This window comes from Phaseolus vulgaris, chromosome 2 (assembly GCF_051622355.1).
Source record: "Phaseolus vulgaris cultivar YP4 chromosome 2, ASM5162235v1, whole genome shotgun sequence".
Taxonomy (NCBI): domain Eukaryota; kingdom Viridiplantae; phylum Streptophyta; class Magnoliopsida; order Fabales; family Fabaceae; genus Phaseolus; species Phaseolus vulgaris.
The window spans coordinates 35,737,911-35,809,999 of record NC_143499.1 but is presented as its reverse complement, the minus strand read 5'-3'; the positions used below and the strand labels follow the sequence as shown (position 1 = coordinate 35,809,999).

The 72,089-nt window shown below is 32.0% G+C and overlaps 5 protein-coding genes, 1 long non-coding RNA gene and 5 pseudogenes across 6 annotated transcripts; 8 read left to right on the top strand and 3 right to left on the bottom strand.

Annotated features, from left to right (window-relative positions):
- Positions 1-717: 717 nt before the first annotated feature.
- Positions 718-1,569, bottom strand: LOC137809415 (putative CCR4-associated factor 1 homolog 11). Its single transcript, XM_068610530.1, has one exon. It carries the CDS (start codon positions 1,567-1,569, stop codon positions 718-720), a length of 852 nt encoding a protein of 283 aa, XP_068466631.1.
- Positions 1,570-8,237: 6,668 nt separating this feature from the next.
- LOC137809417 (putative CCR4-associated factor 1 homolog 11 pseudogene) lies at positions 8,238-9,099 on the bottom strand (annotated as a pseudogene).
- An 11,646-nt stretch (positions 9,100-20,745) lies between these two features.
- LOC150029145 (putative CCR4-associated factor 1 homolog 11 pseudogene) lies at positions 20,746-21,606 on the top strand (annotated as a pseudogene).
- Positions 21,607-27,327: 5,721 nt separating this feature from the next.
- On the top strand, positions 27,328-28,155 carry LOC137809418 (putative CCR4-associated factor 1 homolog 11 pseudogene; annotated as a pseudogene).
- Positions 28,156-31,568: 3,413 nt separating this feature from the next.
- On the top strand, positions 31,569-32,417 carry LOC137809419 (putative CCR4-associated factor 1 homolog 11 pseudogene; annotated as a pseudogene).
- Positions 32,418-33,309: 892 nt separating this feature from the next.
- LOC137811717 (uncharacterized) lies at positions 33,310-35,783 on the top strand. The gene is made up of 6 exons (XR_011081125.2): positions 33,310-33,426; positions 33,542-33,717; positions 33,860-33,968; positions 35,256-35,336; positions 35,436-35,555; positions 35,645-35,783. It is a non-coding gene; the product is annotated as an uncharacterized LOC137811717 (long non-coding RNA).
- A 2,276-nt stretch (positions 35,784-38,059) lies between these two features.
- On the bottom strand, positions 38,060-43,831 carry LOC150029144 (uncharacterized; annotated as a pseudogene).
- A 6,683-nt stretch (positions 43,832-50,514) lies between these two features.
- On the top strand, positions 50,515-51,387 carry LOC137809420 (putative CCR4-associated factor 1 homolog 11). The gene has a single exon (XM_068610532.2). It carries the CDS (start codon positions 50,527-50,529, stop codon positions 51,385-51,387), a length of 861 nt encoding a protein of 286 aa, XP_068466633.1. The 5' UTR covers positions 50,515-50,526.
- Positions 51,388-56,758: 5,371 nt separating this feature from the next.
- LOC137809421 (putative CCR4-associated factor 1 homolog 11) lies at positions 56,759-57,619 on the top strand. Its single transcript, XM_068610533.2, has one exon. It carries the CDS (start codon positions 56,759-56,761, stop codon positions 57,617-57,619), a length of 861 nt encoding a protein of 286 aa, XP_068466634.2.
- Positions 57,620-61,992: 4,373 nt separating this feature from the next.
- On the top strand, positions 61,993-62,388 carry LOC137809422 (putative CCR4-associated factor 1 homolog 9). The gene has a single exon (XM_068610534.1). It carries the CDS (start codon positions 61,993-61,995, stop codon positions 62,386-62,388), a length of 396 nt encoding a protein of 131 aa, XP_068466635.1.
- A 5,035-nt stretch (positions 62,389-67,423) lies between these two features.
- On the top strand, positions 67,424-68,092 carry LOC137809423 (uncharacterized). Its single transcript, XM_068610535.1, has one exon. It carries the CDS (start codon positions 67,424-67,426, stop codon positions 68,090-68,092), a length of 669 nt encoding a protein of 222 aa, XP_068466636.1.
- The last annotated feature ends 3,997 nt before the right edge of the window (positions 68,093-72,089 follow it).

Here is a 72,089-nt window from a genome sequence, read left to right as displayed (position 1 = left end):
AATAAAATAATTTAACATATAAATACTTTAATTTATTTTATTAAATATATTAATTATCAATTAGAAATTTAAAATTATTCATAATTCAATATGATTTAATATATATATATATATATAATATATATATAATTAAAAATATATAAAAAAATTGACAGACTAAAATCAAACTATTAAATAATACCAGGTGAGTTGTTTGTTTTATTTTTAATTATAACTGTAAATCACACTAAAACGAGTCCTATTGTCCCGTCTCCTTATTATTAGATCCCATTTATTTAAGAATGCAAAATAAATAAGTTTTCATTATATTAATTTATTCCATCACAACATAAATATTACTGTATTCATAAGAAAAAGTTAAGCATTACAGTATTGTTTTTGTTATATTATTTGTTTGATTGAAATTAATTTTTTAACATAAATCCTAATATATTTATGGAATCATACATCTATTTATTCAATCTTAAATGGTTTGATTTTGTTAATTATTATATAAAATGAAAATAAAATAAAAAATACTAAACAAAAGAATAGTACAATGATGAAGTCTTCTAATTTGCAACTATTAGTATTATGAAAGAAGAAACATGAGGGTGGAAAAAAAGAAGAGAGAAAGGTAGGATAAACTGAAGTGATATATATTATTGTAGAATTTAGAAATTACATTGTACTGAAAAGAGAAGATAAGAGAAGTAGAAAGATGGTAAAAAGGGAAAATTAAGGCATCTCTAAACCATAGAGAACGCCTGCATGTTTTGACAAGTCAAACTTTGTATGAAAATAGAGAGTTTTAATTTTATTAAAAGCATGGAGAGTGACTAAGCTATCAGAGCCTGCATGATGACTTCTTCTGCCACTATTATCCAAACCTAGAGAGTTAGAAACTTTGTCTAAACCGCCGTGAAGGTTTGGACAAAATCTGATGAGGTGTTTAACGTCGTATACTCTGTATCCAAAGAAGTATTTAACCAGTTGAAGAAAGTCACACAAGTTTGTAGGTAGAAATGGTTGCATATAAAAAAAGCGTTGGCTCAATATCTTCACCATGTACCCAAAATCATAGGTACTATGAAAAGCAATCCACTGAATATTATTGTTGCAGAGGAGTCCTGAGAACATCATCAACTCAGCAAATCGCACAATGCTCACTCCAAACTTTCGATTCTTGTCAAAATCCATGCCTTGACGTCGGAGGAGGGCGATGGAGTGAGGAGCATGAGGATGTTGTGTCACATCAAACTCACAGAAATTGAATTCCCAAATGAAGCGGTTGGAGGTTCCAAAGGTTGGAAGGTTGTCGTGGCCATCTGAAAGGGTGAGACCAACTTGAATGAGGTGCATACTGTCCACGTTAGCTTTCATCACTGCGTAGTTATTTTGTGGTTGTCGGAATGCTGGATGCGACTGGAAGATGACACCGGGGAACTCCGTGTCCATAGAGATGAAAGGGTATAAGGAAATGATAGAACGAATCAACTCGAACTCCGATTCAAGATTGTAAGACCACACTGATCTTGTCATCACAGAACCGGGAGGAAGAGTCATGTTGTTGTTGCTTTCTCTTTCCATCTCTTTTTCTCTTCCGATATATCTTTCTCTTCTAATCTCTCTTTCGATACATCAATCATTCTCACTACACTACTTTTATAGTCTAATCACACCTAACTTACAAAAGATAAGATATAATTAGTTTATTCAATCTAATCTTATAATCATATTATTTGTTTATCTCAAGATATTAATTAAATATATCAAGATTTGAGATTGAATATTTTAATGTTTTAGAGTTTCTTAGATTTTTTTAAAAAAATATATAAGATTACACTTTGAAATCTTATCTTTGTACTCTCACTTAACATTTATTGACAAAATTTTATCTTTAGAGTTGATAATTTTAGAATTACATATCATTTATCTTTTTTATCTCAACCCACAATTAGATCTAATTATCTTATTAATTTTTGAGCCGGATATATTTAAAATGTAAATATTTTTTTTTAGGAGATGATTATATACGTATATCATAAGTAACTTATCTATATTTTAGGAGATTGATATATTTAAATTGCATATAATTATTTTATCTATTTTAAGTTCATTTTGTTTTGCTGATTTCTAAAACTATTCAGAAAATAATCTATTAAGAAAAATAATAATCAATTATCTCAATTTTGATAATGTATATTTTATTAATTATATGATATAATAATTTTAATTTTTCGGATTGTGTTTCTAAATATAATAAATAACAATATAATTAATTAAAAAAATTGAATTTTTTTAATAAACTATTTACAGTATGATCTTATAATCAATACTTATTTTTGATATTACTCTTCTATAACCTATAACAACTAGGCGATTTTATTTTTATATATTTATAATATAAAATTTCATTAAGAATGTGATTAACTTTTTTAATAAAACCATTCATCAATTATAATTGTATTACTTAGTTTAACTTGTAATTTAAATATAAAGTTTAACGATAAAACTAAAATTTAAAGGCATAAAATTTACCTTTCAATCATGAACTATATTCCACAAACAACATGAAGTTTACATTAAACAAAAGAACACATTTTTTTAATTTAAAACTAAAAATTACAGACAATTACAACCTAAATTTCAATTTATTTAAAACTATTTATATTGTCTAATACAAATTATATTGGTTATACGATACATATTATAAAATAATACATGATTATTATGTATAATTTATACGTTTTACTTTTATCTGATAATTAAGTGGTAAAATGAGCAATTAAATATTTTTATTTGAAAATACTATTTTGTTTTATCTTTATATCTATAGATTTATTCTTTTATCACAAATAATCTTTATATCATTCTCACTTTTTCAGTTAATAACTTACTTTAATTATTTTCATATATTACTTTTTGTTTTATAATTTTGAATTATGGAAATAAGAGGAGACAAAAGGTTGTAGCAACTGATTGAATGTAATTGCACAAAATTACATAAGGAATACTAACATGTCTGTAAACTGACCATTAATGCAATATAACAGTAAAATAGTTTAAGGGAAATAAAATCAGAATTAATAATAATAAAATCTGAATTAATAACCAACATCCTCCCTTAATTCTGATTTGGAACAACCTTGATATTATTTTATTTTTCTCAATCGCCATCAATTATTCATTCATAGCCTTTTGTCATTTGGGGGTTGAATGGCATCGACAAGTCTCACAGGTTCTGATTCTTCAAGAAAAGCGAAGTGAACCAAATCTCCAATGTCATCAACTTCATCATCAAGATTTACTTCGCAATCTTGAAGATGTACAAGTTGTCGTTGCTGCCTTCTTGGTCGCTCCATCATAGTTGCAATTGGAGTTGCAACTTCAGGTTGAATTACAACTTCAGGTTGAACTGCAGGTGCTTCAATAGTGACTTCATCTTCCACATCATCGTTCAAAACGTAAATATATCGTTTTTTTTAATCCATTTCAACTGCTGCATTCCATTGCCATTCCTCATCTTCGGCAAATTTAACATCACGACTAACAATCACCTCTTTGTCATTGGATTGTACAATTTGTATCCCCCCATGCTTATATCCAATGAAAATGGTCTTCACCGCCTTATCATCCAACTTCGATCTTGCTGCCTTGGGAACATGAGCATAAGTAATTGACCCAAATACCTTCAAGTGTTGCACATTGGGTTTGAATCCACTCCATGCCTCAATCGAAGTTGTGTTAGGAACACTCTGAGTGGGTGATCTGTTTATCAAATATACCGCACATGTTACGGTCTCAGCCCAAAAATAATTTGGCATACCTTTCGCTTTAAGCATGCTCCTCGCCATGTCCATGATTGTTCTATTCTTTCTCTCAGCAACTCCGTTGTGTTGAGGTGTGTAGGGGCAAGTTATGTTATGTTGCAACCCAAGTTCTTCACAGTGCCTCTTGAATTCATTAGACTTGTACTCACCTCCTCCGTCACTACGCATCATCTTAATTTGTCTGTCACTCTCTCTTTCAACAAATGCTTTAAATATTTTAAAGCAATGGAATACCTCATCCTTGCTTTTCAATACATAAATCCAGGTTTTCCTTGAAAAATCATCAATAAAAGTTAAAAAATACTTATTACCTCCAACTGATGATATGTTCATCGGGCCACAAACATCTGTATGAATAAACTCCAAAGGAAATTTTGCACGCCAAGGCTCCTTAACAAATGATATCTTGTGATTCTTTCCAAAAAATGCAAGCCTCACATAATTGATCAGGGTGATGAATATGGGGTAAACCATTCACTAAATTTCTTTTGGAAAGATTTTCCAAACTCTGGAAATTTAAGTGCTCAAAGCGTAAATGCCATAACCACGATTCATTATTCACTATTGATAAAAAAGGTTTTAAGAATCAAATTACTTTTTTTTTATCAAAAAGTGAGAATTTATTTTAAACTATGTGCATCACGTAACCCTTTTCGGTCAGCTGTCCCATACTCAACAAATTACTTTTCATATCAGGTACATAGAAAACATCATAGATGTACCTGTGATCACCATTCTTCAATGTGATAAGAATTCGCCCTTTTCCAGTCACCGGAACGAACCTGCCATCACCAAATTTCACTTTTGTGCGAAATGAGTCATCCAAATCCGCAAACAGTTCCTTTTATTACGAAGTGGACTTTAAGCCTAACTCAACCCCATAAAACCGGCTCATGAGGTTGAGGTATGCACCCACTTATATATAATGAAAGGCTCTAATCTCTAGTCGATGCGGGATCTCCAACACACCCCCTCACGCCGAGACTGCCAACTCGTGCGTGAGACTATATATTATGGGTGGTCCGATAGCGGGTGGCACGATAGGCACAACACAAACACTCGCTAGGATAGGCTCAAAATGGCTCTGATACCATATTACGAAGTGGACTTTAAGCCTAACTCAACCCCATAAAACCGACTCATGAGGTTGAGGTCTGCACCCACTTATATACAATGAAAGGCTCTAATCTCTAGTCGATGTGGGATCTCCAACACCTTTTGACCACACATATGATTCGTGCAACCTGTATCCAAATACCAAGTTTGATTGTTTGGGGTTTCATTTGATGTGGCTGTCATTGGTACTGTATGATCCTCTTCATCTTGTACGTGATTACGGTCTTCTTGAGCACAATTGGCAGCATGATTATCACCTTTAGATTTGCACTCATTTGCATAATGACCATGTTTATGACAATTATAACACTCAACATTTGATTTATTATAAATGACACCTCGTCCTCCGCGACCACGTTCCCTGCGCCAAGCGCCTCCATGATTCTGGCCACTACGACCTTTGCTGAAATAGTTACCATGTTTATGATAGGAGCTACCACCAATTGAGGCTTGTGCTGGTAAAGCCTGTTCAATTGGTTTTTCAATCTTATTGCCATCCATCCGCTACTCATGCGCTCGTAGAGAATCAGATAATAACCTTACTGTCATTTTTGAAATGTCATTGGCCTCTTCAATTGCGGCAACAACATGTTCAAATATGGGAGTTAAAGATCTCAAAATCTTCTACACCTTTGTCTGCTCCGAATGTGTTTCACCATTATTCTTCATCTGATTTGTCAAGGCAAAAACTTTATTTATATAGACATCAATAGTCTCTGTGGTTTCCATCTGCAGCAGTTCATATTGGCGTCTTAGGGTTTGAAGACGCACCATTTTGATCTTATCATCATCTTTATAATTGGTTGACAAAATTGTCCAAGCCTCATTGGCAGTTGTTGCTCCTTCATCTGCTCAAACGTCTCGTCATTCATCCCTTGATGGATGAGATACAAAGCTTTATTGTCCTTCTTCTTCTGATCACGATGCGCTACTCGTTGCGCCTCAGTTGCATTAGCAGTTAATGCAGACACTCCACTCTCAACGACATCCCATAACTCATGATAATTAAACAAAACTCTCATTTGCACACACCACCTATTGTAATTTTTTCCATCAAGGATAGAGGCTGATAATTGGGTAGGGTTCATGATAACAAACTAGCTCTTGATACTAGTTGTAGGAACTAATTGATGGAAATAAGAGAAGGTAAAAGGTTGTAGCAATTGATTGAACGTAATTGCACAAAATTGCAAAAGTAAAAGTGATCTTATTCATTTTGATTTACTCAATCATATATATAATAAAATTACAATTACTGGAAGCTATAAAATTGGAATACAAACATGCCTGTAAACTGACCATTAATGCAATATAACGGTAAAATAGTTTAAGGGTAATAAAATCAGAATTATTAATAATAAAATCAGAATTAAAACCAACAGTAACAATTTGTCTATTATTTTCGTAACACCTCAGAAAATATATCTAAATATTACAATACAAGTTCTATCGATTTCTATACAGACTTGAAGTTTTTCAAAACATTACTAATACACGATTAAGACTTATAAAAATACAAATATTAACCAGATAAAGTTCAAAGCAACATCCTAAAGCCCTCCAGAACCTTTGTCACCTATACGATCATCTGCTCGTGTATATAGTTCAGTTATTACAGTTCACAACACAACTAGTAAAGAAATGGTAAACTAGTGAAAATAACGTTTTATAATATACACAATTAAATCAAAAGAGAAAACCAAATTACATGGATCAATTTCTCATTTATTCAATCTTCTTCAAATCCCAACATAAAACAATCACATAAATCTCACATGCATCTCCGGAATATCTAACAAACAAAATAGCAACTGACGCCTTCCGAAAGACCTATATTAAGTAAGTCCTACTAGAGACTAACACCTGATCCAAAGATTACCAGCGAATCCAAGAAAAAGGAAAAAGGTAAGTTCAATACAACCCAAACCGTACATCTCATAGGTCACGGTGTGCACGGAATCCCCCATCAGCTTCTCACCACCTTGTGTCTTAGTCTATGTGACTTAAACCATCAGTGAAGCTCGGAGATCTCTGTTACCACATAGGCACCAATACTTAATACACAAACAAACATTAGTCCATACATTATCCCAAATGTATAAATTCAATTTCATACCATTTTCATCATACAATATCATTCAAAATGCAATCCATAACATTCAAAATCCTATTTAACATTAAAAAAACAACACTTAAATACTAAACCATCAAAATCTAATATTTTTACAAGTTTAAACAATATATATAAACAAAAAACATCCTTGCAAGAGAAATTGAATATTGGGATCACGTCCCCTCCACATCGAAATCTTCTAACATAGGTACTATTAAAAATTAAAGTTAGCTTCCCTTATCTTAACTTCCTTATTCTGATGAAAATTCTACCTCAAACAGGGGAATCACTCCAAACATTAGGAACCTATAATAATTTATTTAAATATTACCAAATTTTAGTATGAGCTTAATCAAGTTGAGAGAAACATTTTTCTCAACTGACCCCACTAAAATTGAAGACTAAATCATAGACAATAAGGGATATTTAGAGTAAAAATGAACTTACTTTGTTTGAAAATCTGATCAAGTAGAAATGTATTTTGACTCCTCAACTACAACATGACATGATCAGATTTTGAAATAGATGAGATTTGGGAGAGAAAATAAAGAGAGAAGTGAGAAAAGAGAAGTTAGGAGAGAGATGGAGAAAATAAGAAAAGAAAAATTGAGAGAAAGAAAAGATGGTGAGGGTGGCTATTTTTTTTTTTTTACATCTATTACAATTTTTGCACTACAAGTTTTTTATGATAGATTAAATACTGTTTTGTTTGCATGAAAAATATTAAATTAGCTTTCAAATATTAATGTCGATTGAATTGCGACGCTATTAACTTATGTTAATACAACTCTAATGCAACACAGAAAGAAAAATAATTAAAAAAACATAAAATTATTTTTATTTTTTAATATAATAAAAATCTTGTTAATATTGGTTTAATTGATAGTATCAGAATTCGTATTGTCCCATCTATTTATTATAAGGTAACATTTATTTAAGAATGCAAAATAAATAATTTTTCATTATATTGCTTTATTCCATCATAATATAAATGTTACTGTATTCATAAGAAAATGTTAAGCAATACTATATTATTTTTGTTATATTATTTATTTCATTGAAATTAATGTTTTAATAAAATTCCTAATAATTTTATGGAATCATACATCTTAAATTGAAATTTTTTATAATTAGTATATAAAATGAAAATAAAATGAAAAATACAAAACAAAAGGATAGTACAATAACGAAGTCATCTAATTTGTGACTATTATCTCTAAGCCATACAGAACACCTGCATGTTTTTGTAAGTCCAACTCTGTATGAAAATAAAGAGTTTTAATTTTATTGAAAACATGGAGAGTGACTAGGCTATCAGAGCCTGCGTGATGACTTTTTCTGCAACTATTATCCAAACCCAGGGACTCAGAAACTTTGTCTAAACCGCCATGAAGGTTGGGAAAAAAATCTGATGAGATGCTTAACGTCGTATACTTTGTATCCAAAGAAGAATTTAACGAGTTGAAGAAAGTCACACAAGTTGGGAGGTAGAAATGGTTGCATATAAAAAAAGCGTTGACTCAGTATCTTGACCATGTACCCAAAATCATAGGCACTATGAAAAGCAATCCAGTGAATATTATTGTTGCATAGGAGTCCTGAGAACATCATCAACTCAGCAAATCGCACAATGCTCACTCCAAACTTTCGATTCTTGTCAAAATCTATGCCTTGACGACGGAGGAGGGCGATGGAGTGAGGAGCATGAGGATGGTGTGTCACATCGAACTCACAAAAGTTAAATTCCCAAATGAAACGATTGGAGGTTCCAAAGGTTGGAAGGTTGTCGTGACCGTGTGAAAGGGTGAGGCCTACTTGGATGAGGTGCATACCGTCCACGTTAGCTTTCATCACTGCATAGTTATTATTTGGTTGTCGAAATGCTGGATGCGACTGAAAGACGACACCGGCGAACTCCGGGTCCATAGAGATGAAAGGGTATAAGGAAATGATAGAACGAATCAACTCGAACTCCGATTCAAGATTGTAAGACCACACTGATCTCGTCATCATAGAACTGCAAGAAAGAGTCATGTTGTTGTTGCTTTCTCTTTCCATGTCTCTTATTCTTCCGATATCTCTTTCTCTTACTGTCTCTCTTTCTCTTTCTTCCAAGAACAACAAAACATCTACATCAATCCTCCTCATTACTCTACTTTTACAGTCCAATCAAACATAACTTACAAAAAATACTACGATATAATTGGTTTCTACAATCTAAACTTATCATCACACTTAATATTTGTTTATGGTATGATTGAAGATATTAATTAAATTTATTAAGATTGAGATTGCATTTTCCTTTTTTAGAGTTTCTTAGATTTTTAAACAAAATATAAGATTGCAGTCTGAAATCTTATCTTACTTTACATTTATTTACAAAATTTTATCTTTTTAATACATATTTTAAGAGTTCATAATTTTAGAATCAAAGATCATTTATCTTTTCTATCTCAACCCACAACTAGATCTAATTATCTTATTTATTTTTTAGCTGAATATATTTAAAATGCAAATATTTATTTTCTCTTTTTGAGAATATGATTATACACGTAAATCATAAGTAACTTATCTATTTTAGGAGATTGATATATTTAAATAGCATATCATTATTTTATCTGTTTTACGTTCCCTTTTTTTTAGTTGATTTCTAAAACTATTAAAAAAAAAAAAATTAATTATCTCAATTTTGATAATGTATATTTAATTAATTATGATATAATAATAAAATTATTTTTAACGATTGTGTTTCTAAATATAATAAATAAAAATATAATTAATTACAAAATTGTAATTATTATTTTTTTAATAAACACTATAAGAAAATCATAAAATAGAAACCAATTTTAGAAACAAAAAATAATTAGTTTACATGCCATTTTAGAAATTAATTTTTTTTATTTCTAAATTAGTTTTGTTAAATGGTTTTTAAATTGATATCTAATTAGCTATCAAATATTTTGTTACCAAATTTAAAATTTAAATAATTGGTAATTAAATACTTCATCAACCTTCTTTCTTTAACTTTGCATCCTTTTGTTTTCCTTCTTCCGCAAACAACATAAAGTTTACATTTAAAAAAAAAACACATTTTTTTAAGTTAAAACTAAAAGTTACTGACAATTACAGCCTAAATTTCAATTTTTTTAAAACTATTTATTTTGTCCAATACAAACTACATTTATAAAATGAAAATACTGTACAAAATTAATTTAATCTACATAAATTGTTTATCTGATATTTATTTTATGTTTATTATAAAAAAAATACATTGATTATAATGTATAGTTTATTAAATTTTGAACTTTGAATAATACGCGGCGTGAAGACCCTTCCCTTTCGCCTCTTTGCATTTGCATCTTTATTTCTCCTTAATTAACGAGTTATTTACGTAAGAGTCTTATTCGCCTACGTAATACTTCACAATATTACTTTCATCTCCTCACTTACATATTATTATATTATTAATTATGGAAATCTATGAGTTAATTCAGACTCACTTAATACGCAAGCTGTTATATGGTTTTCTACCTTTTTTTAATGCATATAGGGATAAAATATAAGGTTAATTAATTACTCAATGTTGAGACCCATAAATGAATATTAATGTGTTATATTAACAATTGAAGATCAGTTTATGGCTACATTATTCAATTATTGTGTTCAAGTGTATACTTATGAAGATTGCACCTTATTCTTCTGCGAAGACTCCTTCACCAATGTGGTGACTCTGAAGGCTATTCTAAGGGGTTTTGAGATAGCATCAGGGCTAAAAATCAATTTTCACAAATCAAAGCTCACAGGTATTAATGTCCTTGATAAAAACATTGAATGCTACACAAAGACTCTAAATTGCTCGATGATGAAAACACCGTTCAAGTACTTGGGCATTGAGGTGGGGGGTAATCCAAGGAAGAAAACGTTCTGGGAGCCTGTCACGAATAAGTTGAAGTCTAGACTGAGCGTATGGAAAGGGAGATTCCTATCTATGGCAGGCAGAGTATGCTTGCTGAAATCTGTCATTTCTGCGGTACCACTCTATTACCTCTCTCTGTTTAAAGCTCCGGAGTCGGTATACAAAAGCATCATCAACACTCAAAGGAGGTTCCTGTGGGGCTGGGGGAAGGATAGTAAACCGATCTCTTAGATAAGTTGGAAAAACATTTGTAAATCGCGGGAGGAAGGAGGGTTAGGTATTCGTGATATCCGGAAGTTTAATATAGCACTTTTAGCTAAGTGGAAATGGAGATGTATATCGAACGAGAAAGGGAAATGGAAAGAGTGCTTGGAGTCGAAGTACGGTACGGAACAAGATGGAAACCATACCCCGCTGAAACATCAATCTTGGTGGTGGAGAAATGTAGTAAAGGTATGCCGGCAGGGAGGGGGAGAGGGTTGGTTTAAAAAAGAGGTTAGCTGGAAAGTAAGGAAAGGAGATCAAGCAAGATTCTGGGAGGATATATGGACTGGGAATACCAGCTTTAAGGCCCTGTTTCCTAGACTATTCTCCCTGTCATTACATCAGTGCCAGACGGTGGGAGAGGTTGGACTGTGGGAGGAGTCAGAGTTGCAGTGGAATTTAAGGTGGAGACGCAACAGATTTGAGTGGGAGATCCCCCTCGAAACCGAGCTTGGTATGCTCATTTCCAGGGTCACTATGAAAAAGGATGAACAGGATAAGCAAGTATGGAGGAGGGACGAATCAGGGAACTTTACAATGAAGTCTGCGTATAAATGCCTTGAAGAGCCCGACGGAGGAACACAAATATCGTCGTTTGGCTATCTATGGAAGACAAAGGCGTTTCCTAATGCGCTGATCACTGCGTGGAGAGTGCTCTTGGGTAGACTACCAACAAGGGAGTGTTTGAGAAAGAGAGGGGTGACGGTGAACACCACAGAATATGCCCTTTGCCAGACCAAGGAGGAAACGTGCCAGCACCTCTTTATAGAATGCAAGTATGCAGTAAGGGTATGGGACTTATGCTTTAGATGAGTCGGTATATGGTCTGCCCAACACAACAATCTTAGGACCAATTTTTAAGGTTTTTCCCTCCCCCAACACTCCTATAAACAAAACCTGGTATGGAAAGGTGTGTGGGCAACCGTAGTCCGATGTCTATGGGAACAAAGAAACTCCATTGTCTTCAATCAAAGAGCTGTAGATGTAGAAGAAGTTTTCCACAATGCCCAACTTAAATCGTGGTTATGGTTGAAACACAAGGAAAATAATTTTTGTTACTCCTATGCAGAATGGGTTATGAACCCGCTGACATGCATTTGCAGTATCAAATAACAAGGGGAGGCATATAGCAGGCTAGACGGGATAAAGGTGGTGCTGCTGGAAAGAAGGAGGGTAAGGACTGGGTAATAGCCACTATGGTCAGAGAAAGGAAGTGAAATGGGTACAGTAGGCCTCTGAAGTAGCAAATCTGGAGAGGTTGATACCACAATCGGTGAGCGTCGAAGGTATGCAAGTCAACATGATCGCCGGTCGGCGAAGTGGTGCTTTACATAGGTTAACTTGGTTGCCGATCGGTGAAACGGCATGACCCATTTGTATGTAATCGGTGATCGCCAATTGTGCAAAGTTCAACATGATCGCCGGTAATTGAAACGGCGATTTCAACATGATTGCCGGTTGATGAAGCGACGCTCTCTATTTCTTGCAGACAACGATCGTAGATGGCAACGCTCAACATGATCGCCGGTTATATAAAACGCCGATGGTCAATATGATCACCGATCGAGGAAGCGGCGTTCCCCTTATGTGAGTAGTCGGTAGTCGCCGTAGCTACTTGAAGCGGCGTTCCCCTTGAGTAGTCGGTGGTCGCCGTAGGTATGCAAACATCAACATGATCGCCGGTTGGTGACGCGGCGTTCTCCATAGGCCAACAGGATCGTTGATCGATGAAGCGACGTTCACCATATGTGTAATCGGTGGTTGTCGATGTTGGTTATTTTTTGGGTAGGGTTTTCTCACTTTAAGGTTGTTCTGCTCCAACCATAAAGGAGAGTTGCGCTTGTGGATGGTATAGGAAGTCCACTTCTGGTTACTGTATATGGGTTGGGATACCCCTGAAGTATCCCCTTTAATTTTATTTATTCATTGCTGATAAAAAAAAAAACTTATGAAGATTGCAATTGATATTTCATTTGAGCTACAATTAAATTTTTAGGCAACTCAAGAGCATCACAATTTTCTTCTACCGTCTCATAATGATCCAATGCTTCGAGATGGTTGATCATCCATGCAGTCCGTAACTTATATTCATCATTATCATAAACGAGTGGTGAACTCAAAGATAAAGGCTTTGATATCAATTTGTTCTTGAAATAACACTCAATAAATTACATGAAAAAGATTTAAATATAATTAGAGAGAATCATTTATGTTTTATTCATTTGCTCGTTTAATAGAGATGGAAACTAACTACATAAACCACATATCATATATGATATCCTATATTTCTAGACATAATAATATTGATAAATTATGATCACATATTCAACAATTAAAAAAATATAAAGAATTGAATATAAAATAAACTGAATAAAAAGTATATATGTGATAGTTATTCTAGTGAGAATTTGAACAACAACTAACAAATTGATTCCTTGGATCTTCAAAAAAGAGCTTCCAATTCAACAATAATAACCTGTCTGGATCGTAATGTAAGAAAATGGCATGAAATCATTTTGTTCTTCTAGCGAAAACCTGTTGGATAGTGGGCAATTTAGTCCCAGTGGTTGGAGGTTTGGATTTAGGTGGTGGCCTTGTTGTAGGAGCAAGAACATTCTGAATGCTTCTCTTCTGTGAACTCATTCTGCCAAACACGCCTTCAACTTGGTTTTGGTTTTAATTTGTGTATGGACTATGAAACATGGGAATGTATGTATTTATAGGCATTATATTATATAGGAAGCATGCATTGAACTTTCTAAGTGATTCATTCTAATATACCAAGGAATTCCTCTCCTTTTTCATGTTAATTTACAAACTTTGAAATTGAAATATAATTAAGGGTTTGTGTGATGATATGTATATGAAACTAGCTTGCTGAAGGATATGAATGTAGTTAAGTAATTAATAATAGGTATATGAAAGTAGAAACGGTGACGAAAATTCTCATTACGAAATGTTCAAAGTGTTAGACTTTGAATACGCGCCATGCATATATACACAACAACATACATTTTTCTGCCCTTCTTGTTGTGTGTGGCCCTCTTATATCTCTCTGCATTTTCATCTTCATTTCCCATTATTTTCCCTTTAACATTAATTAACTCTTTCACGTAAGAGACTAACTCACCTACGTTAATACATCACAATATTAGTATCTTCTTTTTCTACGTTAATTACAATTTTTTCTTGATTTGAGTTTCTCTTCTCCTCCAACCTGTTTTTCCTCTTCCATTGGTGGTTTTGTGATCAGAAAATGTGATGATGTTGACGTTAAGGTTAGATTTGACTTGATGGTAGATACAAAATAATAATGACTTTATCAAATAATAGAGTTACTTGAAATGGAATGGAGAGAGTGATTGAAATAGGAATTAAAGGAAGAGTGGTGAAGTTAATTTGCAAGTAAAAATTGTCCATTAATATTAATATTACAAGTTTTATTGAAGGTGAAAAGAAGCAAGTACTTGTATTTAGGTATTGGAGAATAATACCTCAACTCAACCAGTGTATTTGCTTATTGCTTTTGTTGATTTATTTCATCACAACATAAATGTTATTCTATTCATAAAAGAATGTTAAGCATTACAATATTTTCTTTGTTATATTATTTGTTTGATTGAAATTAATTTTTAAATAAAAATCCTAATAAATTATGGAATCATACATCTATTTCACATTTGATTTTGATAATTATTATATAAAACGAAAATACAATAAAATAAATACTAAATAAAAGAAGATTACAATTTGCGTTTCAACAATTATATTTTGAGGATATGTTTCACACAATTCTCCTTACCCACGAAGAGAACTCACATAAGTTTATAAGTTTCAACCAGTTGTTGGATTGAACGTTTATCATTGAGTCAAAAATGATAATTGATAATCAGGACATAATTTCTTTTATTTAAGAGCATAATAACCAAAACGTCATGATTTGACAATGACTTAACCTACCTGACCTCTGCCATGGAATAATTGATGTCCCCTGCAACATATCATGTGTGTTATAATATCTCAGAGTAGTCATATAATATCTATGGTTCAATTGTAGTTAGTGCACACTTCAAGAAAATAGTTGTTAAACATTGGTTTAGTTGACGTTAACAAGCAAAAACTAACACTAATTAGTCAATAGCATTGGATTTGTATATGTGTGTGCGACTCTAAAATCATTGACGCTAATTCACCAGCGTCAACTTAGCCGACACGTTTTTGTCACTGATTTTAAATTATTTTTTAATTAAAAGAATTTAGCGTGAACTTGACCCATATTCATATTTTTTTTATTTAAAAAATTATTTAATTTTGTGTCGGTCTTATTTTACAATTTATTTAATTTAACGTCGAATTAGTTGATATTAAATAATATCTATTTTTAATATTAATTTAAATTGCATCGATTTGATTGACGCTAATAAGAGTAATTTAAAAAAGGTTTCTTGTCAAATGTCTCATCTTTAAATAAATAAAGTATAAACGAAAAATTGTGAATGAGGAGATTTATTATTTTTAAATTTAATCCTTTAAATTAAAAATAATTCATAGTTTCTATTCATTGTAGATTCATAATCCACACTAATTGAAATAAATATAAATATCAATCAAGCATATATTGTAGGACTCGTACATTTTGAGGGAAAATATCAATACATTAAGCAGGACTCTATTAGTGTTGATTAAACCAACACTAAACCATGCTAACAGAAACATTTATTTAATTAAAAAATTATAAATAATATTACAGTTTTTTTTAAAAATAATTTTTAGATCGTGTTAGAATCAACTTAACCAATGCTAATATGTGTGATGTATTAACGTTGGTGAGTTAGTCTCTTACGTGAAAGAGTTAATTAATGTTAAAGTGAAAATAATGGGAAATGAAGATGCAAATGCAGAGAGATATAAGAGGGCCACACACAGCAAGAGGAAAGGGCAGAAAAATGTATGTTGTTGTGTATATATGCATGGCGCGTATTCAAAGTCTAACACTTTGAACATGTCGCAATGAGAATTTTCGTCACCGTTTCTACTTTCATATACCTATTATTAATTACTTAACTACTTTCATATCCTTCTGCAGCAAGCTAGTAAATTAACACGAAAAATAAGAGGAATTCCAAAGTTTGTAAATTAAGATGAAAAATAAGAGGAATTCCTTGGTATATTAGCATGAATCAGTTGGAAAGTTAAATGCATGCTTCTCCTATATAATATAATGCCTATAAATAAATAGCACCCACATTCCCATGTTTCATATGTTTCATAGTCCATACACAAATAAGAGGAGTGCTAATAATGTTGCATAATATATAACCTATAGTGAAGGTACAGAGTTAAGGCTTTAGGGATTAATCAATGAATCATACTAATAATTTTGTTTATAAGCAAATGTACAAGGGTTAATGCACCCAAGTGTCCTCTTATATTTATCACACTTTTTTAACTAAAAAAATAATTATTTATAAAAATGTAATTGTTCATAACAGAAAGAAAATTATGGATAGTTATCTTGTTTATACACAATAATGAATACATTTGTTAATTTGATTATTGACTTTAAAGTATATAATTTTAATTTATATTTTATATATTTTAATACTAAATCAGCGATAAGGATTACAAAATTAGAAATTTTACGCGAAAGCCGAAGATGTCTGTTTAATCCTTTAGGAGTGACAGTGAAATTCATAGTATAATTAAATATACTTATAATGTTATATACTGAGTGTAAATCAGAATTAACTAACAATAATAATACTTATAATTTACTTTTGAATAGTAGAAGTCGTTATTTAGAATAGTTTGAAGTGACTTATTATAAAATTTTATATTATTAATGAAGTTTTTTATGAGTACATTATTATTTTTTTCCTATTCATTCATAAAAGATAAGATTGGTTGTCAAAATAAGATTAAAGAGAAATACTGATGAAGTGCGGGAATTAGAATATCTTCCAACAAGATTGTATGTGATTTGGCAATAAGCAACCATACCGTGAGTCTTTGCTTTGGGTAGTTTGAAGTGTCGTTCGTAATTCACAAGGATCCTATGTTAAATTTCTTACAATTCAGGATGTGTCAGCCTTCAGATTAGGTTAATGATGTTTGGGTACAATTTGGGTTGGTGTTGTGAGTGAAATCTGGAAACACAGGAATTTTGTCATTTTCAATAGGGGAGTGGTAGATGAGTCTGAAGTGTTTGCATTGGCGCAAGTAAATGTTTGGTCTTGGATTTATGCAAAGTTCTGGTATATTTCTTTTTCTTATTCTGATTGGATTTTGAATCCTTTGGCTTGTATGAGGTTGGTTTCTTAACGTCATGTGGTGTTTTTTTTTTTTATGTTAGTATCTGGGTCAGTCTGGTAGGCGTTCCTAGTTAGGAGAATGATAAGATGTTTTTCTGTATAAGGGTTGAACCACTCCTGAAGTGGTTTCAATTTATTTATTTTTTATTGCTGATAAAAAAACGCTATAAAAGTTAATTATGAATCCTATTTTTATCTCTTTCCTTTTTTGGCCTTTGTGGTAGAATAAACTATTAATGAAGTTATTATAATATTTAAATAATACATATGCAATAACATTAAATATATATATATAATATTATAAATTTTGATGCTAAAAATTAAAATAAAACATAACTTTATACATATTAATGTATTTAAAATATATAACAGGTTTTTTTTATCATGATGGGGTTATTTTTTTTTGTTTTTACCAAAATGGAGTCCGTTTAAAAAAAATTACAAATTTAGGCAAGTCGTGCCTAATTGGGACGACTTCATATGCAGAAGTCGTACCAATTAGGCACGACTTCTGCCATGTCATACTAAAGTCGTGCCAACTTGACACGACTTCTGCCCCGTCATATTGAAGTCGTGCCAACTTGGCACGACTTCTGCCCTGTCATACAGAAGTCGTGCCAACTTGACACGACTTCTGCCACGTCATAATTTTTTTTTTAATTTTATTGTTTATATATTGGGTAGTAAGTTATGTAATGTTAAAAATTAATTTGATACATAATTTTCTAAGAGTGTTATTTTAAGGAACAAAAAATTGGATAATCGTTCTTACCCTCCCAAATGAATTTAGTAACATGCTTATTTTGAAGGCGCAATAGAGACATATCACAAGGTAGATGACGTCTGGATGCCATGAAAAATGCTTCTATACTTACTGTAATTATTTTGAAATAATTAATTAATTGTAAATAATTATATATATTTTAAATAAGTCAAATAATATAAATAATTTGACTAATGTAGCAAATCACAAATAAAAAAATTATAAACAAATCATAAATTATGATATTTTTTTTTTGTCTGAACTAATAATTATTTTTATCACAAATCAAATAATACATTTTTCGTAAACCTGTTTTTTGTTCCTTAAAACTAACACTCTTAGAAAATTATGTATCAAATTAATTTTTAACATTACATAACTTACTACCCAATATATAAACAATAAAATTAAAAAAAAATTATGACATGACAGAAGTTGTGCCAAGTTGACACGACTTCTGTATGACAGGGTAGAAGTCGTGCCAAGTTGGCACGACTTTAGTATGACATGGCAGAAGTCGTGCCTAATTGGTACGACTTCTGCATATGAAGTCGTCCCAATTAGGCACGACTTGCCTAAATTTGTAATTTTTTTTAAACGGACCCATTTTAGTAAAAATAAAAAAAGATAACCCCATCATGGTCAAAAAATCTATATAACAACATTCAAATAAGATATATTATCATATTTAAATTAAAATATTAATAATATACAAAAATATTCATCAATAATAATAAATTTACATACTGAATAAAAGTAATAGATATTTTAGGTTAAGTTTACATTTATTATTTATAAAATAACTGATTTTGAAAACGTTAAAATTAGGTTTCTTCATTTTAAAATATCTTATTTTCAATTCCAACTTTTGATTTTTACCAACCCTCCCTCGTTACATCTAAAACTATCTTCAATCATCTTAAAACATTGGTTTTTTGGTAATAGAAGAAAAGGATGACATTCCGAGTGATTGAAAATTCAATAGTAACTCAATCATAAAGAAGAAGACAAAAAATTAAAGAGGCAAAAAGATATGAACTTCAAATTATTTTAATAAGAATTATGAACTTCAAATTTATCAATTTCAAGAAAGAATACTCTAACAATAAATAAATAAATAAATAAAAAATAAAGACATGCAAGTGCATGAAGGAGACATAAATAATTAAAAGTTTTGTTGTTTAACTTCTGAGTATAACAAATAAAGTTCAACTTGTTAGGAAACTCTTTTTCAATAAAATAATGTTGTTCAAAAAAATTATCTTTTCCAATGAAATAATGTTGTTAAAAAAAATTATGGTTACTATACCAGAAAAATATGAGTAAAAAATCACAACTTTTAGGCAATGTGAGAATTGAGTCGAAACTATATAAAGTGTTTTTCGTGAAAAAACACAAGATTCATGATTCTAAAGGTGGAAAAAATAAGAAGAACAATAAATAGAAGAAAAAAAAAGTTCCAAAAATAAATAATGTGGGAACTTTTTTTCTTGTTCATATTACAAAAAGATTAATCAATGTTGGTGGAGGAGAGAGATTTCAAGTGTAAAAATTACAATGATTTAGGATGTGTAAAGCGAATTTACAAGTTTAAAACAAAAGAGGTAAAAGTTTTTCTGAAAGAGCGAGCAAGAAGAAGAACAATTGACGGTATCTATTTGTTATAAGTGATAACTGATAGAAGAGTAATATCAAAAATAACTATTGATTATCAAGATAATAAATACGAAAAATAATTTATTAAAAAAATTGAAAAATAAATAAATTATAATTTTGCAATTAATTGCTATGTTATTTATTATATTTAGAAAAACAATTGGAAAAATTAAATTTATTATTATATCCTATAATTAATTAATTATACATTACCAAAATTGAGATAATTGATTATTATTTTTCTTAATGGATTACTTTTTAAATAGTTTTAGAAATCAACTAAAAAAATGGTTACTTATGATTTACGTATATAATCCTATCCCCAAAAAGAGAAAATAAATATATAGATTTTAAATATATCCCGCTAAAATATAAATAAGATAATTAGATTTAATTGTGGGTTGAGATAGAAAAGATAAATGATATGGGATTCTAAAATTATCAACTCTTAAAATATGTATTAAAAAGATAAAATTTTGTAAATAAATGTGAAGTGAGAGTACACTGGAGGAAGTAAGATAAGATTTCAGAGTCTAATCTTATAATTTTTAAAAATCTAAGAAACTCTATTAAAGGAAAATGCAATCTCAATCTTGATATATTTAATTAATATCTTGAATCATACCATAAATAAATAATAAGTGTGATTATAAGATTAGATTAAAGAAATCAATTATATCTTATTATCTTTTGTAAGTTATGTTTGATTGGGCTATAAAAGTAGTGCAGTGAGAAGGATTGATGTAGTTGTTTTGTTGTTCTTGAAGGAAAGAGATATTGAAAGAGAAAGAGAGATGAAAAGAGACAGCAACAATAACATGACTCTCCCTTGCGTTTCTGTGATGACAAGATCAGTGTGGTCTTACAACCTTGAATCGGAGTTCGAGTTGATTCGTTCAGTCATTGCCTTATATCCTTTCATCTCAATGGATACGGAGTTCCCTGGCGTCATCTTTCAGTCGCATCCAGCATTTCGACAACCACAAAATAACTACGCAGTGATGAAAGCTAACGTGGACAACATGCACCTCATTCAAGTGGGTCTCACCCTTTCAGACCGCCACGGCAACCTTCCAACCTTTGGAACCTCCAACCGCTTCATTTGGGAATTCAATTTCTGTGAGTTCGATGTGACACAACATCCTCATGCTCCTCACTCCATCGCCCTCCTCCGACGTCAAGGCATAGATTTTGAAAAGAATCGAAGGTTTGGAGTGAGCATTGTGCGATTTGCTGAGTTGATGATGTTCTCAGGACTCCTCTGCAACAATAATATTCAATGGATTGCTTTTCATAGTGCCTATGATTTTGGGTACATGGTCAGGATATTGAGTCAACGCTTTTTTTATATGCAACCATTTCTACCTCTCAACTTGTGTGACTTTCTTCAACTTGTTAAATTCTTCTTTGGATACAAAGTATACGACGTTAAGCATCTCATAAAATTTTGTCCCAACCTTCATGGCGGTTTAGACAAAGTTTCTGAGTCCCTGGGTTTGGATAATAGTTGTAGAAGAAGTCATCATGCAGGCTCCGATAGCTTAGTCACTCTCCATATTTTCAATAAAATTAAAACTCTATATTTTCATACAGAGTTTGACTTACCCAAACATGCAGGTGTTCTGTATGGCTTAGAGATAATAGTTGCAAATTAGATGGCTTCGTTATTGTTATATCATTTTGTTTTGTATTTTTTTATTTTATTTTCAATTTATATACTAGTTAACAAAATTTTCAATTTAATATTGGTGAAATAGATGTATGATTCCGAAAATTTATTAAGAATTTTATTAAAAAATTAACTTCAATAAAACAAATAATATATAAAAATAATAGAAGCAGAAGCATTAACTAAGATAACAGCTCAACAGGTCCAATCGTTTGTATGGAAAAATATAATATGTCGATTCGGAATCCCACACACCATTATAACTGACAATGGCAGACAATTCATTGACAAAAAAACTTATGGAATTTTATGCAGATTTGGGGATCAAGTCAACAAGCACGTCAGTTGAGCATCCACAAACAAATGGACAAGCTGAAGCCGCAAACAAAGTTATTCTCGGACAGTTAAAGAAGAGGTTAGGAAGTGCTAAAGGACTATGGGCTGAGAAGTTGCCAGAAATATTATGGGCATACAGATGCACACCACAAACATCAACAGGAGAAACACCATTCAATCTCACGTACGGAACAGATGCAATGTTACCAGTAGAAGTTACTGAACCAACACTACGAAGGCAAATGGAAGATTGGAATATCAACAATGAATGCTTAAGAACTGACCTTGATCTTATTGAAGAACTCAGAGAACGAGCAAAAATAAAGGAAGCAGCAGTAAAAAGAAGAGCAATGAAGAGGTTTAATGCGAAAGTAAAGTTCAGGGATTTTAAGGAAGGGGATTTGGTCTGGAGAATGCGTACTGATGCTCGGAAAGATCCACGACATGGAAAGTTGGCATCCAACTGGGAAGGACCATTCAGGATAATGGAAAACTTACACAACGGAGCTTATAGATTAGAAACTCTAGAAGAAAAAGTGATACCGAATACATGGAATACGAGTCATTTAAAGTTCTATTTTAGTTGAAACAGAAGATGTAAGCCAAAAACTTGTATACATACCGATCATCTAATCAAGAAGAATTATCCAGTAACATCATCTTATTAGACTCATGCTTTTCTTTTCGGTCTTGGATGTTGTCACTACAAGTGAAATCCCTTCCGAAACAATACTTACTACTTTTCGGTCTTGGACGCTTTTCATTTCAGGTGAAATCCCTCCCGACAAAATTTACATCATTCTTTTCGGGCTTGGATGCTTTCACTTCAGGTGAAATCCCTCCCGACAAAATTATTGACATAACTCTTTTCGGTCCTGGATGCTTTCACTCCAGGTGAAATCCCTCCCGAAAAGTGGTCTATTCGATTCTTTCTTCAATTAGTTCACAAGACATCTCCAAGCAATGGATATAAAACCAAGAGAATCATAGCGTTTAATTCAAACATCGGCAACTAAAGACAAGAGTTAGATCTACCCAAGCAGGTCCACGTTTTTGGTTACTCGCAACAAATTGCAGAGTAGGAAAATTCTCCATTTTGCACTAAAAAATAAAAGCCGAAAAGTAGTTTTTTACTTTTTACGTAATAAAAACCGAAAAATAGTTATGATTTTCAAAGCAACAAAAACCAACAGATAGTCATGTTACTTTAAAAGTAGTACAAACCGAAAGGTAGCAACTATTCCAAGGCAATAAAAAATCGAAAGATAAACTTAATGCTTGACGGTAATAAAAACCAAATAATACTCTTGTTACGTTTCTAAATTAACATTTAAAGCATTTAACTAAAATAATCGAAAGCACAATCCCAATAGCGTTCGACCGAAAGGTTTATCATACAACCGAGAAGACAAAACCGAGAGGTTCTAATAACATTTAGTACAGTGCCGAAAGTAAGAGTCAACAAATAATACCTAGTGAATAACAAACAATAACTCAAGAGGAATAATATTCTTTAATTTCTGATAAGATTCCAAGGGGAGATTACAAAAAGGACTCAAAACTTCCATATATAAGTTCAACATTTCAAAACCAAAACAGTCTCGTCATGTAAACCGAGAAACTATAAACAAAACATTAACATCTACATCTTCCTAATTTTCGATATTGATATCTTCGGCATCATTATCCGAAATCTCATTAGCAGGAATTAAGTCACCATTATAAAAATCCTTTTTAACATCAAAATTCCCTTCATCAATAGGAATCTTGTAAAAATATTTTGCTTGTTGAAGAGCCTTCTCGAAACCCAGCTTATGTTGTTCAAAGATAAAGCTTTCGGCTTCAAAAACGTTAGTCCTCAGCTGATGTATCTCCTCATCCATAGCTTTGATGGTGTTTTTGTCGGAATCATTCGCAGAAGATAATGCCGATACCTTTTCGTTCAAGCCTTGATTTTCTTTACACAGTCGAACATTCTCTTCGACAGATTTCAAGTTCTCGTTCTCCAAATCAGAAATTTTCTTCCCAAGACCTTCTATTTCAACTTCTCGTTCTTTTTTTTGCTTTTTAATCTCTTCTAACTGCACCGATAAAGAGCTCATTTTTTCTTTATACTCAGCAAAATCATTCTTCAATTTGTCAAACTCAGATAAAGCCACACAGTTTCCATTCTTCTCCTTCATCATCTTTCCAATCAAAAGATTTCTGCTTGACAATTCAATAACAGAATCTGCCAAAGAAGCAGCATCCATAGTCTTCAGCATGTTGTAAGACGATTCACCAAAAGATGTCTGAACAAACTTCGCATATTTGGTTGTAGCACTAAATATCGTTTCCGAGAGAGGTTCAGAAGAAACATTTTCACTATGGCGATGGCGCCGAGAAGACGAATGCGACCTCTTGCTATTTCTATCACGCTTTTTCGATTTCTTTGAAGGACCAGCAGCCTCAACATTACTTACCGGTTCAACCACTTCCACATTCACAATGGGTTCCACGACTTCTTCCACCACAGGATTCACCACACTTTCACGACGAGGAGTTACATCACCCACCTTGTTCAGCAATTTCGAAAAATACGAGCGAGCTTTCGGATTAGTGCTCGCCATCAAAACTGAAAATCAATAAAAAATTTAGCTAAGTTAAAAAACTCATCCTATAAAGAGCGAAAATGTGGAACAACCACGTACCAATCAGATCTTCTCGAGGATTTGGTTAAGTGTACAGTTGTAGCAAGGCGCGAGTGGGAACCTGGTACGAGAGCCGACTAAAAACTTCGATAACATGACGATCGGCCACACCCATTGAATGAAACGAAATTGAGTTAAACTTCACAGGATCTTTTGTCCAGTACAGAGGAAACCTTGGAGAATCTCCATCAAAAAAATACTCTCTTCCTACAGGCTCTATTAGAATTTTAAAAAAACTCCCCTTAAAATCTTTGTATGACGATGTAAAAGGTTTAAGGAAACAAACATTGGATTTACTAATAAGGGATAACCACTCTGGCCGCTTCCCAGGCCGAGAGCTATAATAGTACAAGAAGGAAGCAGGACTGGGAGAAAGCGATAATAATTTACACAAAATGCTAAATGCTTGCATCGCAGCCCAACCATTCGGATGAAGCTGAGTAGGCGCGACATTAAGGAAGTTAAGGACACCTATTTGAAAGTTGTTCAAAGGCAACCGAATATGAAGATCTCTAAAAAAGCAAGCATAAAAATAAAAAAATTCATAACTATCACCCTCTCGACCATGACAAACATTATCGGCATCTCCAACACGCCGAAAAGAAATAATATCATTTTCAATGTCAGAATAATAAATCTGAGAATGGGAAAGGAAACTACGAAGTTCGATAGCAGAACGGTATTTGGACAAATACTCTCGGACTTTAGGATTAACCCATTGGTAACTTGGACGAAGATTTCTCTGAGGCAATACAATGCCGAATTCTTGAGGAGCATCAACAGTCGGTGCTCCATTTGGATCATTCATACAAGAAGGGGTAGCAGATGAAGACTTCGAGTCTTGACGATCCTCTTCTCGCACCACTCGCCCAGTTGATTCACCACCCGCGCTTGAAAAATCATCAGAAGCAGAAAAACTTGAAAGAGACATTACCTTTGCACGAACTGGTTACAGATTGAAAGTAAGCTTCTTTTCTCAATACACAACGAAACACATTTGTAAAAGTTTAAAAGAAGACCCTATTTATAACCCAAAGATACACCCTAGAATTTGAAACGTTGCAAGCAATCTGAAACCGTTCAAAAATGTATAATCTAACGGTTGCAACAACAAATTCATGTCAAATCAACTTAACTCAACAAGTTAAAGCACAAAAACCGAGGCATTCAATATCAAATCAAATCAAATGTCAAATTTACTATAATTTATTAAGACATGAATATTTTTTTTAAAAAAAAAACAAGAGCTTAAAATATTTCTGTCTTGGGGGGCTAGTGTACTGGTAGGCTAAAACCGAGAGGTTCATGCCGAGAACTACATAGTATAACAACTAAGATGTTAGGTTAAAACCGAGAGGTTTTGACCGAAAGCGATGAAGACAAAAGAATAAAACAAAAATATAAATGTTGTAAAAGCCCAATTAGATAAAAACTTGCAAGAGGGGTGCACAAATAATAAAAAAGGTGCAAAAAGAAAGCCCAAGAGTAAAGGGGAAAGCCCATTAAAGAAACTCTATAAATAGGAGTTCAGAGATAGAAAGAGGTAAGAGTGATTTTATCTGATAAATATTAAACCTTTTCTGACTTTGGCATCGGAGCGACTTGCAGGTACCCCCCACCTGTTGTGAGGAGAAGTCGAGAGCACCAGCCTAGAGGAGAAGCCGAGAGCACCAGCCGAGAGCACTAGCCGAGAGCACCAGCCGAAAGCACCAGCCGAGTGGAGAAGCCAAGAGTTCCCATCAAGGAAAGAAATTAAGTACCCAGCTCAAGATAGTATTCAGCCCAAGATTGAAGGATTAGTCTTGTTAACCTTTTTCGAGTGTTCTTGGTCCCTGTTGTAAGAACATTAATGAACTTCTATATTATAAATATATTAAAATGAAATCGCATATCTAGTTATTACAAGGGATAGAAGAGTAATATCAAAAGTAAGTATTGATTATAAGATCATACTGTAAATAGTTTATTAAAAAAATTGAAAAAAATAATTACAATTTGGTAATTAATTATATTGTTATTTATTATATTTAGAAACACAATCGGAAAAATTAAATTTATTATTATATCACATAATTAATTAAATATACATTATCAAAATTGAGATAATTGATTATTATTTTTCTTAAAAGATTATTTTTTAAAAAAGTTTTAGAAATCAGCTAAAAAAAAAATGAACGTAAAATAGATAAAAGAATGATATTCAATTTTAAGATATAATCTCCTAAAATATAGATAAGTTACTTATGATATACGTATATAATCATCTCCTGAGAAAATAAATATTTACATTTTAAACATATTCGGCTAGAAAAGAAATAAGATAATTAGATCTAACGGTGGATTTAGATAGAAAAAAATTAATGATATGTGATTCTAAAATTATCAACTATTAAAATATGTATTAAAAAGATAAAATTTTGTAAATAAATGTCAAGTGAGAGTATTCATCCATAAGTAAGATAAGATTTTAGAATAAGATAAAATTTCAAGAGTGTAATCTTATATTTTTTTAATTGAAGAAATCTATTATATCTTATTATCTTTTATCTTTTGTAAGTTATGTCTGATTGGACTATAAAAGTAGTGTAGTGAGAATGATTGTTGTAGTTTTGTTGTTCTTGAAGAAAAGAGAAAGAGAGATTGGAAGAGAAAGAGAGATGGAAAGAGAAAACAACAATAACATGACTCTTCCTTGCACTTCTGTGATGACAAGATCAGTGTGGTCTTACAACCTTGAATCGGAGTTTGAGTTGATTCGTTCTGTCATTGTCTTACACCTTTTCATCTCAATGGATACGGAGTTTCCTGGCGTCGTCTTTCAGTCGCATCCAGCATTCCGACAACCACAAAATAACTATGTGTGATGAAAGCTAACGTGGATAGTATGCACCTCATTCAAGTGGGTCTCACCCTTTCAGATTGCCATGGCAACCTTCCAACCTTGGGAACCTCCAACCGCTTCATTTGGGAATTCAATTTCCGCGAGTTTGATGTGACACAACATCCTCATGCTCCTCACTCAATTGCCCTCCTCCGACGTCAAGGCATGGATTTTGATAAGAATCGAAAGTTTGGAGTGAACATTATGCGATTTGCTGAGCTAATGATGCTTTCAGGATTGCTCTGCAACAATAATATTTAGTGGATTGCTTTCCATAGTACCTATGATTTTGGGTACATGGTGAAGATATTGAGCCAACGCTTTTTTTTATATGCAACCATTTCTACCTACAAACTTGTGTGACTTTCTTCAACTGGTTAAATTCTTCTTTGGATACAGAGTATACGACGTTAAACATCTCATCAAATTTTGTCCAAACCTTCACGGCGGTTTAGACAAAGTTTCTGAGTCTCTAGGTTTGGATAATAGTGGCAGAAGAAGTCATCATGCAGACTCCGATAGCTTAGTCACTCTTCATGTTTTTAATAAAATTAAAACTCTCTATTTTCATACAAAGTTTGACTTGCTAAAACATACAGGTGTTCTCTATGGTTTAGAGATGCTTTGATTTTCCTTTTTTACCATCTTTCTACTTCTCTTATCTTTTCTTTTCAGTACAATGTAATTTCCAAATTCTACAATAATATATATCACTTCATTTTATCCTACCTTTCTCTCTTCTTTTTTACACCCTTATGTTTCTTTTTTCATAATACTAATAGTTACAAATTAGATGACTTTGTACCATAGAGTGACCATAGAGAGTGTCAGTGAAATTCATAGTATAATGAAATATACTTATAATTTTATATGCTGAGTGTAAATCAGAATTAACTAACAATAATAATACTTATAATTTACTTCGAATAGTAGAAGTCGTTATTTAGAATAGTTTGAAGTGACTTATTATAAAATTTTATATTATTAACGAACCTTTTTACGAGTACATTATTATTTTTTCCTATTCATTCATAAAAGCATTATGAAAATATCTATAAAAGTATCACGGGATTCCCTTTTTTATTTACGATATAGTTTTTATAAAAGTGTTTTTATATTTTGAAAACTTAAAAGAAAAGTAAAAATTATAAATTATACATAAATCATCCATATATTTTTATGGTGAAAGATAAGATTGGTTGTCAAAAATAAGATTAAAGAGAAATATCGATGAACTGCGGGAATTAGAATATCTTCCAACAAGATTGTATGTGATTTGGCAATAAGCAATCGTACAGTGAGTCTTTAGTTTGGATAGTTTGGAGTGTTGTTTGTAATTCACAAGGATCCTTTGTTAAATTTCTTACCATTCAGGATGTGTCAGACTTCAGATTAGGTTAATGATGTTTGGGATATAATTTGGGTTGGCGTTGTGAGTGAAATCTGGAAACATTGGAATTTTGTCATTTTCAATAGGGGAGTGGTAGATGCGTCTGAAGTGTTCGCATTGACGCAAGTAAAAGTTTGGTCTTGGATTTATGCAAAGTTCCGGTATATTTCTTTTTCTTATTCTGATTGGGTTTTGAATCCTTTGACTTGTATGAGGTTGGTTTCTTAACGTTCTGTGGTGTTTTATTTTTTATGTTAGAATCTGGGTCATTCCGCGTTCCTAGGTAGGAGAATGTTAAGGTGTTTTTCTGTATAACAGTTGAACTACTCCTGAAGTGGTTTCAATTTATTTATTTTTTATTGCTGATAGAAAAACGCTATAAAAGTTAGTTATGAACCCTATTTTTATCTCTTTCCTTTTTTGACTTTTTGGTAGAATAAACTATTAATGAAGTTATTATAATATTTAAATAATACATATGCAATAACATAAAAATATATATAATATTATAAATTTTGATGCTAAAAATTAAAATAAAACATAACTTTATAAATATTAATGTATTTAAAATATATAACAACGTTCAAATAAGATATATTATCATATTTAAATTAAAATATTAATAATATACAAAAATATTTATAAAATAACTGATTTTGAAAACGTTAAAATTAGGTTCTTGATTTTAAAATTTCTTATTTTCAATTCCAACTTTTGATTTTTACCAACCCTCTCTCGTTTTTTTTATCAGCAATAAACAATGAATAAATGTGAGTCACCTTAGGGTGACCCAACCCTTATACAAAACACACGACCTTTAACCTTTTCCACAACACACACCCCGCCAACTCCTAAATACTTAAATAAATCCGAAGAGAACCGCCTACAACCCTCACTCTTATACCCAAACAAAACATCAAAACATCATCTCCATACAGACCAAAGGATCAACACACCAATCAGAGATGGAAAAGATTGCATCCTGCGACTTGGAAGTAACCCAAGCCCATGCCTTTAGTTGCATCAAAGCGAAAACTTCCAATACATCTATTACACCCTCTCTAAATATTATTCTGTTTCTATGTTTCCAAATTTCGTAGACGATCGCGATCCAAATCACTCCCCAAACCCTCGTTACATCTAAAACTCTCTTCAATCATCTTAAAACATTGGATTTTTGGTAATAGAAGAAAAGGATGACATTCCGAGTGATTGAAAATTCAATAGTAACTCAATCATAAAGAAGAAGACAAAAAAATCAAAGAGGCAAAAAGATTTTTTTTTTTTTTTATGTTAAAAATGATTTTTATAAGAATTATGAACTTCAAATTTATCAATTTCAAGAAGGAATACGCCGACAATAAAGAATAAAGACATGCAAGTGCATGAAGGAGACATAAATAATTAAAAGTTTTGTTGTTTAACTTCTGAGTATCACAAATAAAGTTCAACTTGTTAGGAAACTCTTTTCCAATAAAATAATGTTGTTCAAAAAAATTATCTTTTCCAATGAAATAATGTTGTTAAAAAAATTATGGTTACTATACCAAAAAAATATGAGTAAAAAATCACAACTTTTAAGCAATGTGAGAATTGGGAAATGTCTTACATGCTAAAGAGCAAAGAAGAATGCTAAAGAGCAAAGAAGAATGCTAAAGAGCAAAGAAGAATGATGAGTCGAAACTATATAAAGTGTTTTTCCGTGTAAGAACACAAGATTCATGATTCTAAATGTGAAAAAAATAAGAACAACAATAAATTACAGTGATTTAGGATGTGTAAAGCGAATTTATATGTCTAAAACAAAAGAGGAAAAAGTGATTATGAAAGAGCGAGCAAGAAGAAGACAGTTCAGAGTATCTCTTTGTTATAAGTGATAACTGATAAAAGAGTAATATCAAAAATAACTATTGATTATCAAGATAATAAATACGGAAAATAATTTATTAAAAAAATTGAAAAATAAATAAATTATAATTTTGTAATTAATTACTATGTTATTTATTATATTTAGAAAAACAATTGGAAAAATTAAATTTATTATTATATCCTATAATTAATTAATTATATATTATCAAAATTGAGACAATTGATTATTATTTTTCTTAATGGATTACTTTTTAAATAGTTTTAGAAATCAACTTAAAAAATGGTTACTTATAATTTACGTATATAATCCTATCCTCAAAAAGAGAAAATAAATATATAGATTTTAAATATATCCCGCTAAAATATAAATAAGATAATTAGATTTAATTGTGGGTTGAGATAGAAAAGATAAATGACATGTGATTCTAAAATTAAAATATGTATTAAAAAGATAAAATTTTGTAAATAAATGTCAAGTGAGAGTACACTGGATGAACTAAGATAAGATTTCAGAGTGTAATCTTATAATTTTTTTAAATCTAAAAAACTCTAATAAAGGAAAATTCAATCCAATCTTGATATATTTAATTAATATCTTGAATCATACCATAAATAAATAATAAGTGTGATTATAAGATTAGATTAAAGAAATCAATTATATCTTATTATCTTTTGTAAGTTATGTTTGATTGGGCTATAAAAGTAGTGCAGTGAGAAGGATTGATGTAGTTGTTTTGTTGTGCTTGAAGGAAAGAGAAAAAGATATCGAAAGAGAAAGAGAGATGAAAAGAGACAACAACAACAACATGACTCTCCCTTGAGTTTCTGTGATGACAAGATCAGTGTGGTCTTACAACCTTGAATCAGAGTTCGAGTTGATTCGTTCAGTCATTGCCTTATATCCTTTCATCTCAATGGATACGGAGTTTCCTGGCGTCTTCTTTTAGTCACATCCAGCATTCCGACAACCACAAAATAACTACGCAGTGATGAAAGCTAACGTGGACAGTATGCACCTCATTCAAGTGGGCCTCACCCTTTCAGACCGCCACGACAACCTTCCAACCTTTGGAACCTCCAACTGCTTCATTTGGGAATTCAATTTTTGTGAGTTTGATGTGACACAACATCCTCATGCTCCTCACTCCATCGTCCTCCGACGTCAAGGCATGGATTTTGACAAGAATCGAAAGTTTGGAGTGAGCATTGTGCAATTTGCTGAGTTGATGATGTTCTCAGGACTCCTCTGCAACAATAATATTCAGTGGATTGCTTTTCATAGTACCTATGATTTTGGGTACATGGTGAAGATATTGAGCCAACGCTTTTTATATATGCAACCATTTCTACCTACAAACTTGTGTGACTTTCTTGAACTGGTTAAATTCTTCTTTGGATATAGAGTATACGACGTTAAACATCTCATCAGATTTTGTCCAAACCTTCACGGCGGTTTAGACAAAGTTTCTGACTCTCTAGGTTTGGATAATAGTGGCAGAAGAAGTCATCATGCAGGCTCTGATAGCTTAGTCACTCTCCATGTTTTTAATAAAATTAAAACTCTCTATTTTCATACAAAGTTTGACTTATCAAAACATGCAGGCGTTATCTATGGTTTAGAGATGCCTTAATTTTCCCTTTTTACCATCTTTCTACTTCTTTTATCTTCTCCTTTCATTACAATGTAATTTCCAAATTCTACAATAATATATATCACTTCAGTTTATCCTACCTTTCTCTCTTCTTTTTTCCAACCTAATGTTTCTTCTTTCTTGCAAATTAAATTACTTTGTCATTGTACTATTATTTTCTTTAGTATTTTATTTTATTTTATTTTCATTTTATATAATAATTAACCAAATCAAACAATTTAAGATTGGTGAAATTACTGTATGATTCCATAAATTTATTAGGATTTATATTAAAAATTTAATTTCAATCAAACAAATAATATAACAAAAACACTATTGTAATGGAATAAATCAATATAATGAAAAATTATTTATTTTGGATTCTTAAATAAATATTATCTAATAATAAGTGGATGGAACAATAGGACTCGTGTTAGTTTGATTTACAGTTATAATTAAAAATAAAACAAAGAATTCACCTGGTATAATTTAATAGTTTGATTTTGGTTTGTCAATTTTTTTTTAATTATATATATATATATTAAATCATATTTAATTATGAATAATTTTAAATTTCTAATTGATAATTAATATATTTAATCAAATAAATTAAAGTATTTATATGTTAAATTATTTTATTATAATTAATAATATAAATAATTTGTAAGGGTCAATGATTTAATTAATAATTATTTTTTTTATTTTTTAATATTAAATAAAAAATATTTATTTAATTATTTCTATTTTTCTTTAAAAATAATGATATTTTATGGAAAAAAAGTTTTGAAAGAAGAGAAAGGAAGAGAAGTGAGAGAAAAGAAAAAGTAACTAAAATTGCAAAATTGTAAAGGGGAAGCAATATATAAAAAAAGAGTTGAAAAATTAGTTACGCGCGCGGTAGGAATGTTCGCCCAACGACTTCCAATGCCCATGACAGTCTTGGTTCCATCATCTGGTTAGAGTTGGTTTCTCTTTCATCACTTCCTTCAATGCCATCTCCTACATTAAGGTTTTCTTCTTCTTTTTTTCTTCATTGCAGGGAAGCTGTTTGATGGAATTAAATTATAGAAAACTCTTTGAAGATTTTATTGAATCAGTTATTTTTTTCACCATGCGTGTTTCAGGTTCTAAATCTAGTTTAGTCACGCCATTTTGGTTGTTGTGGAAGCGTAACAAAGATGAATAGGACTGGGAAACTCAAATCGTCGAGTTCTGAATTGGACCTTGATCGGCCCAACATTGAGGATTACTTACCCTCTGGATCCAGTGTTCAACATGAACGGCAAGGGAAGCTCCGCCTGTATGTGTCTCCGCTGTTTTTTTTTTTCATTTTCATGTCTTGCTTTTACTGTTGTTTAGATGCTCCAAGATAAGGGGCAATGGAAATGGAGTAGTTTTCTGTTTGCATGATGATTATGTTCTGAATTAAATTGTCATTTCAGGTGTGATTTGATCGATATTTCACCTAGTCTGTCTGAGGCAGCAGGTGCCATTGTAGATTTGAGGTTTTGACCTTGTCTTCATATGCTGTTCTTCTGCCTTTTGGTTTTGGTATGTCAATTATTATCTTTTGGAAAATTGCTGATGATGGAATAGTTATGGAGAGAATTTAACGGCAAACATGATGTGTTCAACATTTTCTAAAACTAAATCTTGGCCTGCTTCAATGCAATAGACCGTCTCCCAATGTTGTCAAAATTGAGGATCATAACATGTATAATAAGTTCCTAGCTACAACATAAAATATACTGTGAATAGATACATATGCATAGAAAATAACTTAGATAACAAAAATGACATCTAAATCACGATATTTAACTATAGTTCAGAACTCTTAACATATAGCCAGCCCATAATATATCATAACATTTATTCCTGGGCCTTACTTTTCGATCGTATTTTCTATATATCCTGGTAATCTAGCTTTTACAAACTATCTAAACATCAATTTAGTTACATGAGATGCCCTCCTAACTCTTTCTCTCAGTTCTCTTTTCATAGACCTTATATATCGGGGTGCCATACCCTATCATTTGTACCCCCAGCGCTAAGTGACACATTGTCCCCAAGATGGAATTGAGAGTAAAGGTGGGTTAATCTTCAAGTGTCTTGTTAGCATACCTTTCATTTGGCGAGGTGAGGTTAATCTCCAAGGTGTCTTGCTGCTGATTGACTTCCTTAACTTTAGAAGGAATTGTAGTTTGCTTTCAACAATAAAGGACGATGGTCTTGCCCATACAAGGATCGGAAATGAGACATCTTAGTAACTAGTATTGAACCAAAATTCTGTCCGAGATAGGTAACCCCCATAGTTAGTTAGTAGAAATAAATAGAGTTTGTTGTGGGGGGCTGAGATAATTGGAGAAACAAGACATGTTGCTTGTAAATAGGAAAAGGGATTGGGAAGGAGATTTTTATTATTGCAGAGCACTATTTTAGATAGTGTAGGGTGTATCTGGTTCAATAGTACAGAGGCGAAGGATGAGAAATTGTGGCAAGGAAGTAAGTATAATTGAAAATGTTGGGAGAGTATATCTAAAATCTTATTCTTGAGCGATTTTTCATATTTCAGATTGAGGGAACTTGTCCAGGGAGCTAACAATAACCCTCTTCTTATATTTCCTGAAGGAACTTGTGTAAATAATCATTATATTGTCATGTTTATGTTTAAGAAGGTATAGGATTTGCAATTGCAAAATGCCGAGTTTTACACTTTTACTTATACAACAGGCTTTCCTTTTCCTCTTTAATTTTGTCTCCATTCACTTTTATTCTCATTCTTGTAGTCTGAAAGTTATAAATATAATTGAAGCCTCTTCTAATTTTAATGATGTTTAGGGTGCATTTGAACTTGGCAGTTTGCCCAGTGGCAATCAAGTACAATCAAATTTTCGTAGATGCTTTTTGGAATAGTCGACAGTAAGAAGTTGCTTTTTACATGATAATTATTTCTGTTTCTATTCATTCATGTTTTCTTGTATTGCTGGATAAGAGTTTCTGTATCTGTTTCACTTTCAGACAATCCTTCACCACTCATCTCTTGCAATTAATGACATCATGGGCTGTAGTTTGTGATGTTTGGTACTTGGAGCCACAAAACTTGAAGCCAGGAGAGACATCCATTTAATTTGCAGAGAGGTAAAAGACCTTTGTTCCATATTGTATGAACCACTATATATGTTTAGCTGCAAGGAATTAAAACAGTATATATCATTCCAATGGTATAGGGTGAGAGACATAATCTCACATCGTGCTGGGCTTAAAAAGGCTCCTTGGGATGGATATCTGAAGTATTCTCGCCCTTGTCCAAAACACAGAGAAAGCAAGTAAGTTAAATTTCTCATTTCTCAAGTCTTTGTCGCTAAGGTTTTATGATTAGATTTCTCATTTCTCAAGTCTTTGTCGCTAAGGTTTTATGATTAGAACTATGTATGTCTGTTAATTTTGTTTGAAGTCCAGCAGTCAATAGTAGAGCTTTATAATTAGCTAGCAATGATGCATGTGAGAATCAAAGAGGGAGAGAGAAGATTTTCTCAAGAAGTTTGATTACGTTAAAATAGACTAAAGTGTAACACATTATTCTCTATGGAAAAAGGCTGGTTACCTTTAAAGATTAAAAGGAGGGTACTGGGAATGGGAGCATAATTTATCTAATATTTGAGAAGTGAAAACTAAGTGACATTTGTGTAATAATGAAACGTGAAGTCTTTCCATAAATGACTCGCACCCTTGTCTACCCATGAATGTTGATATAGGAATGAATGTGGAAGAAGTAAATGAGTGTGAGGAGATTTATATAGAAAGTGAGAGAAGAAAATTGTGGAGCTTTAAATTAAAAATAATCTATGCTTCCTATTCGTTGTCACGAAGGCAGACAAATTCATAGTATAAGTTAGCATCGACTTAACCGACACTGAATTAAATTAATATAGTAAATGAAGGAGATGAGGTAAATGAAGTAATTGAATGTTGATATAAGAATGAATTTGAATGAAGTAAATGAGTGTGAGAAGATTTATATAGAAAGTGAGAGAAGAAAATTGTGGACCTTTAAATTAAAAATAATCAATGTTTCCTATTCGTTATCACGAAGGCACACAGATTCATAGTATAAGTTAGCGTCGACTTAGCCGACCCTGAATTAAATAAATATAAATATGATATGGAAAAATACTGTGTAACTTGTGTTTTTTTGGGAAATGATCAACATGATTTGGTGTGAAATTTTATTTGCTTAATCTTCTTGTCATTAATGAGTTTTGGAGTAGAATGTAGTTTTATTTTTACCATATTTAGTGATTTTGTTTTTTTATGAATTGGAGTACCTCTAGTACTCTAATTTATTATATTCTTTATTGTCAATAAAAAAATATGAATACTAAAAATAAATCAAATTATTCCTTTTTGTTGATTGACACGAATCTTATTTATTTTTAATAATTAATAACTGCAAGGATTACATTAAATGACTTTTTGAAGAATGATGGTAATTAGTGTATGATCCAAAATGTCACTACTAATAGGAATGGGGTGTAAGAGGTGTAGGGTACTCATTAATGGAGTCTAAATGGGGAGGCGTTATGTCATTTTCACTATCCTAATGTTGCATAATGTATAACCTCTACTGAGGTTAAGCTTTTGGGATGAATCAATGTATCCTACTAATAAGTAAAAAGTGTCTCTTGCTAGAAGGATTAAGACACTCCAAATATCTTAGTTATATTTGTAACATTCTTTTTTGTTGACTAAAAAAATAATCATTTGAAAAAAAAAGTCAAAGTCAAGACAACTAAAAATACAAGAAAGCGGAAAGACAATCTGAGTGTTTAATCTTTTAGGCTTGGCCGCGTAATTCATGTATGAGTTCGTCTTAGTTTAGTTAATTATTACAATTTTCTATATATAACTAATGTTTGGTTTTTATACAATTAAAATGTATAATAAATAAGTATTCTATAGTATTTTCATAAGTAAATTAAATTTTACTGTAATTGTTTTCAAATCAATAAAATATTAAAATTTAATTGAGAAAAATAAATAAAAGATTATAAATTGAAATGATTAAACATAAGAAAAAATAACTAAAATTATTATAGTGTGGAATGATAAAGAGAATATCTGTTTAACCAATTGTTTTTGTTATATTATTTGTTTTATTGAAATTAATTTTTTAATAAAAATCGTAATAAATTTATGGAATCATAGGTCTATTTCCTAATGTTAAATTGTTTGATTTTGTTAATTATTATATAAAATGTAAACAAAATAAAAAAAAATATGAAACAAAAAAGAAGAAACATAAGGGTGGAAAAAAATATAAGAGAGATAGGTAGGATGAAATGCGGTGATATATATTAATGTAGAATCTAGAAATTGTATTGTATTTATCAAGTTTAGAAGGAATAATATTTTCTTCTATTAAATTATGAGGTCATTAGACCTATATATACATGAGCCTGCTTCTTATTTTAAGAAATATGGACAACTAATTCTAGAGAAACAAATCCCTATGATTGTGGGATTGTTTCTAAATACATAATCCTAATATTAATAGTAAGATACAATTGTCATACAAAATAAAAATATAATAAGGATAAAATATAAAACTTCCTAAAAAATACAACACAGTTTTGACACTCCCTTCAAGCTGGTGAATAGATGTTCTCCATTCCCAGCTTGGATATAATTCTTTCAAAGTTACTGCAGTTCAGCCCTTTGGTGAGTATGTCTGCAAGTTGACTCTGAGTGGACACATATGAGGTGCAGATCAAGCCACTGTCTAACTTTTCCTTGATAAAATGTCTGTCCACCTCGATATGTTTAGTTCTATCATGCTGTACTGGGTTGTGGGCTATGCTAATTGCAGATTTATTGTCACAATATAACCTCATAGGTTCATCCCACCTTATCTTCAAGTCTTCCAATATAATCTTCAGCCATAGAAGTTCACATATTCCTTGGGCCATTGCTCGAAATTCTGCTTCAGCACTTGATCTAGCTACTACACTTTGTTTTTTACTCTTCCAAGTCACTAGATTTCCACCAAGGAAGGTGCAGTATCCAGTAGTTGATCTCCTATCCACAACTGACTCTGCATAATCTGTATCCGTGTATGCTTCAAGACGAACACTTTTGTTTCGTTTGAACAAAATCCCTCTTCCTAGAGTCCCTTTTAAATACTGCACAATTCTAAGGGCAGCTTGCAAATGTGCCTCCTTTGGTTGGTGCATAAATTGGCTGACTAGACTCACAGCAAAAGCAATGTCTGGCCTAGTGTGAGATAAGTAAATAAGCCTACCCACGAGTCTTTGGTACATTTCCTTGTCCACGGCATTATCCTCCTCCGCACTTCCCAACTTTATATTTGGATCAATTGGAGTACTTGTTGGTTTGCAGGCTGTCTTTCCTGTTTCTTTAAACAAGTCAGTAATATATTTTTGTTGAGATATGAAGATTCCTTTCTTGGAATGGGCCACTTCAATTCCCAAAAAATATTTAAGTCTCCCTAATGTCTTAATCTCAAATTCCGTGGCAAGACGTTGACTTAACGTTTGCTGCTCCTCTTTGTCATCTCAGTTATTATAATATCATCTACATACACCAATAATATTGTTACTCCTCCTGAAACTGAATGTTTGATAAATAAAGTGTGATCTCCTTGGCTCTGTTTGTAGCCCAAACTTGTCAAAACTTTGGTGAATCTTCCAAACCATGCTCTTGGGGATTGTTTCAGCCCATATAGAGCCTTTTTTAGCTTACAAACGGTTCCAGTTGCAACCTGTCCATCATAGCCAGAGGGCAACTCCATGTATATTTCTTCTTCAAGGTCTCCATGTAGGAATGCATTCTTCACATCGAACTGCTGCATATCCCAATCATGATTTGCTGCTAATGACAATATTACTCTGACCGTGTTCATCTTAGCAACCGGGGCAAATGTCTCCAAGTAATCCACTCCATAGGTTTGAGTGAATCCTTTGGCTACTAACCTTGCCTTGTAACGCTCAATAGTCCCATCAGCCCGATACTTTACAGCATATACCCACTTACACCCTACTGGTTTTTTTCCAGTTGGTAAGGTGACAAGCTCCCAGGTCCTGTTCTTGTTTAGTGCCTCCATTTCCACATCCATGGCTTGTTTCCATTTCCTGTCAGATAATGCTTCAGATACAGAGGAAGGTGTGGGTGTAGAGTTTAAGTTTGTGAGAAAGGTTTTATGGGTAGGAGAGAATTTTTCAAAGGATAGGAAATTTGATAGAGGGTAAAGTGGCTGTTGGGTGCAGGTTCTGGTTCCTTTTCTAAGGGCAATAGGAAGGTCCAGGTTTTGATCCACATGTGCTTCTGAATTTTCCAAAATAAACTCATTAGAATTATTGGAATTTCTAGGATTAGAAATTGTTACCTCATGTAAAGATGGTAGGTTGGATTCTTGGACATGGATAGATTCTGGAATGACCTTTGCTCTTCTTGAATATACCAGATTTTTTCCAAATTTCCCACCACCATTAAGTGCAGATTCAGCTGCTGATTCAGGTGTTGCTGCTGGTTCAGCTGGTTCAGGTGCTTGTTTTGTTCTTGTCTCAGTTCCAGGGACAACAATGCTATTTGTCCCAATTTCAAGTCCAAATGCCATATTTGGAAGCATGAGAGGCTTATCTTCCTCTCTTACATTCTCCCCCTGAAGATGAGGCTGGAAGTAGCTCTCTTGTTCATTGAATGTGACATCCCTTGACACAAAGAATCTCTTTGACGGGGGTGAAAACACTTGTATCCCTTTTGTGTGGTTGAGTACCCTAAGAATACACATTTGAAAGCCCTAGGGTCCAATTTTCCCCTTTCATTACTATGAACATGCACAAAGGATACACACCCAAATATTCTAGGTTGGAGTTTATTTGTAGGGTTTAGGTGTGGGTAGAAGGAGGATAGGACTTCCATGGGGCTTTTTGATGCTAAGATTTTAGAGGGTAACCTATTGATTAGGTAGGTGGCAGTAAGAAGGGCTTCCCCCCAAAATTTCTTAGGGACATGATTTTGAAAAAGTAGAGCTCTAGTTTGGTCTAATAAGTGCCCATTTTTTCTTTCTGCAATCCCATTCTGTTGGGGTGTGTTAACACATGAAGACTCATGAATTATCCCTTCCTTTTGGCAAAAAGAGTTTAGCACCAGGTTAAAGTAGTCCTTGGCATTACCATACCTAATTCTCTTGATATTAACTCCAAATTGATTTTTAATCATAGACACAAACTAAACAAAAATGGAGCTAACCTCAAATTTATGTTTCAATAGGAAAACCCAAGTCACCCGTGTACAATCATCTATGAAGGTTAAAAACCACTTAGCACCTGAGATATTAGGAATATTAGCAGGACCCCAGACATCAGTATGGATAAGAAAAAAAGGGAAAAGACTCATTTTATTACTAATGGGGAAAGGTACACGCTTGTGTTTCGCAAGCTCACACACCTCACAATGGAGACTCTCCACATTTAAATTCTTAAACAAGGAAGGGAAGATCACTTTTACAACTGGGTGTCCTAGCCGACAATGATATAGTTGAGCTTTCTCTTTACTGGTCATGGTGGATTCAGATATGAGAGAGTGACTATTGATACCAAGATTAGGATCCTCCATGTAGTATAGGCCATTCCATTCTCTAGCATGTCCAATCGTCCTCCCTGAGTTCTTGTCCTGAAATACACAATAGTTGTTATGAAAAACAATGTTACAAGAGAGATCTTTTGTGAGTTTCTGTACAGAAATCAGATTGGTGGACAATTTAGGGACATGAAGGACATTTTTTAATGTTATAGATGGGCTTATTTGGACTTCTCCTTGACCTGCGGCAGTTATACATGTTCCATCTGCTGTGGAAATTTTCTTGTTGCTAGGACATGGGAAATATGTGGAGAAGTATTTAGGTAGAGGGGTCATATGGTCAGTAGCACCAAAATCTAGTATCCAGAAATGGGTAAAGGGTGTATCTGAAGCAGTAAGTCCAAAAGAAAATGGAAACTTACCTGAATATGTTAAGGAGCACATACCTGAGGGCTTCTCCAATTTACTAAGGAAGGACCTTACCCTTTCTATCTCTTCATGATTCAGCTGGACAGATTCTTCTCCTTGTCCATTAACAATGTGTGCTTGCCTTTGTCCTTCACTTTTTGGAGGGCCTCCTTTCAGGCCCCATTCTCTGCTTGGGGGTTTTCCATGTAATTTCCAGCACTTTTCCCTTGTGTGGCGCGACTTGTTGCAGTAGGCACACCAGACTTCCTCCTGTTTTTTCTCTATATTGGAAAACCCGCTTTTCTTCTGGTTAGTTATCATGGTTGTTCCTCCTTCAGCTTTCATTGCTGAGCTTTCAGTAGTTGGGGTCTCCAACATCAATCCTCTCCTGCTTTCTTCACTCCGAATAATGGCTACCACTTCATTAAGCCCTGGGACTTTCTCTTTTCCAAGATTTGGATTCGAACCTGATCATATTCAGGATTCAAGCCTACCAAGAAATCATAGACTCTACCTTGTTCAATATATTCCTTAAGGATTGTTGAGTCTTCTGAACATTTTGCTTTTATAACTCGATAGTGATCAAATTCCATCCACAGGGACTTGAGTTGATTGGCATATTCTGTAACAGATTTGTTTCCCTGCTTGGCAGCCACGGTTTTCACTTTTACATCATATATTTGAGCAGCATCCTTGGCCTTAGAATAGGTTTGTTCTACTGCCTCCCAAATTTCCTTTGCTGATTTAAGGAACATGCAGGTATCACTGATTTCTGGGACCATTGAATTCCACAGCCATGCCATGATCATGGAGTCTTCTTCATCCCATGATTTGAACTTGGCATCCTGTTCATCAGGGGCAATATCAGTCAGGTGACTGACCTTTCCTTTTCCTTTCAAGATGGTTCTAATGAGTTGAGACCATTTGAGATAATTTTTTCCATTTAATCTATAAGCAGAATGAACATTCTGCAATTCTCCAGCAGTTTGGGATCTGTCCCCAATAGGATTCACAATCTCAGTGATCTCAGCCATCACAGTGATGAACAGTAGCGGCGGTGAACAGTAACTGTGATGAACAGTGGCGTGGTGAACAGTAGCCGCGGTGAACAGTAGCCGCGGTGAAGGCTACACAGTGATGAAGGCTGTGATTATGCCAAGGTTGTGCAGCAATGAAGGCTGCAACAAGGCTCAATGTTGTGCAACAATCACGGCTGCAACTTAGGATTTTCAGGCACGGTCAAAGACTCCTAAAGATCGAGCTCTGATACCATATCAAGTTTAGAAGGAATAATATTTTCTTCTATTAAATTATGAGGTCATTAGACCTATATATACATGAGCCTGCTAGTTATTTTAGGAAATATGGACAACTAATTCTAGAGAAACAAATCCCTATGATTGTGGAATTGTTTCTAAATACATAATCCTAATATTAATAGTAAGATACAGTTGTGATACAAAATAAAAATATAATAAGGATAAAATATAAAACTTCCTAAAAAATATAACACAGTTTTGACAGTATTGAAAGGAGAAGAGAAGAGAACAAAAATAGAAAGATGGTAAAAAAGGAAAATCAAAGCATCTTTGTGCCATAAAAGACACCTACATGCTTTGGTAGGTTAAACTGTGTATGAAAATAGAGAATTTTAATTTTATTAAAAACATGGAGAATGACTAAGATATCAAAGCCTATATGATTGCTTTTTCTAGCACTATTATCCAAACCTATGGACTCAGAAACTCTGTTGAAACAACTATGAAGGTTGGGACAGGAGTTGATGAGATGTTTAACAATTGTATACTTTGTATATAAAGAAGAATTTAACGAGTTGAAGAAAGTCACACAAGTAGGGAGGTAGAAATGGTTACATAATGAAAAAAGTGTTGGCTCTATATCTTCACCATGTACTATCATAAAAACTATGAAAAACAATCCATTGAATATTATTGTTGCAGAGGAGTCCTGAGAGTATCATCAGCTCCGTGAATCACACAATGCTCAATCCAAACTTTTGATTCTTATCAAAATTCATGCCTTGATGTCGATCGGAGGAGGGCGATTTTGTGAGGAGCATGAGGATGATGTGTCACATCGAACTCATAAAAGCTGAATTCCCAAATAAAATGGTTGGAGGTTCCAAAGGTTGGAAGGTTGTTGTGGTCGTTTGAAAGAGTGATGCTCACTTGGATGAGGTGCGTATAATTCACATTAGCTTTCATCACTACGTAGTTATTTTGTGGTGTTCGGAATGCTAGATGTGACTGAAACACCACTTTGGAGAACTCCGTGTCCATAGAGATGAAATGGTAAAAGGCAATTGCGGAATAAATCAACTCGAACTCTGATTCAAGGTTGTAAGAAGACATTGATCTCGTCATCACAGAACCACAAGGGAGGGTCATGTTAGCATGACCCTCCCTTGTGGTTCTGTGATGACGAGATCAGTGTGGTCTTACAACCTTAAATCAAAGTTTGAGTTTATTCGTTTTGTCATTGCCTTATATTCTTTCATCTTTATGGACATGGAGTTTCTCGGTGTGGTGTTTCAGTCGCATCCAACATTTTGACAACCACAAAATAACTACGCATTGATGAAAGCTAACTTGGACTGTATGCACCTCATCCAAGTGGGCCTCACCATTTCAGACGACCTCGATAACCTTCCAATGTTTGGAACTTCCAACTATTTCATTTGCGAATTCAACTTCTGTGAGTTCGATGTGACATTTGCGAAAGTTTGGAGTGTGCGATTTGTTGAGCTGATAATGCTCTCCTAACTCCTCTGCAACAATAATATTCAGTGAATTAATTTTCATAGTGCCTATCATTTTGGATACATTGTGATTATATTGAGTCAACTTTTTTTATACGCACCCATTTTTACCTCTCAACTTGTGTGACTTTCTTCAACTTGTTAAATTCTTCTTTGGATACAAAGTATACTATGTTAAACATCTTATCATATTTTTTCTCAATCTTCATGGCAGTTTAGACAAAGTTTCAGAGTTCCTAGGTCTGGATAATAGTGTCAGAAAAAGTCATCCTGCTCTCATAACTTAGTCACTCTCCATGTTTTAAATAAAACTAAAACTCTATTTTCATACACAATTTTACTTGCAAAAATATGCAAGTGTTGCAAAAATATGCCTTGATTTTTTTTTTTTACCATCTTTCTATTTCTCTTCTCTTTTTAGTACAATACAATTTCCACAATCTCTTTTTTCCACCCTTATATATGTTTCTTCTTTATTAATACATTTATGTTGTGATGGAATAAATCAAGAAATGTTATTCGCTTTTGGAAACTCATTGTACAGTGGCTAAGAAATTCAAATCAGTGTTGGTTTTGTCCCTCTCTTCTAAATACACACAACCAATGGAATTTTAATTGATTGCTTTTGGGTACATGACCATTTAATGTATCATCTTTTACTTCTATTTCTCAATTAAATTTTAATTTTTTTATTAATTTGAAAACAGTTATAGTATAATTTCATTTAGTTATGAAATACTATAGTCTACTTATTTACTATACATTTTAATCACTTAGTTATATATAAAAAATTGTAATAATTTAACTAAATTAAGTGAGACTTGATGTATGATATGAATTATAGGATCAGTCGTAAAAGATTGAACACACATATTTCTGCTTTCACTTAAATTTATAATTTTTTTAATACTTAATCATTGATTTAATATTGAAAAATATAAAATATGAATTAAGATTATACTTTAAAGTCAATAATCAAGTTACAAATGTGTGTATAAATAAGATAATTACTTATAATGTATTTTTTATTTTGTTATGAACAATTACACTTTTATAAATGATTAATTTTTTAGTCAACAAAAAAGTGTGATAAATATAAGGGGCGCATTAACCATGTACAAACAGACATTGCTTATTAGTATGATCCATTGATTAATCCCTAAAAGCTTAACTCTGTAACTTTACTATAGGTTATATATTATGCAACATTGGCAATAGTGAAGATGACAAGACTCCATTAATAAGTATCCTACACCACTTCTATTAGTAGCGATATTTTTGGATCATACCAGTATTCTTCGGCTCAATTTCCTATCTAGCACCATTTACATCTTTATTTCCCTATCTAGCATCCTTTTGTTTTTCTTTCCATATTTAGCACCCTTTTGTTTTTATTTCCCTATCTAGTACTCTTTTATTTTTTATTTCCCTATCTAGCACCATTTTAAAAATAAATAAATAAATAATAAATTATTATTTTTTTAATAATTTTAATTTTGAATGCATTAAAAAATAAATATTTTTAATGTTTAAAATAATTAGAAATATAATTAATGAATAAATAAATGATTTTTTACAAAATAAAAATAAAAAAGTAATAAATTAAAAATGTTTACTTTAAAATTATTTTTTTTAAAAATGAAGAAAATAAAAAATTAAACTCTACAACAACATAAAAGTTGAATCTATAAACATAAATTAGTATTTATTTTTATTATTATTGATGATGTAATCATGTTAATTTCAAGTAAAATATACAGGACATATTTATAAAAAAAACCAAAGTCAATTAGTATTAATTAATAGTGGACACATAAATAATATTGAAGCGTTTACCTAAATGCAAAATTCTAAAAAAAACTAATACAAATGTTACACTTAATGCTTAAAAATGAGACCAAAAAAGTATAGAAAATAAAAACAGTAACAATATAATAAAAACAAAAAATAGATATAAATAAAGAATGACAGAAAAAATAACAACTAAAAACATAAAAGATATAAAATAAAGGCAAAACAAAATAAGATAAAGATAAAAGATATAAAAAAAATTCAAACAAGATAAAGATAAGAGATATAAGGCGATATTAAATAAGTATATGTTGATCATAAAAAGGAAAATAAATAAAAGATGATCATTCATTTGATATTTTCTTCAGTGGTACATTAAATAGTTTGTGCAAAATGAAACATAATTAATGACGAGAATTGCACAATCCAGTAATTTTTTTTATAATTTTAATTTTGAATGCATTAAAAAATATATTTTTAGTATTTAAAATAGTTAGAAATATAATTAATGAATAAAAACATAAATAGAAATAAATAAAGAATGGCAGAAAAAATAATAATAACTAGAAACATATTAAATGAATGATCATCTCTCATTTATTTTCCTTTTTATGATCAACATATACTTATTTAGTATTGTCTTATATCTCTTATATGTATCTTGTTTTGATTTATTTGATTTTTTTTATATCTTTTATCTTTATCTTATTTTGTTTTTCCTTTATTTTATACCTTTTATGTTTTTAGTTATTATTATTTTTTCTGTCAATCTTTATTTATTTATTTATGGTTTTTGTTTTATTTTATTGTTGTTGTTTTTATTTTATAGACTTATTTATTTTTTCATTTTTTTCTTCTCATTTTTATATTTTTTATGTACGATATAGTTTTTATAAAAGTGTTTTTATATTTTGAAAACTTAAAAGAAAAGTAAAAAGTATAAATTATACATAATCATCCATATATTTTTATGGTGAGAGATAAGATTGGTTGTCAAAAATAAGATTAAAGAGAAATACCGATGAACTGCGGGAATTAGAATATCTTCCAACAAGATTGTATGTGATTTGGCAATAAGCAACCGTACGGTGAGTCTTTAGTTTGGGTAGTTTGGAGTGTTGTTTGTAATTCACAAGGATCCTTTGTTAAATTTCTTACCATTCAGGATGTGTAAGACTTCAGATTAGGTTAATGATGTTTGGGATATAATTTGGGTTGACGTTGTGAGTGAAATCTGGAAACACAGGAATTTTGTCATTTTCAATAGGGGAGTGGTAGATGCGTCTGAAGTGTTCGCATGGGCGCAAGTAAAAGTTTGGTCTTGGATTTATGCAAAGTTCCGGCATATTTCTTTTTCTTATTCTGATTGGGTTTTGAATCCTTTGACTTGTATGAGGTTGGTTTCTTAACGTTCTGTGGTGGTTTTTTTTTTTTTTTTATGTTAGTATATGGGTCATTCTGCGTTCCTAGTTAGGAGAATGATAAGGTGTTTTTCTGTATAAGAGTTTAACCACTCCTGAAGTGGTTTCAATTTATTTATTTTTTATTGCTGATAAAAAAACGCTTAAAAAGCTAGTTATGAACCCTATTTTTATCTCTTTCCTTTTTTGACTTTTTGGTAGAATAAATAAACTATTAATGAAGTTATTATAATATTTAAATAATACATATGCAATAACATTAAAAATATATATAATATTATAAATTTTGATGCTAAAAATTAAAATAAAACATAACTTTATAAATATTAATGTATTTAAAATATATAACAACGTTCAAATAAGATATATTATCATATTTAAATTAAAATATTAATAATATACAAAAATATTTATAAAATAACTGATTTTGAAAACGTTAAAATTAGGTTCTTGATTTTAAAATTTCTTATTTTCAATTCCAACTTTTGATTTTTATCAACCCTCTCTCGTTTTTTTTATCAGCAATAAACAATGAATAAATGTGAGTCACCTTAGGGGTGACCCAACCCTTATACAAAACACACGACCTTTAACCTTTTCCACAACACACACCCCGCCAACTCCTAAATACTTAAATAAATCCGGAGAGAACCGCCTACAACCCTCACTCTTATACCCAAACAAAACATCAAAACATCATCTCCATACAGACCAAAGGATCAACACACCAATCAGAGAAGGAAAAGATTGCATCCTGCGACTTGGAAGTAACCCAAGCCCATGCCTTTAGTTGCATCAAAGCGAAAACTTCCAATACATCTATTACACCCTCTCTAAATATTACTCTGTTTCTATGTTTCCAAATTTCGTAGACGACCGCGATCCAAATCACTCCCCAAACCCTCGTTACATCTAAAACTCTCTTCAATCATCTTAAAACATTGGATTTTTGGTAATAGAAGAAAAGGATGACATTCCGAGTGATTGAAAATTCAATAGTAACTCAATCATAAAGAAGAAGACAAAAAAATCAAAGAGGCAAAAAGATTTTTTTTTTTTTATGTTAAAAATGATTTTTATAAGAATTATGAACTTCAAATTTATCAATTTCAAGAAGGAATACGCTGACAATAAAGAATAAAGACATGCAAGTGCATGAAGGAGACATAAATAATTAAAAGTTTTGTTGTTTAACTTCTGAGTATCACAAATAAAGTTCAACTTGTTAGGAAACTCTTTTCCAATAAAATAATGTTGTTCAAAAAAATTATCTTTTCCAATGAAATAATGTTGTTAAAAAAATTATGGTTACTATACCAGAAAAATATGAGTAAAAAATCACAACTTTTAAGCAATGTGAGAATTGAGAAATGTCTTACATGCTAAAGAGCAAAGAAGAATGATGAGTCGAAACTATATAAAGTGTTTTTCCGTGTAAAAACACAAGATTCATGATTCTAGATGTGAAAAAAAAAATAAGAAGAACAATAAATTACAGTGATTTAGGATGTGTAAAGCGAATTTATAAGTCTAAAACAAAAGAGGAAAAAGTGATTCTGAAAGAGCGAGCAAGAAGAAGACAGTTCAGAGTATCTCTTTGTAATAAGTGATAACTGATAAAAGAGTAATATAAAAAATAACTATTGATTATCAAGATAATAAATACGAAAAATAATTTATTACAAAAATTAAAAAATAAATAAATTATAATTTTGTAATTAATTACTATGTTATTTATTATATTTAGAAAAACAATTGGAAAAATTAAATTTATTATTATATCCTATAATTAATTAATTATACATTATCAAAATTGAGACAATTGATTATTATTTTTCTTAATAGATTACTTTTTAAATAGTTTTAGAAATCAACTAAAAAAAATGGTTACTTATAATTTACGTATATAATCCTATCCTCAAAAAGAGAAAATAAATATATAGATTTTAAATATATCCCGCTAAAATATAAATAAGATAATTAGATTTAATTGTGGGTTGAGATAGAAAAGATAAATGATATGTGATTCTAAAATTAAAATATGTATTAAAAAGATAAAATTTTGTAAATAAATGTCAAGTGAGAGTACACTCGATGAACTAAGATAAGATTTCAGAGTGTAATCTTATAATTTTTTAAAATCTAAAAAACTCTAATAAAGAAAAATTCAATCCAACCTTGATATATTTAATTAATATCTTGAATCATACCATATTATTTTGATGGAATCAATTTTTGTGGGGACTCTAAGCGGAGGATGGTAGAGGCTACGTCTCTCAGCATAAAAAGGACGGGATCGATCATGTCCCCATCAGGCAGAACAGAGCCACTGGAGCATAGAGCATTGGAAAGAACAGTATGTTGCAGGCTGTAGCAGATGGAGTAGGGTTCAGGTTCGGCTGAGGAGTGGCCAGGATGGGCAGTTTGTGGCTGATGAAAGCTAGTAGTGACCATGTATGAAGATCATGTATGAAGAATGAAGAATAAGAAGTAGGCAATCAATCTTTGATCGATCTAACAAGTTCAACGTAGACCAACAATGTGTGTTGGCTGCTGAATATCAAGCACTCAATGCCATGCGTTTGGAGTATGATATTGTTTCTGGCTTGGGTTGCTGTCACATACATATTATATTCTGAGATGTTTTTTTTGAAAGCTGCATTTGGGTTGTTTATTTGGGATCTGCACTATGTAGCTCTAGTTATATGCTGTATTTCTTCTATAGGATGGTAAGGGTGAAGGTTATGATGGTGCTCATGAAACTATATATAATTTTTTGAGGTTGTTTTGTTGTAGTATAAGTCATATTTCTGTTCTAAGAGCAAGGGGGAGTACCCTTCAGAATTATGTATATGGGTTGGGATACCCCTGAAGTATCCCTTTTAATTCAATTTATTCATTGCCGATAAAAAAAAAAAAAAAAATCTTGAATCATACCATAAATAAATAATAAGTGTGATTATAAGATTAGATTAAAGAAATCAATTATATCTTATTATCTTTTGTAAGTTATGTTTGATTGGGCTATCAAAGTAGTGCAGTGAGAAGGATTGATGTAGTTGTTTTGTTGTGCTTGAAGGAAAGAGAAAGAGATATCGAAAGACAAAGAGAGATGAAAAGAGACAGCAACAACAACATGACTCTCCCTTGCGTTTCTGTGATGACAAGATCAGTGTGGTCTTACAACCTTGAATCAGAGTTCGAGTTGATTCGTTCAGTCATTGCCTTATATCCTTTCATCTCAATGGATACGGAGTTTCCTGGCGTCGTCTTTCAGTCACATCCAGCATTCCAACAACCACAAAATAACTACGCAGTGATGAAAGCTAACGTGGACAGTATGCACCTCATTCAAGTGGGCCTCACCCTTTCAGACCGCCACGGCAACCTTCCAACCTTTGGAACCTCCAACCGCTTCATTTGGGAATTCAACTTCTGTGAGTTCGATGTGACACAACATCCTCATGCTCCTCACTCCATCGCCCTCCTCCGACGTCAAGGCATAGATTTTGACAAGAATCGAAGGTTTGGAGTGAGCATTGTGCGATTTGCTGAGTTAATGATGTTCTCAGGACTCCTTTGCAACAGTAATATTCAATGGATTGCTTTTCATAGTGCCTATGATTTTGGGTACATGGTCAAGATATTGAGTCAACGCTTTTTTTGTATGCAACCATTTCTACCTCCCAACTTGTGTGACTTTCTTCAACTCGTTAAATTCTTCTTTGGATACAAAGTATACGACGTTAAGCATCTCATCAAATTTTGTCCCAACCTTCATGGCGGTTTAGACAAAGTTTCTGAGTCTCTCGGTTTGGATAATAGTTGCAGAAGAAGTCATCATGCAGGCTCCGATAGCTTACTCACTCTCCATGTTTTCAATAAAATTAAAACTCTATATTTTCATACAGAGTTTGACTTACTCAAACATGCAGGTGTTATGTATGGTTTAGAGATAATAGTTGCAAATTAGATGGCTTCGTTATTGTTATATCATTTTTTTTTGTATTTTTTATTTTATTTTCATTTTATATACTAATTAACAAAATTTTCAATTTAATATTGGTGAAATAGATGTATGATTCTGAAAATTTATTAGAAATTTTATTAAAAAATTAACTTCAATCAAACAAATAATATAAAAACAAATAATATAAAAAATAATACTGTAATGCTTAACATTTTCTTATGAATACAGTAACATTTATTTTGTGATGAAATAAATCAATATAATGAAAACTTATTTATTTTGCATTCTTAAAAAAGTAGATGGGACAATATGACTCGTTTTAGTTTATAATTAAAAATAGAACAAAGAATTCACCTGATATAATTTAATATTATTCAGTTATATTTTAATATAAAAAATTTCTTTTTTTGTTAAAGATCGATAATGTATAATATTTTAAATATAATCTTTGGTTTTAGATTTTAAAATTTTAAAAATTGACAAAAAAATGTAACATAAAATATATAAAATAATTAATTTAAATTTAATTATATCAATATTCTAAAATAGAAAAATCAGTTATGATTTACTTATAATCATATCCTGAAAAAGAGATAATAAATACTTAGATTCAGGAAAAAAAAACTAAATTGAGTTCCGAAAAATAATTTATGGAATTGAGAGAAAAGTGTTCTCAAAATCCAAATCCAGAAATGTGGTATGGAAAAAGGGTTCCAAAAATATTTTTATCCTCCCTTTATTTTAATTTAAGGCATTTTTGTCATTCACATGTAAATCTGAGTGTAGGTTCAAATTTAATAATTTAAAATTTGTTTGATTCAGGTTAATTTTCTTATTTAAAATTTTATTTAATTTAGTTTTCGTTTAACCCACATTATTATTTTATGTTTTTTAACTCTCTTTTAAAAAAAAAATATTGTGTCTCATTTGAGTTAGCTAAGTCAATTTTATTAATGTTCAACAAATATTAACAAACTATTTATTTAATTAAAAAATAAAAAATAATTTTATGTTTTTTAATTATTTTTTTCTATGTTGCATTAGAGTTGTATTAACATAAGTTAATGGAGTCGCATTTCGATTAACGTTAATATTTGGAAACTGATTTAATGTTTTCTTGTAATAAATAGAAAAAAATATTTAATGTATTATAAAAAACTTATTGTATATTAATTTTGAATTATGTAGTGCAAAAATTGTAAAATCCGTAAAAGACACAGTCGCCTCCACCATCTTTTCTCTCTCTCAATTTTTTTTTCTTTTTTATTTTTATCTCTCCCAACTTCTTCTCCATTCTTTCTCTCTTCATTTTCTCTCTCATACTTTATTTATTTCAAAATTTGATCACGTCGTGTTGTAGCTTATGAGATATCATTTATTCTTTGTTTTTCTCTATGATTTAGTCTTCAATCTTAGTGGGACCAGTTGAGAAAAGTGGTTCTCTCAACTTGATTAAGCTCATACTTAAATTTGTTAATATTTGGATAACTTGCTATAGGTTCATAAGTTTTGGAGTGGTTCCCGGTTTGAGGTAGAATCCGAGTAAGATATTTAAGGTAAGAGAAACGAATTTTAATTTTTAATAGTATCCTAGGTTAGAAGATCTGGATGTGGAGGGGACGTGGTCCCAATATTCAATTTCTTTTGCAGGAAGGTTGTTTGTTTATATATTGTGTTGTCTGTTTATATATATTGTTTAAACTTGTAAAAATATTAGATTTTGATGATTTAGTATTTAAGTGTTGTTTTTTTAATGTTAAATAGGATAGGACTTTGAATGTTGTGGATTGTATTTTGAATGACAATGTATGATGAAAATGGTATGGAATTGAATTTATACATTTGGGATAATATATGGACTAATGTTTGTTTGTGTATTAAGTATTGGTGCCTATGTGGTAATTGAGATTTCCGAACTTCATTGATGGTCTAAGTCACATAGACTAAGATATCAGGTGGTGATCAAGAGGTGATGGGGGAGTTCATGCACACCGTGACCTATGAGATGCACGACTTTGTATTGAACTTACTCTGATCCTTTCTCTTGGATTCGCTGGTAATCTTTGAATCAGGTGTTATAGTCTCTGGTAGGACTTACTTAATGCGGGTCTTCTAGAAGGCGTTAGTATTATTCTGTTTGTTGAATATCCTGGATGTGTAGATTCATGTGATTGTGTTTATGTTGGGATTTGAAGAAGATTGAATAATTGGGAAATTGATCTATGTAATTTTGTTTTCTCCTTTGATTTAATTGTCTATATAATAAAAATTTATTTTTACTAGCTTATCCTTGTTTTACTTACTGTGTTGTGAACTGTAATAACTGAACTATGTACACGAGCAGATACGACGTCAGAGACTTGAGGACTTTAGGATGTTGTTTTGAACTTTATCTTATTAATATTTTTATTTTTATAAGTCATAATCATGTATTAGGAACTTTATCTTATTAATATTATTTCTTACATTACGATCGAGACAAATTATTATTCTTCAATTAGAAGCTCTTTTTTAAGGTACAAGGAATCAATTTGTTAGTTGTTGTTCAAATTCTCACTAGAATAACTATCACATATATACTTTTTATTCAGTTTGTTTTATATTCAATTCTTTATATTTTTTTAATTGTTGAATATGTGATCATAATTTATCAATATTATTATGTCTAGAAATATAGGATATCATATATGATATGTGGTTTATGTAGTTAGTTTCCAATTATATTTACATTTTTTCATTTAATTCATTGAGTGTTATTCAAGCACAATCAAAGCCTTTATCTCTGAGTTCACCACTCTTTTATGATAATGATGAATATAAGTTACGGACTGCATGGATGATCAACCATCTTGAAGCATTGGATCATTAGGAGATAGTAAGAAAATTATGATGTTTCTGAGTTGTTTCAAAATTCAATTGTGGCTCAAATGAAGTATCAGAAAGAGTGTATGATCCAAAATATGGCTAGTAATAGGAGTAGGGTGTAAGTGGTGTAGGGTAGTGATTAATGGAGTCTAAATGATAAAAGGCTGTCATCTTCACTATGCCCATGTTGCATAATATATAACCTATAGTGAAGTTACAGATAACCTATGGAGGCAAAAAGATGTTTTTTTTTCATGTTAAAAATAAATTTTATAAGAATTATGAACTTCAAATTTATCAATTTCAAGAAGGAATACTCTGACAATAAAGAATAAAAATATGCAAGTCAAAAAGATACATAAATAATTAAAAGTTTTGTTGTTTAACTTTTGAGTATAACAAATAAAGTTAACTTCTTAAGAAACTCTTTTTCAATGAAATAATGTTGTTCAAAAAAATTATGGGTTACTATACCAGAAAAATATGAGTAAAAAATCATTTTAGGCGAAAGATTTGTCAATTCTCAATTTGTGAGATTGAGAATTGGTAAATGTCTTACCTGCTAAAGAGCAAAAAAGAATGATGAGTCGAAACTATATAAGTTGTTCATGTAAAAACACAATTCTAAAGGTGGAATATACAATAAGAACAATAAATAGAAGAAAAGAAAGAAGGTTCAAAAATAAATAATGCTGAGAACTTATTTTCTTGTCCATATTACAAAAAGATAAATCAATGTCGGTGGAGGCTAGAATTTCAAGTGTAAAAAGTAGGTTTTTTTGACCATGACGGGGTTATTTTTTTTGTTTTTATTAAAATGGGATCCGTTTAAACAAAAATTACAAATTTAAGCAAGTCGTGCCAATTCAGCACGACTTCATATGCAGAAATCGTTCCAATTAGGCACGACTTCTGCCATGTCATTTTTTTTGTCGTGCCAACTTGGCACGACTTCTGCCATGTCATATTGAAGTCGTGCCAAGTTGGCACGACTTCTGCCACGTCATTTTTTTTTTAATTTTATTGTTTATATATTGGATAGTAAGTTATGTAATGTTAAAAATTAATTTGATACATAATTTTTTAAGAGTGTTAGTTTTAAGGAACAAAAAATTGAATAATCGTGTATGGATCATGTTTGACGGTAATGTAATACAATAACTTGATTATTTGATTAATTAAAAAATGAAGAAAATTGTTATTGAATTTGGAAATAAATAGATAAATGAAAATTTATTATATTTGGAAAATAAATAGAGAATTATTGTTGTGAATTTGCAAAATAAATAGCTTGAGAAGTAATGATTTTACATAACACGTAATGATGAGAAGAAATTAATTTTTAACATTACATAACTTAGTACCCAATATATAAACAATAAAATTAAAAATAAAATAAAAAAATTATGACGTGGCAGAAGTCGTGCCAAGTTGGCACGACTTCAGTATGACAGGGCAGAAGTCGTACCAAGTTGGCACGACTTTAGTATGACATGGTAGAAGTCGTGCCTAATTGAGACGACTTCTGCATATGAAGTCGTCCCAATTAGGCACGACTTGCCTAAATTTGTAATTTTTTTTTAAACGGACCCCATTTTGGTAAAAACAAAAAAAAATAACCCCATCATGGTCAAAAAACCTAAAAAGTACAGTGATTTTGGATGTGTATAGTGAGTTTATAAATCTTTTGGTAAAAGTGATTATGAAAGAGCTATCAAAAATAACTATTCATTATCAAGATAATAAATACTGTAAATAATTTATTAAAAAAATTGAAATTTTTTTTATAATTTTGTAATTAATTGTTTTGTTATTTATTATATTTAGAAACACAATAGGAAATATTAAATTTATTATTATATCCTATAATTAATTAAATATACATTATAAAAATTGAGATAATTGATTATTATTTTTCTTAATGGATTACTTTTTTAATAGTTTTAGAAATCAACTAAAAAATGTTTACTTATGATTTACATATATAATCATATCCTCAAAAAGAGAAAATAAATATTTAGATTTTAAATATATCCCGCTAAAAAATAAATAAGATAACTAGATTTCATTGTGGGTTGAGATAGAAAAGATAAATGATTTGTGATTCTAAAATTATCAACTCTTAAAATATGTATTAAAAAGATAAAATTTTGTAAATAAATGTCAAGTGGGAGTACACTGGATAAAGTAAGATAAAATTTCAGAGTTTAATCTTATATTTTTTTTAAATTTAAGAAACTCTAATAAAGGAAAATGCAATATCAATCTTGATGAATTTAATTGATATCTTGAATCATACCATAAATAAATAATAAGTGTGATTATAAGATTAGATTAAGAAATCAATTATATCTTATTATCTTTTGTGAGTTATGTCTGATTGGGCTATAAAAGTAGTGTAGTGAGAATGATTGATGTAGTTGTTTTGTTGTTCTTGAAGGAAAGAGAAAGAGAGACAGGAAGAGAAAGATATATCGGAAGAAAAAGATATATGGGAAGAGAAAGAGAGATGGAAAGAGAAAGCAACAACAACATGACTCTCCCTTATAGTTCTATGATGACAAGATCAGTGTGGTCTTACAACCTTGAATCGGAGTTCGAGATGATTCGTTATGTCATTGCCTTATACCCTTTCATCTCAATGGATACGAAGTTCCCTGGCGCCGTCTTTCAGTCGCATCTAGCATTCCGACAACCACAAAATAACTACGCAGTGATGAAAGCTAACGTGGACAGTATGCACCTCATTCAAGTGGGTCTCACCCTTTCAGACGACAACGACAACCTTCCAACCTTTGAAACCTCCAACCGCTTCATCTGGGAATTTAACTTCTATGAGTTCGATGTGACACAACATCCTCATGCTCCTCACTCCATCGCCCTCCTTCGACGTCAAGGCATAGATTTTGACAAGAATCGAAGGTTTGGATTGAGCATTGTGCGATTTGCTGAGTTAATGATGTTCTTAGGACTCATTTGCAACAATAATATTCAGTGGATTACTTTTCATAGTGCCTATGATTTTGGGTACATGGTCAAGATACTAAGTCAACGCTTTTTTTATATGCAACCATTTCTACCTCCCAACTTGTGTGACTTTCTTCAACTCGTTAAATTCTTCTTTGGATACAAAGTATACGACATTAAGCATCTCATCAGATTTTGTCCCAACCTTCATGGCGGCTTAGACAAAGTTTCTGAGTCTCTAGGTTTGGATAATAGTTGCAGAAGAAGTCATCATGCAGGCTCTGATAGCTTAGTCACTCTCCATGTTTTCAATAAAATCAAAACTCTATATTTTCATACAGAGTTTGACTTACCCAAACATGCAGGTGTTTTGTATGGCTTAGAGATAATAGTCGCAAATTAGATGACTTCGTTATTGTACCATCCTTTTGTTTTATATTTTTTATTTTATTTTCATTTTATATACTAATTAACAAAATTTTCAATTTAACATTGGTAAAATAGATGTATGATTCCGTAAATTTATTAGGAATTTTATTAAAAAATTAATTTCAATCAAACAAATAATATAAAAAAATATTGTAATGCTTAACATTTTCTTATGAATACATTAACATTTATGTTGTGATGGAATAAATCAATATAAAGAAAACTTATTTATTTTGCATACGACTCGTGTTAGTCGAATTTACAGTTATAATTAAAATAAAACAAACAATTGACCTTGTATAATTTAATATTATTCAGTTATATTTTAATATAATTTTTTTTTTAAAGATCGATAATGTATAATATTTTAAATAAAATCTTTGGTTTAGATTTTAAAATTTTTAAAATTGACAACAAAATGTAAAATAAAATATATAAAATAATTAATTTAAATTTAACTATATCAATATTCTAAAATAGATAAATCAGTTATGATTTACTTATACATATCCTGAAAAAAAAATATTTAGATTCAGGAAACAAAAACAAAATGAGTTCCCGAAAAATAATTTATGGAATTGAGAAAAGTGTTGTGAAAATTCAAATCCAGAAATTAGAAACGTGGTCCGGAAAAAGGTTTCCAAAAATAGTTTTGATCCTCACCCCTATTTTAATTTAGAATTTAGGTTATTTTTGTCATTTCACATGTAAATTGAGTATAGGTTCAAATTTGGTAATTTAAAATTCGCTTGATCCAGGTTAATTTTTTTATTTAAAATTTTATATTATGGTGCATTTAATCACACTATTATTTTATGTTTTTTAACTCTCTTTTTTAAACAAATTGTCTCATTAGAGTCAGCTAAGTCAATTTTGTTAATATTCAACATTAAACAGACTGATACTATCAGTTAAACCAATATTAAAAAATATTTATTTAATTACAAAATAAAAAATAATTTTATGTTTTTTTAATTATTTTTTAAAATTAAATTTCTGTGTTGCATTAAAGTTGTATTAACATAAGTTAATAGCGTTAATTCAATTAACGTTAATATTTGGAAGCTAAATTAATTTTTTCTTGTCATATGATATGATGAATAAAGAAAAGTATTTAATGTATTATAAAAAACTTATTGTATATTATGTAGTGCAAAAATTGTAAAAGTCGTAAAAAGAAATACAGCCGCCCCCACCATCTTTTCTCTCTCTTTCAATTTTTTTTCTTATTTTCTCCATCTCTCCCAACTTCTCTTTTCTCTCTTTTCTCTTCATTTTTTCTCCCATACCTCATCTATTTCAAAATTTGATCACACCATATTGTAAATGAGAAATTAGGTACATTTTTATCCGATTAGATTTTGAAACAGAGTAAATTTTTTTTTACTTTAATTATCTCTTATTCTCTGTTTTTCTCTATGATTTATTCTTCAATTTTAGTGGTGCCCGTTGAGAAAAATGTTTCTCTCAACTTGATTAAGCTCATACTTAAATTTGGTAATATTTGGATAACTTACTATAGGTTCATAAATTTTGGAGTGGTTCCCCGGTTTGAGGTAGAATTTCCATCAGAATAAGGAATTTAAGGTAAGAGAAACTAAATTTAATTTAATTTTTAATAGTACCCTAGGTCAGAAGATCTGGATGTGGAGGGGATGTGGTCCCAATATTCAATTTCTTTTGCAGGGATGTTGTTTGTTTATATGTTGGGTTGTTTGTTTATATATTGGGTTGTTTATTTATATATATGGTTTAAACTTGTAAAAAATATTAGATTTTGATGATTTAGTATTTAAGTGTTGTTTTTTTTAATGTTAAATATGAATTTGAATGTTGTAGATTGCATTTTGAATGATATTGTATGATAAAAATGGTATGGAATTGAATTTATAAATTTGGGATAATGTATGGACTAATGTTTGTTTGTGTATTAAGTATTGGTGCCTATGTGGTAACAGAGATCTTCGAGCTTCATTGATGGTCTAAGTCACATAGACTAATATATCATGTGATGAGAAGTTGATGGGGGAGTTCATGCACACCATGACCTATGAGATGCACGACCTGAGTTGTATTGAACTTACCCTGATCCTTTCTCTTGGATTAGTTGGTAATCTTTGGATCAGGTGTTAGTCTTTAGTAGGACTTACTTAATACGGGTCTTCCGGAAGGCGTTAGTTGTTATTCTGTTTGTTGAATATCTTGGATGTGTAGATCCATGTGAGATCTATGTGATTGTTTTATGTTGGGATTTGAAGAATATTGAATAATTGAGAAATTGATATATGTAATTTGGTTTTCTCTTTTGATTCAATTGTGTATATTATAAAAATTTATTTTCACTAGCTTACTCTTCTTTTACTTGTTGTGATGTGAACTGTAATAATTGAACTATGTACACGAGCAGATGATCGTACAAGTGTCAGAGATTCTGGAGGGCTTTAGGATGTTGGTTTGAACTTTATCTTCTTAATATTTGTATTTCTACAAGTCTTAATCACATATTAGGAATGTTTTGAGAAACTTCAAATTTGTATAAAAATCGATAGAACTTGTGTGGTTCCAGTTAGATATATTTTTTGAGCTGTTAAAAAATAGTAGACAAATTATTACTGTATATAATTTTATGATATTCTAATCAATAATTCTTGAAATAAAATAAATTGTGACGTAGTAGAAATAAATTATATTTCCATCATTCGAAATTATAAAAAAAAGTAATATATGAAAATAATTAAAGTAAGTTATTAACTGAAAAGAGATAATGATATAAAGATATTTGTGATAAAAGAATAAATATATAGATATAAAGATAAAACAAAATAATATTTTCAAATAGAAATATTTAATTGCTCATTTTATCACTTAATTATCAGATAAAAGTAAAACGTATAAATTATACATAATAATCAATGTATTTTTTTTATAATAAATATCGTATAACCAATTTATGTTGATTAAATTAATTTGTACAGTACTTTCATTTTATAAATATAGTTTGTATTAGACAAGATAAATATTTTTAAATAAACTGAAATTTAGGCTGTAATTGTCTGTAATTTTTAGTTTTAACTTAAAAAATGTGTTTTTTACATATAAACTTTATGTTGTTTGTGGAAGAAGGAGAAAAAGGATGTAAAGTTAAAGAAAGAAGGTTGATGAACTACTTATCTATTTAATTACTAATTATTTAAATTTTAAATTTGGTAACAAAATATTTGATAGCTAATTAGATATTAATTTAGAAATAATTTAACAATAATATAAATTAAAAAAAACATGTAAACTAATTATTTTTTGTTTTTTTAAGATTGGTTTCTATTTCATAATTTTCTTGTAATGTTTATTAAAAAAATAATAATTACAATTTTGTAATTCATTATATTTTTATTTATGAACTACTTACGTATAATGTCTCCAATATTCAGAATTAATATTTGTTTAATCCAGCTAATATAGTTCATGATTGAAAGCTAAATTTTATGCCTTTAAATTTTAATTTTATCGTTAAACCTTAAATTTAAATTACAAGTTAAACAAAGTAATAAAATTATAATTGATGAATAGTTATATTAAAAAAGTAAATCACATTGTTGGTGAACTTCTATATTATAAATAAATAAAAATAAAATCGCCTAGTTGTTAAAGGTGATAGAAGAGTAATATCAAAAGTAAGTATTGATTATAAGATAACACTGTAAATAGTTTATTAAAAAAATTTGAAAAAAATAATAATTACAATTTTTTAATTAATTATATTGTTATTTATTATATTTAGAAGCACAATCGGAAAAATTAAATTTATTATTATATCATATAATTAATTAACTATACATTATCAAAATTGAGATAATTGATTATTATTTTTCTTAATAGATTATTTATTGAATAGTTTTAGAAATCAGCTAAAAAAATAACGTAAAATAGATAAAATAATTATATGCAATTTTAATATATCAATTAAAAAGATAAAATTTTGTAAATAAATGTCAAGTGAGAGTACACTGGATGAAGTAAGATAAGATTTCAGAGTGTAATCTTATATATTTTTTTTTTTAAATCTAAGAAACTCTAATAAAGGAAAAGGCAATCTCAATCTTGATATATTTAATTAATATCTTGAATCATACCATAAATAAATAATAAGTGTGATTATAAGATTAGATTGAAGAAATCAATTATATCTTATTATCTTTTGTAAGATATGCTCGATTGGGCTATAAAAGTAGTGTAGTGAGAAGGATTGATGTAGTTGTTATGTTGTTCTTGAAGGAAAGAGAAAGAGAGATTGGAAGAGAAAAAGATATCGGAAGAGAAAGAGAGATGAAAAGAGAAAGCAACAACAACATGACTCTCCCTTGCGATTCTGTGATAACAAGATCAGTGTGGTCTTACAACCTTGAATCGGAGTTCGAGTTGATTCGTTCTGTCATTGCCTTATACTCTTTCATCTCAATGGATACGGAGTTCCCTGGCGTCGTCTTTCAGTCGCATCTAGCATTCCGACAACCACAAAATAACTACGCAGTGATGAAAGCTAACGTGGACAATATGCACCTCATTCAAGTAGGCCTCACCCTTTCGGACAGCAATGACAACCTTCCAACCTTTGGAACCTCCAACCGCTTCATTTGGGAATTCAACTTCGATGTGACACAACATCCTCATGCTCCTCACTCCATCGCCCTCCTTCAACGTCAAGGCATGGATTTTGAGAAGAGAAGAATCGAAAGTTTGGAGTGAGTAGTGTGCGATTCGCTGAGCTAATGATGTTTTCAGGACTGCTCTGCAACAATAATATTCAGTGGATTACTTTCCATGGTGCCTATGATTTTGGGTACATGGTGAAGATATTGAGCCAACGCTTTTTTTATATGCAACCATTTCTACCAACAAACTTGTGTGACTTTCTTCAACTAGTTAAGTTCTTTTTTGGATACAGAGTATACGACGTTAAACATCTCATCAAATTTTTTCCAAACCTTCACGGCGGTTTAGACAAAATTTCTGACTCTCTAGGTTTGAATAATAGTGGCAGAAGAAGTCATCATGCAGGCTCCGATAGCTCAGTCACTCTACATGTTTTCAATAAAATTAAAACTCTTTATTTTCATACAGAGTTTAACTTACCAAAACATGCAGGTGTTCTATATGGCTTGGAAATAATAGTCGCAAATTAGATGGCTTTGTTATTGTACTATTCTTTTGTTTTGTATTTTTTATTTTATTTTCATTTTATATACTAATTAACAAAATTTTCAATTGCGAAATAGATGTATGATTCCGTAAATTTATTAGGAATAAAATTAATTTCAATCAAACAAATAATATAAAAATAATAATATTGTAATGCTTATCATTTTCTTATGAATACAGTAATGAGTAGATGGAAAATACGACTCGTTGTTTTAGTCTAATTTACAGTTATAATTAAAAATAAAACAAACAATTCACCTGGTATAAGTTAATATTATTCAGTTATATTTTAATATAAAAATATCTATTTTTGTTTATTATTCAGTTATATTTTAATATAAAAATATTAATTTTTGGTTAAAGATCCATAGTATAATATTTTAAATATAATCTTTGGTTTTAGATTTTAAAATTTTAAAAATTAACCAAAAAATGTAACATAAAAGATATAAAATAATTAATTTAAATTTAAATATATCAATATTCTAAACTAGATAAATCAGTTATGATTTACTTATAATCATATCCTGAAAAAGAGATAATAAATATTTAGATTCAGGAAACAAAAACTAAAAATGAGTTCCGAAAAATAATTTATGGAATTGAGAAAAGTGTTCTAAAATTCCAAATCCAGAAATGTGATATAGAAAAAGAGTTCCAAAAAATATTTTTATCCTCAATATTAGGACATTTTTGTCATTCACACTCACATGTAAATCGAGTGTATATTTAAATTTAAAATTTAAAATTCGTTTGATTCAGGTTAATTTTTTTATTAAAATTTTATTTAATTTAGTGTTCGTTTAACCCACATTATTATTTTATGTTTTTAACTCTCTTTAAAAAAAAAACATTGTGTCTCGTTAGAGTTAAGCAAAGTCAATTTTATTAATGTTCAACATTAAAAAAACTCTGTTACGTTAAACCAATATTAACAAAATATTTATTTAATTAAAAAAATAAAAAAATAATTTTATATTTTTTATAAGTTAATGGTGCCGTATTTCGATTTAATGTATTATAAAAAACGTAAAAGCCGTAAAAAAAAATACAGCCGCCCCCATCTTTTCTCTCTCTCCATTTTTCATTTCTTATTTTCTCCATCTTTCTCTCATCTTCTCTTTTCTTCTTTCTCTCTTCATTTTCTCTTCCAAACCTCATCTATTCCAAAATTTGATCAACATGTACCTGAAGAGTTAGGATACATTTCTACCCGATCAGATTTTCAAACATAGTAAGTTTTTTTTATTCCTTATTCTCTGTTTTTTTTTTCTATGATTTAGTCTTCAATCTTAGTGGGGCCAGTTGAAAAAAGTGGTTCTCTCAACTTGATTAAACTCATACTTAAATTTGTTAATATTTGGATAACTTGCTATAGGTTCATAAATTTTGAAGTGGTTCCCTCTTTGAGGTAGAATTTCAAATAGAGTAAGATATTTAAGGTAAAAGAAGCTAACTTTAATTTTTAATAGTATCCTAGGTTAGAAGATCTTGACGTGGTCCCAATATTCAATTTCTTTTGCAGGAATGTTGTTTGTTTATATATTGTGTTGTTTGATTATATATATTGTTTAAACTTGTAAAACTATTATATTTTGATGGTTTAGTATTTATGTGTTGTTTTTTTAATGTTAAATAGGATAAGACTTTGAATGTTGTGGATTGCATTTTAAATGATATTGTATGATGAAAATGGTATGAAATTGAATTTATACATTTGGGATAATATATGGACTAATGTTTGTTTGTGTATTAAGTATTGGTGTCTATGTGGTAACAGAGATCTTCGAACTTGATGGTCTAAGTCACATAGACTAAGATATCAGGAGGTGATCAAAAGCTGATGGGGGAGTTCATGCACGTCGTGACCTATGAGATGCACGACTTTGTATTGAACTTACCTTGATCCTTTCTTTTGGATTCACTGATAATCTTTGGATCAGGTGTTATAGTCTCTGGTAGGACTTACTTAATACGGGTCTTCCGAAAGGCGTTAGTTTTTATTCTGTTTGTTGAATATCCTGGATGTGTAGATCCATGTGATTGTTTTATGTTGGGATTTGAAGAAGATTAAATAATTGAGAAACTGATATATGTAATTTGGTTTTCTTTTTTGATTTAATTGTGTATATAATAAAAATTTATTTTTACTAGCTTATCCTTGTTTTACCTGTTGTGTTGTGAACTGTAATAACTGAAGTACACGAGTAGATGTGTACAAGTGTCAGAGGCTTGAGGACTTTAGGATGTTGTTTTGAACTTTATCTTGTTAATATTTTTATTTCTATAAGTCTTGAACTTTACTACGTTCTTCTTCGCTAACTTCCCAAACGGGTATGTAGAAATGGACATGTTTAAGATTTTTAGAAGATGGGCAAGGGTGAAGGAAGTCTTTATTGCAAGAAGACTCAATAGATGGGGGAGAAGATTTGGTTTTGTAAGATTCTTTGAGGTGAGGAATGTGGAGAGGCTAGAGAGGGATCTAGACCAAATATATATTGGGAACAAGAAACTACACGTAAACGTCCCAAGATACAGAAGGAATGAGGATGGAGCTAATAGGGGGGCAATAAAAATGGGGTGCAACATAAAGAGAAGGCAAAAAATCCTATAGAGTTTCATGCAGAAACCTCTACCACGCAGGCTCAGAAGAGAACAAAAGAGGTGTGGAAGGTGAAATCAAAAGGGAAGTCATATGCGGATGCTGTGAGAAATGGTTCTCAAATGAGATGGAAAGGACCGATTATAAGAACAGAACAAAAGGTCCTGCCGTGGATGGAATCCAATGTGATAGGGGAGTTTAGGGAGGAGCTGGACTATGAACAACTGGGGGAGGAATTTGTGAGAGGTGGGATGAGTATGATTAGGGTGAGGTATATGGGGGACAATCTTGTCCTGCTTACTCCGTGAGAAGGGAGTAGCTTGGAGGAGCTGATCAAACTCAATAAGGAATGGTTTGAAAGTATTTTTCAGAATATTGATCCATGGTCGGCGGAACATGTTGCAGGCCACAAACTTGCGTGGGTGAGATGCTATGGGATTCCTTTGACTATGTGGAACACAGACTGTTTTTCGAAGGTGGTAGGCGAGACAGCCACTCTAGTATCGGTAGATGAATCAACGGTGCAATGGGAAAATCTGGAGTATGCGAGACTCCAGGTTCGTTTGCTCAAGAACTGTAGTGCTAGAGTTTCTAAAAAGATAAGGATTAATGGCCAAACGCTTAGCATTTTCATTGAAGAAGAACAACCTGCAAAACCCGGAGGTCAATGCACATGTCATCGGAATCTGTTTGAATCCTCCGACAGTGTTACCTCGTCTGAGACCTATGTTGAGGAAACAACACAGACGGGCTGGAGTGGGGAAGAGAAGATCATGGACGGAAAGGCTGATCGCCGATCAGAGGTGGAGACGGAAGGAGAGGAGATCCGAAGTGGGAATAGGACAAAAGGGGCGCATTCAGAGGTATCTGCTACCAGCAGCCCTAGTGCTCAGAGAAAAGAACCCTGGTTATTCACCAAAGAGGGAACTGTGGGTCAGAAGGAGTCTGCGGAGACTGCTGGAGTGTACCAGGGGAAACCTACCCCACAAAGCTACCCACTAGCGCATGATGACCTGGCCAAGTTGGTGGTGGAAATAGAATGTAGGGGTGCACAAAGTGAACCCAAAGCACCTTTGGGCTTGGACAATAGCGAGGCCCACTCTTGGAGAGATGGGGGTTTTGGGCTACGCAGAATGTTAAGTGGCGGAACACTGCTATCCATAAGGAAGGGGGAGACAGAGGCTGATGTAGGAACAAATCAGGAACGAAGCACGGTCGGGTACAATTGTGCACAAGGAGGCAACGGGGAAAACAGAAGGATGGGCACTCTAAACCCTGATGCTGCGTCGACAACAAGGGAGAATGGGGAATTGGACATGAATGGCATGATTGAGACAGAGGAGGAGGGAAGGAAATTGGGCAACGTGTGCGCCAGTTCATCTAGACAACGAAAGACAAATGGTCTTAGAGAATTGGTGGAGCCTAATTCCCATCCTAGGCGGTCTGTAAGGTTGAGCGAGAGGATGTCACAGGCGAGGAAGAACTTACTATCAAGTGAAGGTTTGCCAATAATCTCTATTTCAGATGGGGATATTGTTAACTACAATACCCGTGTACGCATCCTTGGAAATAGGGAGGAGCCTGCAGATATATGGGGTCGTGGTAAACAAGTTGGGCTAGTGTGTCGTAAGGAGGAAGAAGAGGTAGTCCATGAACTACAATGTATGGAAGACAGAGATGTGGAGTTCATGAAGAAATTAGAGGTGGGTGATCATAACGTTTCTCATGCTGATCTTTAATTTGAATATAAGAGGGCTAGGGGGAGGGACGAAAGCAAGGTATTTGAAGCGATGTATACATAGTGAAGGGGTAGAATTTGTATGTATACAAGAAACAAAAGTTGCTCAAGTCACGGAAGCCAGGTGCTTTGCTTTGTGGGGAGATAATAGTATTGGTTGGATTCACAATGGTGGGGACAATGGTAATGGAAGCCTCTTATCAATGTGGCACAAAGAAGTGTTTAACTATGAGAGCCACGTAATGGGGAAGGGGTACATAGCAGTAGTGGGCCAACACAAAATTTCTGGCCACAAGTGTTGTGTGGTTAATGTGTATGCTGGGTGCACTCAGAAAGAAAAGAAGTCTCTATGGGAGGAACTATCTAGCTTTAAAGATTCATCCCAAATTACAGTGTGGTGCTTGTGTGGGGACTTCAATGCAGTAAGAAGGAGGATAGAAAGACAAGGGGCAGGGACGGCTGACTTTAAAAGTGAGATAAAAGGCTTCAATGGTTTTATAGAGTCAAACATGCTTCTGGAGCTACCCATTGTGGGGAAAAAGTTTACTTGGTACAAACCGAATGGAGTGGCAAGGAGTAGAATTGATAGAGTTCTTGTCTCTGAAGAATGGTTGCAGTGCTGGCCTATGTGTAAGCAATATGTCCAGAAGAGGGAAGTCTCTAACCATTGTGCGTTGGTGATAAAGTGCTTAGATAAGGACTGGGGGCCCAAACCGTTTAGAACAATTGATGCTTGGCATTTGGAACGGGGATTTGAAGGGATGGTGGCTAATAGGTGGAAGTCGTATGCAAACCACGAAGATAATATAATAGGACTGAAGGAAAAATTCAAGCTACTGAAAGCTGATCTAAAAATATGGAACAGGGATGTCTTTGGTAACCTAAACTCTACCAAGAGGATTATCTTATAGGATATGGAGAACCTCGATCAACAAGATTGTGACAGCCAAGGTGTAGGAAGTGAGAGGCAGGTAAGGATTGATCTCCTAAGAAGGCTTTGGGAGACAAATACAAAGCTAGACTCCCTGCTTCGTCAGAAGGCCAGAATTAATTGGCTCAAATATGGTGATTCTTGTTCAAAATTCTTCCACTCGTCATTAAGGTGGAGAAGACTAAGGAATGAAGTGAAGGGGGTTGAGGTTGGTGGATGTTGGAGTGAAGAGCCTAGCACTGTCCGGATGGAAACAAAAAAGCTATTCGAAGCCAGATTCAAAGCAACAAAGGATCTCGAGGTTCGACTTGATGGGGTTGAATTCCAAACTATCTCGACAGCACAAAGTTTGGGGCTGATAGTAGGGTTCTCTGAGGAAGAAATTAAGGATGTTGTATGGCAATGTGAAGGATCAAAAAGCCCAGGCCCAGATGGGTTCAACTTTAACTTCATCAAAAAGAGTTGGAATCACCTTAAAGAAGACTTTGTTGCTGTCCTGAAGGCGTTTCATCAAACCGGTTACATTCCGAAGGGGTGTAATGCTTCATTTATTGCACTCGTACCCAAAGTCAGGGATCCCTGTGTGCTTGACCAATTTAGACCCATTTCGCTAGTGGGGGCCATATATAAAGTTATATCGAAAGTGCTACCAGGAAGACTGAAGAAAGTTCTTCCCTCTATTATAGATGAAAGTCAGTCAGCTTTTATCAAGGATAGGGGATTGATTGACAGCGTGCTAGTGGCGAATGAGGTGGTCGAGGAACTCAGGAGGAAGGGGAAGAGTGGATTATGTCTAAAGGTAGATTTTGAGAAAGCCTATGACTCAGTTAGATGGGAGTTTTTGTATGACATGCTTGGAAGATTGGGTTTCCACTCTGTATGGGTAAAGTGGATTAGAGGGTGTTTGGAATCAGCCTCAGTATCAGTGCTAGTGAATGGAAGCCCTACGGAGGAGTTTAGACCGACAAGAGGACTGAGACAGGGAGACCCACTAGCACCTTTTATGTTTATTATAGTGGTTGAAGGACTAGCAGGACTAGTAAGGCAAGCATTGAAAACCAATCTCTTGTCTGGGGTAAAGATTGGGAGTAAGGAGGTTGAGGTGAGCTTCCTACAATTTGCGGATGACACTCTCTTCTTCTGTGAGGAATCCTGGAGTAATGTCATCACTATGAAGGCTATCCTAAGGGGTTTTGAACTAGCTTCAGGGTTGAAAATTAACTTCCATAAATCAAAGCTAGCAGGTATAAATGTCCAGAGTCAAAGCCTTGGCTACTACTCGAAGACCCTGAATTGCGCCCAGATGAGTCACCCGTTCAAATATTTGGGCCTAGAAGTAGGAGGCAACCCAAGGAGGAAATCTTTTTGGGAACCAGTTTTGAATAAATTGAGAGCTAAGCTAAGTGTGTGGAAAGGAAGACATCTATCACTGGCGGGTAGGATTTGTGTCATTAAGTCTGTTCTCACAGCAATTCTCCTATTCTATCTGTCAGTGTTCAAGGCCCCAGAATCAGTATACAAGAGTATTATAAGTATCCAAAGGAAGTTCCTATGGGGGTGAGGAAAGGAGAAAAAACCAATATCATGGGTAAGTTGGGGAGACTTGTGCAAACCGAAGGAAGAGGGAGGCTTGGGTCTTAAGGATATCAAAAAATTCAACTTTTCACTCTTAGCTAAGTGGAGATGGAGGTCTATTGCGAAAGGCAAAGGAAAATGGAAGGAGGTTTTGCAATCAAAGTATGGTGTAGATTTGGATTACTCTCATATCCCAGTAAAACATCAGTCATGGTGGTGGCGGGACATAGTAAAAGTTTGCAAGGAGGGGGGAGGAGAGGGATGGTTCCAAAATGAGTTAAGGTGGAAACTAGGGAGGGGAGATAAGATCAGATTTTGGGAAGATGTATGGGTGGGTGAGACAACACTTAAAGCAAAGTTTCAAAGGTTGTTCACACTGTCGATGAATCAAGGACGAAAGGTGGAAGATGTAGGTGTGTGGGAGGGAACGGATTGGCGGTGGAGGCTAGAGTGGAGGAGGGACAGGTTTCAATGGGAAACTGAGATTGAAGGAAATCTTATGGTATGCATTGCAAGATCTTCTGTGAAGAGAGATATGGAAGATGTCCAGGTGTGGGGGGATGAGCTGTCTGACGAGTTCACAGTGAATGCAGCATATGTTAGCCTAACAAAGCAAATGAGAGGCGTGAGGCAGGATGCTTTGGATCTAGTTTGGAAAGCGAAAGCTTTTCCCAATGTGCTGGTAACAGCTTGGCGAGTTCTTATCGATAGAATCCCAACGAGAGAGGGGCTTTGTAGAAGAGGAGTGCAGATGAATACAACAGTATGTGTTATGTGTATGACCCAGGTGGAAACGTGCCAACACTTGTTCATAGAATGTAAGTTTGCCCAGCAAGTATGGTCGTTATGTCTTAAGTGGCTGGACATCATCTTAGTACAACACAACGAGCCAAAGACTCACTTTGTGAGCTTCCATTGTGTTCAGGCCAACTGTAAACAAATCTTGGTTTGGAAAGGTATATGGGCAGCTATTGTAAGGTGTATTTGGGATCAAAGAAACTCTATCTTGTTCAATCAAGGAGTGGCGGATGCAGAGGAGATTGTCCAGATGGCCCAGCTAAAAGCGTGGTTATGGCTGAAATATAGAACCAGGTTGTTCGATTTTGCGTATGCAGACTGGATTCTCAACCCGGTTACATGCATAAGTTGCATTAAATAATATGGAGTGAGTGGCAGAGGGGCAGTAGGAGCAATCATAAGGCCTATAGACCCAGCACAAAGTTAAGAGGTGCCACGGGTGCAGGCGTATGAGTGTATCTGAGTTTGACAAGGACTTGGAAGAAGAAGGCTACAGTGGCTCTCTCACAGGTAAACATGATCGCCGGTCGAGGAAACGGCGATCTCCTTGCGTGCGTAGCTGGTGGTCGTCGAATTGAAATGGCGATCTCCATGGGCTAGTCGGTGGTCGCCGAAGGCAAAGGTAAACATGATCGCCGGTCGAGGAAGCGGCGATCTCCTTGCGTGCGTAGCTGGTGGTCGTCGAAACTTGAAATGGCGATCTCCATGCGCTAGTCGGTGGTCGCCGAAGGCAAAGGTAAACATGATCGCCGGTCGATGAAGTGGCGATCTCCATGAAGTGGTCGGTGAAGTTGTGTATCATTGCCATATTCGAAGAACGGAAGATCAGGTACTGAAAATTACCGAGGTAGACACATCGCCGGGTGTGTGCTGGTTCGATAAAGATGTCTGTTAGCCTTATAAGAGCAATGAGATGGGGTTTTCCCGAGTGGATCCTCCCCGAGAGCAGGGTTTATCTTGATTGGGTATTTTTTGGGTATAGTTTTCTCACTTTAAGGTGGTTTTGTTCCAACCATAAAGGAGAGATATGTATATGGGTTGGGATACCCCTGAAGTATCCCCTTTAATTTATTTATTCATTACTGATAAAAAAAAAATCAATGTATTATTTTTTATAATAAATATCATATAACCAATTTATGTAGATTAAATTAATTGTGTACAGTATTTTCATTTAATGAATATAGTTTTCATTAGACAAAATAAATAGTTTTAAATAAATATAAATTTAGGCTGTAATTGTCTGTAATTTTTAGTTTTAACTTAAAAAATTGTGTTTTTTTTTAATGTAAATTTTATGTTGTTTGTTGAAGAAGAAAAAAAAAGGATGTAAAGTTAAAGAAAGAAGGTTGATGATATAATGTCTCCAATATTTAGAATTAATATTTGTTTAATCCAGCTAATATAGTTCATGATTGAAAGCTAAATTTTATGCCTTTAAATTTTAATTTTATCGTTAAACTTTATATTTAAATTACAAGTTAAACTAAGTAATACAATTATAATTGATGAATAGTTTTATTAAAAAAAGTTAATCACATTGTTAATGAACTTCTATATTATAAATATATAAAAATAAAATCGCATAGTTGTTATCTAGTTGT

Coding starts and splice junctions, on each gene's coding strand:
- LOC137809421 (XM_068610533.2), top strand. CDS start 56,759: ATGGAAAGAGAAAGCAACAACAACATGACTCTCCCTTATAGTTCTATG.
- LOC137809423 (XM_068610535.1), top strand. CDS start 67,424: ATGGGGAAGGGGTACATAGCAGTAGTGGGCCAACACAAAATTTCTGGC.
- LOC137809420 (XM_068610532.2), top strand. CDS start 50,527: ATGAAAAGAGACAGCAACAACAACATGACTCTCCCTTGCGTTTCTGTG.
- LOC137809422 (XM_068610534.1), top strand. CDS start 61,993: ATGACTCTCCCTTGCGATTCTGTGATAACAAGATCAGTGTGGTCTTAC.
- LOC137809415 (XM_068610530.1), bottom strand. CDS start 1,569: ATGGAAAGAGAAAGCAACAACAACATGACTCTTCCTCCCGGTTCTGTG.